Consider the following 72,089-nt stretch of genomic DNA (forward strand, 5'->3'; position numbering starts at 1 on the left):
TTTTGTACATACCAGATTTAAAGAAACATGTGTCTATCTCGCCATGTTCCATCTTTTTAATCTTTATTTTTGTTTATATCGATTTCAATTTCAATCAAATGTATCACAAACACAATATAAATTAGTCTATTGATATTATTACATGTGTTTATATTAAACAAAAAGTAGCCAAAACATATGGTCAATTGGGTAGAGTTGACTTGAATATACTCCACTATTGGCCTATTTGCCTCTCACCCATAAGACACCCCTTTTATTATTTAGACAACTCTAATTAATTTTGAAGTATTTTTATTGGTTGAAATTGCATTGTTTTCCGAAAAAACTGATTACAAGTAGTTTATTATAGGTTGACTTTTATAAAAATGATAAAAAGGTGTCTAAGGGGTGTCTTATTAGCAGCACCGCACCCATTCTCTATCACAATGTTGGGTTTTATGAGGTGCCCTTCTGGCCAATATGACCCCCCTAGAAACCCTAAAACTTGTACTTTGTGTAATGGTTGATGTGCCAACTTTACATTGTTTTCGCAAAATACACTACAAACAAAGCTAAAAGACAGAGGCATGGATCCCACACAGGGTGTCCAGATGGTAATAATTCAGGGTCTAAAACATTTCTAGATACATGAATAGAGTTTAATCATTTTTTTTGCCATATTATTGTGTCCAAATGGTAATAATTCTGTTTTTTATATATAAATTACTGGATAAAGAAAACCTAAAAGATATGTGTACCCAGAATCTCGAAAAAGGACAAAGGCATGGGTGCCTACTTATGACCATGGTCCATGGAAGCCATTGGGGATGTGGTGCATGGTGCTCTGCCATGGTCACATGCTTTTCTCATGCATTCTTGTTTGTACCTTTTCTACTTTTCAATCATGAATGTACAACTTTAATACAAAATCTCACTGGATTTGGATTGTCACTCCACTAATATGCAAATTCATTTGTTGAAATTTTTATGAATAAATTTTATATTTGTAAAAAGATGAATACAAAGTTTGTTCAAAATAAGTGGTAAATAAAAATATATTCTGATACATAGTATGTTCATGTTGCTATATATTAATTTTAAACAAACGGTTTAGATAAATTATCTAATAAGGCCTTCAGCCCATTAGCTTTCAAAGAAACAACAGTTGAGTTGTATTTTGGTTTTATATTTACAAACCAAATTCGTTGTTCCAAGACATTGATAAGTTGATAACTACATCTATCAAAGATTAAAATATTTAATTACTGAAATCTTTACACTTTTGAATTTTGAGTGTGAAGAAATGATGAGGCATCAGTTCTATTGATTAATATCTTCTATATTTTATAAGGATATTTTTTTCTTATATTTGTACACTTATGAATGTATGGTTACATTATTTTTAAGAAATTAATTATAAGCTTGAACTACTTTTACATATTTATAAGTTTGAATGCGTTTGTTAGAATAAAATCAAGTCGTGCTGCAGTCATTGTAGTAAAAAATAAAAAAGTTTAGACGGAAAAACATAGGAAAATAGACTTATTAAGATAATTAACTTTTTGGTTTGTTCACATCTGGGTAACTATTTTTTTTTGTACACATCTAGGTAACGAAATTTTTGGAAGTGTTCATATATGACGATTATGACCGGCTATAGCAGGTTTCATCCGGTCATAACCAATCATAATGGTCATATGTGAACACTTCTAAAAAGTTCGTTACCTAGATATGTACAAAAAAAAGATAGTTCCCCAGATGTGAACAAACCGAACAGGTAAGAATAAATTACACGGATGGTCCCTGTGGTTTGGGTAATTTGTGTGTTGGGTCCCTAACTTATTTTTTAACTCGGATGATCCTTACTGTTTATTTTTGTTGTGCGTTTGGTCATTATCTTACCTCAAAAGACTATTGTGCCCTTTTTTATTTTTTAATTAATTTTCTTGTTTATGTATTTATTTTTTATATATTTAAAAAATTAAGAGACAGTGGGTTGTGGTGTTGGTTCGTCGGAGTTGAAGGACCGAAAAAAAAAAGATGGTAAAGATGTCGATGTCATTAAAGATGAAAAGGAAATAGAAGTTAAGGAGAATGAGAGATGGGATGGTGACTGGTGGGACTCAGCTTAAATTTCTTAATTGTGGTTTCAGGTTTAGGGTGAGGAGATGCAGATACGTGGTCTGTTACTTTTTTTTTAATATATAAAAAAATAAATACATAAATAAGAAAATAAATTAAAAAGGACACAATAGTCTTTTGAGGTAAGACAGAGACCAAACGCACAACAAAAATAAATAGTAGGGATCATCCGAGTTAAAAAAATAAGTTAGGGACCAAACGCATAAATTACCCAAACCACAGGGACCGTTCGTGTAATTTACTCTTACCTTTTCGGTTTGTTCACGTCTGGGTAACTATCTTTTTTTATACACATATGGGTAACGAACTTTTTAAAAGTGTTAACATATAACCATTATGACCGAATGTAACCTGCTACAGTCGGTCATAATGATCCCATGTGAACATTTCTAAAAATTTCGTTACCTATATGTGTAAAAAAAAAGATAGTTACCCAGATGTGAACAAACTGAAAAGTTGATTACCTTAATAATCTATTTCCCAAGAACATATGATGTTCTATGTTAACGGGTAAGTCATATACCATGTTTCAACATCTATGTACATACGTTACAGTGGAACCAAAAATACACACACAACTTTTTGTCAAAATAACATATTCAAGTTTCAACCATCAATGTGACTTACAATTCTAATAATCAGATATTGTCCTCCAAAAACGTTCATATCAGAAAAGAAAGTCTTTCACACCATGTTTCTACCCATTTGCCTATAACTACAAATACATTTGTAATGGACGAAAAAAAATATTTTTTGATGGTTGGTTTAAAAATAAAAGTAAAAATATTTTTATATGTATTTAATAATATATAATATAACTATTTTGAACTGGATAAGTGGATAGTAGTAGAGGTTGAGAAATAAACACAATAAGATGGTTAGGGTAAAAAACGGTTAACCATAATATCTGAACGACTCATGTTAACCAACTAAGGGACCATGTAAGAGATTTGTCATGGACACTTGCATTTTCAGATAAAATAGTTTATGAGTTCGTATGTGTTAAAATACATTTTGAATTAATTTTAGAAAGTTTTCATTCTAACTAATGTTTTTGGTTCCACGTTTATTCATTCTTTGAGTTAGCCCAATGGGCTTAAACATATTTTATGCTTCGCAACTCTTAAGTCTTAACTCGTTAGTTACTTAGATTCATTACTAGGTTACAACCCGTGGAAACCACGGGTAAAACGATTATAAAATTTTATTAAACTAATAAGAAATAAGTTGTGTTTAGATTTTTATATTGACTATTTAAAACTAATACTATATTTTTATTTGAATATCTGGTATTAGTTATATGTATGTGAAGACATTTAATATAATTAATTATAATTTCTTTAACAAAATATAAATTTGATTAGAATGTAAAAAAAAAAAAAATCAATCATAGAAATAACAATGATATACGAAAAACTAAATATAATAGAAATGTAATAAAAATAAATAAACACAACACCATAAATTATTAAAAACTAAAATGATTTATAAATTTCTAAAATTTATAATTAAAATGTCAAAATTTACATGCAATATTATTAGGATTAGACGCTGAGTATGTGTTAGATTTTAGGGCTATGGTTTTGATATACAACAAATTTTATTTTAGATGGAAAATACTGAAACAAAAAATTTAATTGAAGGTGATATATATAAATGAACAAATCATATAGTTTAATACTAACACAATTAGTTCCACTCACTTGGAAGGCTACAAATATTTCAATAATGTTTACCAATGAGATATTACTGGTTGATTTTATTTAAACTAATTTTATATACAATTAATGCTTAAATTGGTTCCTATATGGAAAATCAAAAAAGATTCTAAGAATCTCGTTATAAAACAAATTATGTTATAATATTCATAATTTGTAAAAAAAAACATTATTTTAGCTTCTTGTCGTATTTAATCTTTAAAATAACAAAAACAAACAAAAATCATACTATAAAAAGTAGAAGTGAGAAGGTCAACATCAAACCCATTAAAATCATATAAAATACATAGTGCATGTAATTCTTTTTCTTTGAAAGAAAAAAAGTGAACAATCGGAAAACCGGTTTAAAAATACACACCACAAAACTTATTTTTTTTCGATATGGCAATCACCCAATAAACTAATATTTAAAGTTACTACGAAAAAAAGCATGTCTTAATGTCAAAATAAGCATTGCCTTCTTCATTTACTCTTATATATTCCTATTATAGCATTATATTTTCGAAAAAGTACTCATTACAGCAAATATATTCAAATAAAATCAATCCTTATTGCTATAAGTGATTATATTTTCCACATTACAATATCCTAATAAATGAAATCTAAAAGTACAATGCTATAATTGAATAAACTTTCAAAGTACAATACCTATAAGAGAAATAAAGAAAAGTGAGATGTTATTACCTTCTACCTGGTCCAAGTTTTATGGAATGCCGCGTATCTTGACATAAACACTCTGTGAAAACAATTTTAAAACATATAAATATAAATCTAGCTTTTTTTTTCCAAATTAGATTTTAATTTATGATATTCGAAATTACATGTCCGTGATTATGAGAGGAACATTCAAGCTACAACTCACCCAAACCCATTGACCAAGGACACATGGATTCTATAGACTTAACAACAAAATTGTTAAAACAACAAAATTAGAGAAGGAATAATAAAACTGAAAAAGAAAACATTAGAATTATGTGGGGATTGGACGTTATATTTGGTTTTCATGTATTTAAAGCCTAAATTTAGAAACACGTACCAGAGCAAGCAATTACTATGTATTTGATTCTGAATTTTTCTTTGTCGTATTGTATGCAGCTTCATTAGATCGGTGCATCCCTGATGCAATGCTCCTAAGAAATAGGTCCTACAACGATGAGTGGTGATGGTTGTAGTTGAGATGGTGGCTAACATGCTTTAAAAGTTGTACACAAGCTTACCTAGGCCAGTCGTTTTCCTGCTTCTTTTTCCGACACTTAACCTTTAATGATATACTTTAGTCCGTTCAAAGCATTAGCACCATCGAAATCTCCTCGTCAATCATGGCAGAACTGTTTAGTCCGTTTAAGCCGTCGGCCAACCCTCTCATATCCGCTAGGCTAGCCTTCTGTGTTGGTGTTGGTATTGTCCTTGCTTTGAAAACCCTAAAATCCAAAAACCTAATTCATCAAAGATTTCCCCACTCAAATATTTGGAGTTAATTTTGTTAAAATTGGTACCTGTTATATAGCAAACGATAATCAGAAGCCCTTGAGGGAAATTAGTTCGTCAAGCAACTATGGTGACTGAAGAGATTCCCCCATTCATCTTACAATCTTCAATAGTAACTTTCGAAATAAATAATGGAGTTAATAGGTTAAACCAATTAACAAATATGGTTGTGTGATTTGATTTTCAAAATGCAAAAAGGAGGGGAGAAGCCGTGTTTTAGGGATTAACATATTTAGTTAGTCAACCTATTTGTTTCAAAATTTACGGGATTGATACCGAATATCTTTGACCATTTTAAGTTATAGAAGGGTAGTTTAGTAATTGGACTTGAACCCAAGAAGCATAGAGAATATGACACGTAGACAAAAAGTTTCTTTTATTATAATAGGGGATTTGATTTAACCCACGTCTACTTGCTTCGAATTTATGCTTCGTAATCGTAACTCAGGTGGTATGTATATATTTGAGTTAGCCCAATGGGCTTACACATTTTTCTGATTTGGATTGTCGGATTGGGTATGCCGGCATGGTATTCTACTTGGGCTTTAAGTTAGCCCAAGAAACATGATGATTTTACACAATCTCCTATTAAACGTGGGAGCAATTGAAGGTTCAGTCAGTGTATGGTAGTTTCATCTGATTTATTATTATTACTATTATTATTATTATTATTTATTGCCATTGAAAAAATGATCATGTCGTTTTATTTAGGTTAGATGGTTATAAGTTTTATCGCCTCACAATTTACACTCTAAACAGCGATAATGTAACTGATAGATTTACATTCCCAAAATGTAGTTTGATAAAAAGGTTGTTTAGTTATCATGCACACACATCTTAAAAACATAACTCTGAAAATATATATTCAGACTTTGAAGTAAATCATTTTGATTTTCCACTATCAAATGTAGCTCTTTTAAAAGTAGAAGTTCAAGGATAAGTCTAGGGGAATGAAATTGTAGATTACAAATGGGAATGGAATCAATGGATACTTATATACTGGTATTAAAATCTTTAAATAACATGTGATGTCAGTGTGATTCCAGCTGTAGAAATTCATTTGTGTGTATAGAAGGTCAGAGCCACAAAAGAAGTGATGACAAACCCATTTAATAACCATTGGAGAATTCTTGATGATTGCATGAATTCGTTACTGTAGTGGCTATTAGAATATTGAGGGCATTGTGTATATTCATTTGATGAGATATATTGACTAACCATTTAATAACGTGTTTTGAGGATTTATTGACTAACCAAAAGATTATTTGAGATCATTCATTACATAATCATGATAATAATTTGTTGATCTTTATATATGTTTGTTGCCAATATGTAATATTACCACACATTTGTCATCATTGCCTTTCGATGCCACTTTTTACATCTTTTTTTATTAATCAATACAAAATTGGAGCTCTACGGAAGGAGATCTGCTGACAGCAGCTTAATATTATTTATAGTGGCTCAAGTTTGCCCACTCTATATTTTTTTTGAAACGGCAAATCTAACCTACTCCTAAACTACACCTTAAATTCACATATGTCCACGGCGGGACTTGAACCCTCAACCTCAAGGAGAGAGGGCAACACCGGATACCGCTGGGCTAGAAGCCCTTTGGTTACCCACTCTATATGGCCAGTTACTTTAGCACCCAAAAGTGGGAGACACACTAGGTCCACCCTTTGCTGAATTTGAACACTACATTACAAAATTTCATAAAAAACACTTATACAGTCAAAGGCTAGATTGACTTGCCATGATAGGCTATAGGTGCTACCATCGTGCAAGCATCATTAACATTAGTAATCAACTCTTGGTGATACTAGTCACCCCTAGCAATTTCGGTAAATGGAATTTACAAGGGGATCTAGACTACAAACCTGTACAGTGTACAAGTTAATGGCGTGGAAAAAGAAATGTGTTGATGACCAAATTTATTGGATAACTATATGATGTTGTACTCACTTTCTACATCTAGATTAGCACAAATTTTTCTCGGGATAATCTTACAGTACGCGTTTGAAGCATGGGCGGTCCTACAGTGGGGGCAATTGCCCCCACAACAAATTTTTTTTTATTAAAAATAGGTTTTTTTTTCAAAAAAAAATATATTTTAACCTAAAATTATATATTTTGACTCATCAAAAAAAATTTGCCCCCCATAAAAAAGTTTTAAAAAAAATTTGCCCCCTCTTCGGAAAATTCTTAGGTCCGCCCCTGGTTTGAAGTATGAGGCACAATAACAATAAGCAAAGAGGTTGCTAAAAAAACGCATCATTTTACCGTATAGGCACCTACTTAGTTTTTGAAATATTTTTATGGTTAAAATTACATTGTTTTTCGAAAAAGCTAGTTAAAAATAGTAATTATAGGTTGATTTTTGATAAAGATGTCAATGTTGTGTAAAAGATGTCAATTTAGCAGCACCAAAATATATATATATATATATATATATATATATATATATATATATATATATATATATATATATATATATATATATATATATATTTACTATATTATTAAGGATATTGTCTATTTCTTGAAAATTAAGAGGTACAACATATATTACCTCATGTACAATAATATTAAGCATATCTTTACTATTATATAAAGTATTTTTGACATTTCTTAAAATTTAAGAGGAACCATATCTACTACGATCAATTTATGATTACCAATTAATAGATCATTTTACATTTACGTTTCACAAATTAATTGACACTAACATTGACTTTAGAAATTAAACAATAATTTTTATTTTCCTCTTCTGTACCTCTACAATCGATAAATCCCTCAAACAAATATCAAAAACCCTAATCATAAGCGCCGACATCGCAACTCATCCGCTCAAGTCATCGTCCTCATCACCATCGCCAGTGAACCACCACCCGCTCTCCAACCTCGCACCACCGCCATTTCTGATTGTCGTCTCCACGAACTGTGCGCTCTCACAAACCTTTTTCCGGCAATGTCAACCCAATATGATCTGTGACTCTCACTCTCTCTACTTTAACTTGCTCTCCATCCCCGCCACCACTCATCGACTTTTAAGGGATAATCACAAAAAGAATTGAACCCGTTATGACCTGACGCATTTGCTAAAGTGAATTCCATTTCTTTGAACATTAATGATGTAATGTGGTTGTCGTGCTGCTCCATCCATACCTGTTCGAAATAACAAATTGGTACTTGAAATTTATACAGGTGGTGATTGATTCTCAAGACTTAAAAGCTAAGCATGTGATTCACCAACATGTGATTGCTAAGAATCAAAAGGATCACAAGTTTGATGTTTTTATAGGTCTGGGTGAAAATTTTGCTTTCATTCTATCGTCTGAAGCAACTAATTTGGCCTATCATGTCGGTACGTTGTAGATTATTGTCTAAAATGACCAATTTATCCTCTATTTTGTTGCTGGAGTGACTGGTTTGCCCTTTGTTTTCACCTTTCAGGTTTAGAACCAAAATAAAAGCATGTGGATAGTTAAGGTTTCTTTTCTTTTGTGTGCCCTGTTCCAGTTAATGTTTCTTTTTCATGGTGAGAAATTTCTTTTTTATTTTTATTTATGCCTTTGTGTTTGTTGTCTTACGAATTCGTACTCTAACCAAACACTTTTACCCCTCTATATGTTCTATAAAAGACTGCAAGGAATGTATGTATGGACGAAAGTAGAAATGGATTAGGCACTTGAGCTCATTGATTTTGACAAATTTGATTTCTTTCTAACAAGGTATGTTTTATATTTCTTTGTGTTTTTTTTCTGGCATTTAAACTTTTTTGCATTGATTTTTGGCTTAATAAATCATTTTCCTGTTAATTTCTAACACTCTATAACTTAAGTTTTTATTTTATATCTTCCATGATGATTTGATTCTATATATTTTTATTTAAGAAGCGTTGAGTGGGTTGATGTTGGTCTATTTTCCCTTTCTAATGAGTAGATTTACATTGCCATCTGAGTATGATTGTAACTGACACAATGATAGGTTGCAGTTCACACTGATGGGCAGAAGAAAGGTTGTCAAAACTCAAAAGTTCTTGACAACAAGTTGTAAGAAGGTAGTTGACATTTCTGATCCTAAAATAGTTTTCAGTGTAATGACTGTTGGGTTTGTTGCTTATAGTCTTTTACCTTTTCGTATCAGTCATGGAGGATTGGAGGTTGCTTCTCACTAATATTTCCTTTCTTTAATATTCGGGTAATCTTTTAAATTTTTTTTTACATAATATCTGTGTAAGGTTTTCCTGTACTCAATAACACTTTGCATGTATAGGGATTGTATCAAGATGATCTTGAGTTATCACCAAGCTGCAAGAATATCAGTGCCGAAAGGTACAAAAGACAAGTACACAGGAACTGATTCTAAATACTTACAAAAATAGAAAAAATTAAAAAGTAGGACGACATTTTAGACAATAAATTGTTGGTCAGTGAAGACCATTTGTTTATCTTAAAAAGTAGTTGGTTTAAAATACATTGTTGTAGTAGAAAGTATTGAAAGTAGGATCCTAAACAATATTACAAGTGTAGGGTCCTGAAGATTTTTATGCAATTGCTTTTGTAGTGTGCTTGGGGTGGCTTATTGAAAATGAGATCATGGAACATACCAATAGGTACATTTTGGAAGTACATATCTGCAATGTTGGCTACAACGTATTGAATGCATCATGGTTTCTTCTATATATTTGGTGGATCTTATTGGGCACTTTTAGAATATGTTATATTATGATGTTAGTTTTTTTATTAAATATCAATAACTGTGTATTATTTAAAATCCGAGTTAAGTGTATTGATGATGTGTTTGTTATGCCTATTTTTGTGGTCGATTGTTCTTTGAGTTCTTTGGGGTGAAATAAAAGGATATTATATTTTCAAAGCAAAATGATTTTTTTTTGCCTCTAATGCCTATCTCACTAAGTAACTGGTAAAAGCAAAGGCAGTTAAAACCTCCAATTTGGACCATGGTAGAATCAAGACAAAAATACAATGGTATAATCATTGTTAAATAACTTAGAATATGTGACTCTTGTAAGATATTTGAGGTTTAAGTTGAGGTGGAACACGTTAGTGGTTAAAATTGAGATATGTTGATGGTGATTTAAAGATTGTCATTCCATTCCAACATAATGGTATAATTATGAAGGATTTTAACAAGAATTAAATAAATTACCCATGTTCTAAACCATAATCATCGAAATGATACTATTCGCTAAAAAAAAAACAATTCACACTGCATTCGCAAAATGCTTGCAACATTGAAAATTAACAACATATTTATCTTTTTATCTCGAAACAACATACCAATAAAAAACTACTTGCCGAAAAAGAATCGGCCAAAAAGCTAAAATAAACTATCTGACACAAGAAGGAAAACTGATCGCCGCAAGAAAACTATTTACCGAAGGAACTATCTGGCGTCGCCGAATCGTGCGGGTACACTACTAGTATATATATATATATATATATATATATATATATATATATATATATATATATATATATATATGTGTGTGTGTGTGTGTGTGTGTTATTTTGTTTCTTACATTTATTGTGTGCTAGAATGCACCAATAGAAATTTAGTAAAATTAAATAAATATTTAATTAAATAAATATAGATATTAAATGATTTCCATAATTATATGTATATTAAATGATATCCATAATTATAATTCTTTTTTTATGGAAACTAATTAAATCCGTCATTAATGTCAGCAATAACAATCTTTTAGAATGAATTCGCATCTACGTTTTTATATATGAGTTCGTATTTTGTTTCAGGACTCACTCACTTAAAATACAATAAAGTTGCATGTAATATTCTGCTGGAATACCCTCTCATTCTTCTAAATATGAATTCATTCTGAGAGAATATTATTGTTGACATTAATGACGAATTTAATTAGTTTCCATAAAAATGAGTTATAAGTATGGATAACATTTAATATACATACAACTAATAGTAAATTCCTATTTGTGCATTCTAGCACACAATAGATGTGAGAAACATTTGAACCTACCTCTCTCTCTCTCTCTCTCTCTATATATATATATATATATATATATATATATATATATATATATATATGTAACACCCGGTATCAGAAAAGCCAAGAAAGGAAAGAAAAACCCTAAGTCAAAAGGGGGTCAACTCGTCGAGTCCAAGGAAGAACTCAACGAGTCGGAGCGGGATCCGGGTGCAAGATTAAGTGACCGACTCGGCGAGTCAGGTCTGGGTTAGGAAGCCCTAATTTCGGGACTTGGTGCCCTATTTAAGCATCTTATTCTCTTCCCTAGGGTTCATTACAGCCTCTCTCGTCCAGAACCCCAAAACCCTAGCCACCCAACTTCATTTTTGGAGCTTTTGGTGAAGATTAAGGTCCATTGGAGTGGATTTTGAAGGCTTGGGAGAAAGGAGCAAGGAAGGAAGTGTAGATCCAGCCTTCACATCGAGTTGGCAACTGTTAGAAGGTAAAAAGTCTGGACCTTGAGCTTTCAATTGATAAATCCCCTTTCTAGCTTGCCTTTTTGTCACAATTGGATCATTTCCAAGTAGAATCCAAGTATTAAGCCTTTGTGGATGGTTTGGACAACAGATCTGGACACTCTTGAGCTTTAGAAGCTCAAAGTGGTTGGCTTTATTCAGCTAAGGTCCCATTTCATGACCTAGGTCTTCCTTGAAGCTTAGATTAAGTGTTTTAGCCTCATAGCACCTTGCATGCACGTAAAGTTGGCAACTTTACGTGCAATGCTAGCATAAGGAGTCTAGATCTATGGGTTGGAAGTGTTGGAATTGACTGAAATCGACAGAATAGAGTTGTCACAAGGAGGACTCGGCGAGTCAGCTCATGGACTCGGCGAGTCGGGTCGCAAAACCCAAACCCTTCTGTTTATGAGTCGGATCAGTGAGTGGGGTTAGAGAAGGACTCAGCCAGTCTGTGTCCGTGATGGACATGAAGATCATGGTACTCGACGAGTTCAAGGAGGAACTCGGCGAGTCCAAGGCAATCTTCTTAGCTGATGAAGATGGACTCGGCGAGTTGTAGAACAACTCGGCGAGTCAGTTGAAGATAGTCCCGATGTGTTAGATGAAGGAGAACTCGTCGAGTTCTCGCTAGACTCGACGAGTGGAGTCGGGGTTGTTTGGGATTTGAGGAGCATGGACTCGGCGAGTTGGTAGAACAACTCGGCGAGTCTAGTCAACTGGAAGGTTGACTTTGACCAGGACCTTGACCAGAGTTGACTTAGTTGACCTCTGGAGGACAGTTAGGCTAAGTTCTATTATTTGGTGTTGGTAGCTCGGTGAGCTAGGAGAGCATCGCTTCAGAGAATAGTCGATTAGCAGCCAGAGGATTATCAGCAGAGTTCAGCAGTTTAGGTGAGTTTTCCTCCCAGTAGGAACGGGTCTACGGCCACAATGTCGGCCCGTTTAGACAGTAGTAGTTCCGGACTTTGGTCTGATGCAGTAGTTCAGTATGCTTGATGTCTTTGTGATTCAGGCATGTTTATGTGTAAGTTAGTTCGGACCTCGGTCCGATGCAGTATGCAGTATATGTGCTTATGTTATATGATGTGATCATGTTATGTTATGCTCAGTTAGTCCGGACTTCGGTCCGATGCAGGGGGCAAGGCCCCTGTTAGTCCGGACTTCGGTCCGATGCAGGGGGGCAAGGCCCCAGTTAGTCCGATGCAGGGGGGCTCGGGATGACGGCATGGCACACACCACAATTTCAGTTTTATCCTGGGAGTTTTATTCAGATATTATGATATGATTGACACAGTATTTGTTTTGACACAGTTACTTGAGTTTTAGAGTTACTCATTCTATGGTTCTTAGTATGTTTGACATTCGATGATGTGATTTTAGTAATATTAAAACAAAAATTTTTGGGTCGTAGTTTGGGATGTTACAATATATATATATATATATATATATATATATATATATATATATATATATATATTCAATTTGTCCATAAAAAAGATAAGGATGACGAAATAGCGGTTTTTGAAAGTTTCGAAGTCGTTCAAGAAGTTATGTACTTCACCAATGTAAGTTGGTTTTTTTAAGTTAAAATTAGTTATAAGTAGTTATTTGTTCGTTAAATTGACAACAGGTTTATCCTGCACTAAACAAATCAGTATACTGAAGTTGACCAACCAAATAGACTAAGTCAGTCTTAAACTGACCAATCGGTTTTAAGTTGGCCAAGACGGTCCAAAATCTAGAGGTCAATTTTCTACATTCTATGCTAATCTGTCACTTTTGAAGGTGTTTTTCCATTCTACTGCAAGTACAAAATTATGTTTAGGTTTTTTTGTGACTCTACATCTTGACAGTTGTCATTCTTCGTGTTGTCGCTTTAACTCGCCTAATACAATTGTGCACCCTATACCACCTACTAGTATTTCATAATAATTATTTAAAATGGTTTTTAACCATCGAAAAAATGTCATTAGCGATCCTTATCCATTTGTGGGTAACTACTGGCATGTTAGTGTATTTGTATTCTTGTATTCATGTATTACTTAATGTTAGTCTATTTATTGTTCCCTTTCTGTAACATCCCAAAAATTTCAACAATTTTAAACTTTTCAAAACGATCATTTTACTAATAAAATGCTCACAAAATGGTGTTCTCAAAACATTATTTGTAAATCAGTGCCTCCCAAGATCAATTACATAAAATCAGGATGTGTACGGTCATGCCTTCACCTTGCCACGAATCTCTAAAACACCTGAAACCATAAACCAAAGACTGTAAGAACAAAGCTTAGTGAGTTCCCCCAAAGTACCAACACACAGCAGATAACATAGACAACAAACAACAAACATGCATGGCCTTCAACATGACTGGAACGCCCCACCGGCCTACAGTCCATCTGATACGCCCACAGAGCCTTCAGTCTAACTGGAACGCCCCACTGGCCTACAATCTATCTGGTACGCTCACAGAACCTTCAGCATGATTGGTACGCCTCACCGGGCCTTCAGCCTATCTGGAACGTCCTCTGGGCCTTCGGCCTGACTGGTACGCCCTACTAGCCTTCAGTCTATCCGAGACGCCCTGGGTCTGTTAGCCTTCAGCACTAACCAGGACCGCCTAAACCCAACCACACACACACACACACACAAACCATGTCGACATATATATAACAGATAAGCATACATATAACATATCCATATAAATATTACCGGGTTTGTTGACTGACAACACAAAGCAGTACAGTCTCAACCCAACCACACTACATCAGCACATGCAACCGGTAAAAATATAGTCAGAACAGATAACATGCATATCTAACAGATCACTAAGCAAAGTATCATCCTATTTACCAGGATACAGATCTAACAGATCACCACAGTACTTAATCGTACGATAAACCATGATAACAATCCAAAGAGTCGGCATTGGTGCCTTCGACCCGAGAGTATAGTGAGGACAACTCACCTCGCACTGCCGAATTATACAGACGATCCCTGGCTGTTGGCTGACAGATCCCCGAACCGTCAACATCAAGACAACACCCCATCACAGCTGATCTCACGAATAGACTATGACTGCAGGTCTGCTAAAATCCACGCGCTATCAAATACCACGGCGACAATCCATCAATATCTAGCCCCTAACTCACACTATGAGTCCAAATTAGGGTAAAATACCTTTTTACCCTTCCACAAGCTTGGGCCCAAAGCCACGGCCCAAACTAGATGACCAAGAAACATCTAAGGCCCAAATATTGCCCAATTTTCCAAAGTGGGCCCAATTCCTTTCATGGGCCATTACCCAAGAAACGTCCAGCAAAACACAACAGCCCAACTATAAAATTCAGATGGCCCAACATGGCCCAAAATAACCAAGCCCACAATTAGCCCAAGCCCATTTCACCATCCAAGGTTCATTAGGGCAAGGCAAGCCCAACCAGAAATCCATTACTCTAAAATCCTTAGTCCATTATGAGCCCAAACCAAAAGATAAGTCCAAGACCAAGTTAGCCAACAATCGAAGAGCCCAATACTTGCACAGGAGATGCTCACGTCGTGAGCACCTTATGCTCACGTCGTGAGGTCGTGACTTTTACCCAGAAACTTCCTCGAACACGCTCTCACGTCGTGAGGCCTTATTCCTTACGTCATGAGGCCAGATCTGACCAAAAATGAGCATTAAGCTCTTAATCCATTAAGCCTTAACATGGGACAGTCTAGAGGGTCTTCCTTGACCCCAAGTACCATAAAAATTGAAGCTTTTCAGTCATGCATGTCCAATGCATGACTCAAACACCATCTTAGGTCAAAATGAAGGGAAAAGGGCCAAGATTCAAGCTTGGAGTCCAAAACCATGCCCAAAATTCAGATCTAAGACTTATAAGACTTAAGATACCACCATGATCCACAAAGTTGCCAACTTTATGGATCCCATGCATGCTAACCAACATAAAATGCATTGAAACTTAGAATTTAGCAAACAAGGAAAGGAAAAAACACGAGATTGAGGACTTACAGAGGTCCAAAAGTTCCACAACTAGTTGATGATGAAGCCAAGATGCTAACAAACGCACCATAAATGATCTTATTCTTCCTCAAAGGGCTCTAAAGACCCAAAAGCTCTTGAATAACACCAAGAATGGCCAAGAACTTCAATGGGGGCTGAGATTAGGGTTTCCATAGGTCTTGGGAGTGAAGGAGGATAAGGAGGAGCAACCTTAATCATCTTATACCTTTAAATACCCGAAAATTTGGGTTTTGGGGCATCAGGTGCCTCTCACGTCGTGAGCACTTCATGCTCACGTCGTGAGACTTAAATGTGTGTGGTCAGCAAGGCAACGATCACTCACCCGAACAACTCCAACTTCAAAAGGCCATAACTTCTTCATTTTAACACCGTTTTCGATGTTCTTTATATCCACGGAAATGTGACAAGAAGCCCTACACTTCTATCAACCCTTCAAAGCCTTGAAGTTCCCCAAACCCAACCCAAAATTCATAAAGGACCGAGATAACAAATTACGGTTATGCCCTTAGGCTCTGAAACACCATCGAACACTCGGACCACTTAGACTTTAACATCCTCATCCAAAAAGGGCCAAATCCTTTATTTCCCAAACTCCCAAGCCTTATGATAACTGATGATCGAGCCGCAACCCCGAATTATGAAGCGATTCGAAATCGGGTGTTACACTTTCATAAAGGATCGGCTCATAGCATGTATGTAAATAAACTATGTAATTCCCATTTTAAAGGCAATGAAATCATATTCATAATATGGTATCAAAGACTCCTCCTCTTTACTCCTAAATCTCTCATTTTCCATCCTCACCTCTACCTTTTCTCCCCTTTCTATTTCGGCTCTCCCACCACACATGGCTAAACCCTAGACGGCTTCTCTCTCCCTATTTTCTCTTACAAATCAGTGGATACTGCAAATAGTACACATCACAATGTTTTCAATATAACAAATATCAAATCTCACATTCCTATCATTCTTAATCTAGAGGGACTCAAATACGACCAATGGACAGAATTGTCTTCAACTCATTGTATGGTATACAATGTGAGTGATCATATCAATGATACGGTTCCAAAACCAATTACCAGGAATGGAAGAAAGTTGATGTTACAGTCATTATGTAGATGTATTCCACGATGGCTCAAAACCTGGTTCAAATGGTACTCACCACCGATGTTACGACTCGTCAACTTTGGCTCACTGGTGAGTATTTAGGAAAAAAAGATACGTGTGCGATGCAACTCGACACATAACTACGTTCGATTACCATGGGTGATTTATCTATAACTGTGTATTGTTTGAAACCCATGACACTTACCCATCATCTACGGTCCGAACTTCTCCCAACACTTCTATATAATCACCTCTCACTCATCCCATGACTATTCGTGATCGAAATGACATTGTTAAACCCACTTATCGTCTTAATCTTCATACTTCCTATGTGCCTCATCTCCATTGATCTCACTTACAAGCATTACAGGGCCCACATTAGCTTATATGATTGATGAGTTTCATGCACTTATCTCAAATGGAACTTGGAAACTTGTCATGTGACCCCATGGGGTCAATATGTGCGATCTATATGGTTGTTTTGCCACAAGTTTCATGAAAATGGATCCCTTTCATGCTACAAAGATAGACTTTTAGCTTATGGTCGCAGTCAATAGCTGGGTATCTCCTGGTTGTCAAACCGGCCATAATTTTGACAGCTCTTAGCATTTCCCTCTCACATCATTGGCACATTTATTAGTTAGATGTGAAGAATGATTTCCTTCACGGGCACCTGTGGGAGATCGTTTACAAGCATCAGTCTTAGAGATTTAAGGACTCTATATTCCCGAATCATGTTTGCCTCCTTCAGAAACAATCCACCCCCCCCCCTTCCCGGGGGGATCTGGTACAGTGGGTTTACTTAGAATGCTAGACACATTGATTTTCAGCACAGTCGTACTACATCATCATTATTTATCATGCTTTTATCTAGTGTCATAGCTTACTTTCTGTTATACGTGGATACCATTATTTTTACTGCCTCATCCACCACACTTCTTTAGCACATTATCACGTAGTTGGGACATGAGTTTGCCATGACAAACCTTTGGGCCTAAACTATTTTTTAGGGGGTCTTATATTCAATCTTCCTTTGGTCACTTTATGTCACAACAACAATATGTGACTGACATTCTTTCATGAGCTCACATGTTGCATTGCAACCCATCTCGTACACATGCCCAACCAGTTCACAAACTAGACGAATCTGAGCCTCCCGTCAAAGATCCGCCCTTATTTTGTAGTCTAGCAGGTGCTCTCCAGTATCTCACCTTCACCATACCGAACATTGCTTTTGTTTTTCAGGAGACATGCGTATATATGCACTACCCCAGAGAGCAACATATTAATGCTCTCAAATACATACTCAGATACATTCGTGGCACCATTAACCATGACTTACAAATTTAAGTATCCCATATAGGGAACCTTACTACCTACTCAGATGTCGACTAGGGTGGGTGTCCTACCACGTACATATCTACTAGTGGTTATTGTATCTTTCTTGGAGACAACCTTATCTCTTGGTCTTCCGAACGCCAAGTCATCGTCTCGTGCTCCAGTGTAGAGGCAGAATATCATGAGTTGCTAACGTAGTTGTCGAGACATGTTGACTTTGCAACTTCCTTACAGAGCGTCACTGTCCAACCACCAAAGCCGCCATCGTTTACCGCGACAAAATCAGAGTTGTATACATGTCTTCAAACCCTATTCAACACCAACACACGAATCATATAGAGACTGGCATACATTTTGTCCGGGACAAAGTTGCTCTCGACGACATCCGTGTTCCTCATTTTCCATCTTCATCATAGTATGCCGACATATTTTCTAATTAAGAACCTTTCTACTTCTTCATTTCATGACTTTTGTTCTAGTTTGAACGTCTGAAAATATCCTCCCGATAAAACCGCAATGGGATGTTAATGTATTTGTATTCTTGTATTCATATATTACTTAGTTAGCCCATGTACTGTACCCTTTCATATAGGCTCAGACCATATTATGTATGTATATAAACCGTGTAATTCCCATTTTGAAGGCAATGAAATCATATTTATAATACGGCATACGTATATAGATGTAATATTTGTTTTTCGAGCAGTTTGAAGACCTACACACCTTAAAAACGAATCTAGATATGGACTTTTAATTTTGTGCCGAAAACTCGAAGTGTCCTTCTCTTTGGATTATCCTCTAACCAATTTCGTGCAACCGGGCAATCATGGTCAAAATATAGTTTAAGGACAGTGAATATACGATCCAAGCATATATCGAAGTTTGATATTAACATACCCTATTACAAACCCCTATTTTTAACAAAAATAAATAAATAAATAAATCAAAACACGGATTGTATGTACCAGAATTAAACGCATCTTAAAAAGTAACACTGTTTAATTACTACATATTTACAATAATTAATGGTGTCCGCTAATGATACACATATGGTTTTCCTGCATTACTCAATGGCATCTTTCCCAATCACAAAAACACATTATGACATGCCTTGATCTTTTCAAGTGACTTATGACGTACTTATAGCGTATTAATGAGTGAGAAGGGTCAGCACAGTCACAGCAGCATCTTCTCCCCAACCTTTTCTTCTTAGAATCCCTATATTGCATGTGTCTCCTTGAAGGTCTACTTAATGCAGCTTGCACTATGCCTTTTTTTTACATTACCTGCATACAACAACATATATCAAAATATGTAAACGATAATCTTGATCTATATGTATTTTTTTTTTGTGTCTGCTATTTATGCGATCGAGTTCTTAAATATGAAGAGTATATACACAGTTTGTAGCATGGTTGCTTAAATGCCGGATCATCTTCTTGTGCTGGAGGATCTTGACCGAATATAATCTCACAACTCATATCATCAAAATCTGCAAATTGTAATATGCATATATAATGATCACAGCTTTTATATATATATATATATATATATATATATATATATATATATATATATATATATATATATGGGGATGATGCAATAACTTAATGTCTGCTCAAAAATGTAATGGCACTCGGATTTGAAACATAAAAGAGACTGAATTCACTCTTGAAATTGATTATAAAAAAATTGGAACTAACACTTTTACGCTCTACTTGCAGTGGTGCACCCCAAGTGGAGTACACATGGGCCCACCATACATGTTTTCAAGCCTCTATATATTAGTGCAGGTACTGTTACTCCCTATAAATTATAAGATTCCTGATTCTCTTTGAGTTTCTTGAATTGATTTGAGTGCACTTATTAATCAAGTGTAAATCTAGCTAGGTGCACTTTTCCTATTTAGGAATTCACATATTTGTTACTTACTAGGGACCATGTTGACTGGAGTTCCGAAATTTTTCTTAATAAACTCTTGTGTCGGAATCTTGCAGAGGTTTGTACACATGCCTATGCAATTAGCCTGCTCCAAAAACCTATAATTTACCTTAATTAGTATCGTTAGAGTCTCACCATCACATTAAATATTTTACATGATTAAAGAATTTGGCACAAAATTTTAATTATTTCTGTAATTTTAGCAACCAGGCAAGAAAATACCTGCATTTCTGTATGTGGACAACGTTTCTCTCTTTTTTCCCTTCAAACTCCGACTCTCTTACCTTCCAAACAATGGAATTTGATTAATTAATAATTAATGACAACATTACTATATTCTTTCCGGTCATATTAAATTTTTAACTAGTTGTATACACTATACACGCATAATACTATAAACTATGAAGGAAAAATTGATGCACTTAATTTCATGTTAAAAATCAAAACTACATAAAATCATACATTTATGCATATTATAAGAATATGATAAGATATTAGTCAATATATTTGTCTATATATAGACATGTAGGGAATTCGATACAAGAGGAATGCACTAATATATTTTTTTGTTAAATAATTATTTAGATTAATTACTAAAAGTTACAAATATAAAATATATGTGTTTACGGAGGTTATTTAAAACCGCAAACCTTACCTCGCTAGGCCCAACTAACCAACTAAAGAAGACGGTGGTGAAAATGGCAAAAAACTCCCTTGTAAACTTCGATTCTGGCATCAGATTTCTAATCTGCTTATCCAAAACAATTGAATTTCACTTAAAAAAAGAATAAAACAACAACACAAAGAAAAGAACTCAATAAAAACAAAGAATTTAACTTGCCATAATAAGCATAAAACCAGGAATAGCTTTCTGGAGAGTCTTTTCAACAATTTGACGTTGTTGTGTAGGATCAAACTCCCGAAATACCGCTGATGAAACTGCCACAAACCCGTCGTACCCAGACTTTTCGTTTCTCAAACCTGCAATTATCTTCTTTTTAATCAAAAAAATTATGTATGTGTGTGCATGATAATTTAATGGGTAACTAAAAAATGAAACGAACCACTGGTTTCTTGGAAGGCTTTGGAGATGTAATCAATGGCAATAGTTTCAAACAAGTTGTCGTGAGAAACAAGAGTCTTTGATGTGGTGGCAGTGGTATTTTTTCTTGTATCAATCTTTAGAGTGTGATTCAGGTCATCTTCGTTGATAGTCACAAACGTGGGCCGTGTTAGGACAGACAAAATGGAAGGAGTACGTGGTGGTTTCCGGCAAGACATTGCCGGAAATGGAACTATCGTTGGCTGAGCTGACGGAATGGTTGTTCCCATACCGCTGGAGAGATGTAAGAGAGCGAATTGAAGTAGAAGTAGAAGTTAACACTTAACACTTAGCAGCCAGCTTCACATATTTTATGGTTAAACATGACATATTAATATAATATAGAGTAAATTACAAAAATGGTCCCTGTGCTTAAAGGAAAATTGTGGTTTGGCTCTCGGATCGATTTTTATTTTAATTTCACCCATATGGTTTGAAAGTGTTTTGAAACAAGTCCTTATCATTGATGTCATTTATTTCCAATTTAAATAGGTGTAAAAGTAAAACTACTATTTTACTGTTAATTGTTTAAAAATTTTAATTAACTATTTCTTCCACTTCCAATGGCTACCCTCAAGCAGACACAGACTCATCATCGCTAACCCTTAACTTTTTATTTTTATAATCAATAGTATTCTTGGATTTTACGGTGAAATACTAACAATGTTAAATAATGATAAGGAACTGATTCAAAAAAATTCAAAACATAGGAATCAAATTAGCAATGAAAACCTTTCAAGGACCCAATCTTTAGGTTCATATAAACAGATGAACTTTCTGCAATTTACTATATAATATATATATAGAAAAGCAGTATATAATAAATTAGATTCTTCCGAGTTCTGAGTCCCACCATATTGTCTTTTTTTCTTCTTTTAAAGACTATTTCTTTTGTCGATGAGATTAAAAAAATGATTTGACTTTTCTCAATTAAAAATCACAATTCTAAAATTTTAAGTTAACGAAATAAGTTGGATTTTCAAATAACCTTACCTGCATGACTACCTAATCAATGGATTTTTTTATCAATGGAGAAGATACATCGTTTCAATGGATTTATCCTTACTAATTTACTAGACTACAATATTGTAAAAAAATATTCCATATCGTAAACAAATTTATCAGAAGATTTCGAATTGAAATAAAGGATAACTTTAAAAAAAGGGTTAATGACCTAAGAGGGTAATAAGTTTTTAACTTTTTCCACATAAGGTCCTTAAGGTTTTTTTTTGTACATATTACACCAATATGGTTGTTATAAACCGTTTAAAAAGGGTAATAAAGTTTTAATTTTGTTCATATTAGGTTCCTAAGGTCTTTTTTTGTAATTATTACACCAACATGGTTGTTATAACCGTTTAAAAAAAGTAATAAAGTTTAACTGTGTCCACATTAGGTCTCTATTTTTAATATTTTTATCATTTCATCTAACTCTTTTACAATTTATATTACTATCTAGTTAGATGACTTAATCATTTCATCTTTTCATTTTAGTCGTCCATTCACCACAACCACGATTTCAATCGAAAGGTTACATAACATTTTTTTTCCATTTTTACGAAAAAAAAAAAAGCTACTAATAATGAAAGTCTTAATGATTAAGACTATGTTTGGCGCCACTGCTATCTGATAAGCTAGTTTATTTTTCGATATTTTTTAAGTTGTCATGTTTGCTGATTAAGACTATGTTTGACGCCACTGCTAGCTTATAAACTAGCATTTTAAAAAGCTACTTAGACTAGTTTTTTTAAAGTTCCAAATATACCTCTTAATTAATTAAGAAAACATATTGGTGTAATATGTATAAAAGAAAACGTTGACCTGGCTCCGCCACCGGCTTACGTAACCTTTTGATTGAAACCGTAGTTGTGATAAATGGGCGACTAAAATAAAAAGATGAAATGATAAAGCCATCTAACTAGATACTAATATAAATTGTAAAAAAGTTAGATTAAATGATAAACATATTAAAAATAGGGACGTAATATGGACACAGTTAAACCTTATTACCTTCTTTAAATGGTTATAACAACCATGTTTGTGTAATATGTATAAAAGAAAACGTTGGAGACCTATTGTGGACAAAATTAAAACTTTATTATCTTTTTTAAACGGTTATAACAAGGTGTAATATGTAAAAAAAAACTTTGAACCTAATGTGAACAAAATTAAAACCTTATTACCCTCCTAAGTCATTAACCCTTAAAAAAAACTCATACGTTTCAATCTTTTAAATGAAAAACCAATATAATATTTTTTTGCAGAAAAAAATTGAGTTGTGAAAAAATAAACCATTATTTACCTATTACATTTTATTAGCTCAAGTTATATCACATAATAGACATGACACAACAACTTCATTTTGTTAAGTTGTTCATGCGTAATGAACTCAAAGTCAACAGCCAAATACACTCTGAACGACATTGGTTGAATCTAAAGACAAAGATACTATTAACACTAGAATTTCTTGACAACAAGATAAATATAGCATCCAAACAAAACCCTGAAACAAGGAGATAGAAATGCAACCAGAAGTTACAAATTTCTAAAGCATAATCCAGGATTATATGCCATGTACATAGATCCTACAAAACTAAAACTTCAAAAACAATAAACAAACACCAATACCACATCAATCTTTTGCCAGAAATTCCAGTCAAAAATTAAACACATAGTCTAAATGGCTAACAAAAAAGAAAGAAAAAGAGAGAGTAAGAGACTCATTCCTTTGTGGTTTTGTTGATGAGAGACTTGTGAATGTGAGGAATGACACCACCTCCAGCAATGGTACCTTTGATAAGAGTATCAAGCTCTTCATCACCACGAATGGCTAACTGCAAATGTCGTGGTGTAATCCGCTTCACCTTCAAATCTTTGCTAGCGTTTCCAGCTAACTCAAGCACCTCCGCAGTTAAGTACTCAAGAATGGCAGCAGAGTAAACAGCAGCAGTGGCTCCAACACGTCCATTTGCTGAAGTTCTTGTTTTCAAATGACGATGAATCCTCCCTACTGGAAACTGAATTCATCCCCACATCAATACTACAACACCAAAAGATACAACAGTAATTCAGGAAAATAGTTAGGGTTTATGTCGAACCTGGAGGCCAGCTCTGGCAGATCGGGAAATCGGCCTCTTCTTATCTTTGTCCTTGTTAGCTGCAGCAGCCGCCGGTGTTTTTCCGGCCAACAGACCCTTCCCACCCTTTCCGGCCATCTCTCCCACTTACACGAACGCTTTAGAAAAAAAAATAAACAAAAAAGATGTTTACAAAACTTGACGAAAATCAAAGTTCCGTTACTTTGATGAAATAGTCAAAGTATCTGCGTTACGATTAATGTGTAATTAGGGTTTCTAGTAAGCAAACTGTAAACATTCTGGATAGAACCCTAAATCGCAGATCTGAGTGGATAGTGCGGCTAATTTACATAAAAACTTTTAATCTAGTTGCCAAATCGAATCGTAAACTAAGGATTATTGTTTAGAAGATTGTTACCTGACGATATTGCAAGACGGGAGAACAAATGATAACTCGAAGAGAAGAAGGTAAAATGGAGATATGGAGTTATGTTGAAAGTATTTATGGCTCGTAAAAATTTAGCGGATTCGCAATTTCAATTCAAAGTTTTTGAGATCCAGCTTTGGCGGCTAAACCTTGTGGTGGGAAATCATCATTTCAAAAATTTCCTTTCAATTCCTATTCCTAATTTCCTATGTATCAACTATCAAGTGTCAACTCTCAAATCCCAATGGCTTGCCCTTCGACTCCGACAAAAATGAAGAATGTAGTTCATGTAAAAGCCCACCACTCAATCCAGCCCAAAAAATCATCAGAACTTCACTCATAAGTTGTAGTCCACCATAAACTTAATGGGCCTCGATTGTGATCCAATCCTAATAAAATCACTCTCTCCAACGGTTTTTATACGTTTATTATATATAACTTATGGCAATTATCTCCGTATACAACCACACCTACCCTCGTATTATCACTTATAAAATATAAATCCTTATTCTAATAAAAGAATAGGTTTAATCTCCTATTGATAACTCTTCATTGATGTTATATATATCATCAATTATGTCATTTGTCAACCTATTAATTATCCATTTCAAATTTCAAATTTTAAATTTCCACTGTAATTACATTAAATTAATAATTGATTATCCATTTTAAATTTTAAATTTTAAATTTTCCACTCTAATTATATTAAATTAATAATTGATTCTTCATTTTTAATTTCAAATTTTAAATCTTCTCACTCTAATTATATTAAATTCACAACATTAGATTGAAAAATAAAATATAATTAATACAGATTATAAGGTGATATAACTTCAACTATTTATTTAAATCAACAATTATAATTTTATATTACTAAAAAAATATCTCTTAATTAATAATTTATTTAAAATAACTGATTAATAATTTTAATTTTTTAATATGAAAATTTAATTAATTTTATAACCGTGTTTCTCACGGGTTATAAACTAAGAAATAAGATATAGTCATATAAATAGTGACTAGAGGGTACACATGTGGACCGTTAATCATACAATAATAAACCTAGTCCCGGAGAACCCTAGGAAATTTCGAAGATGGGGCAAAAAGTTTTGATTTTTTTATGGGGGCAAAATATTTTTAAAGAGTCTAAATATATTATTTTGAAGTGGTCAAAATATATTACTTTTCAATATATATATATATATATATATATATATATATATATATATATATATATATATATATATATATATATATATATATATATAGGTTTGGGAGCCGGTGTAATTTCATAATGGTTTTCATTCCTCATACTTCTTAACAAAAAAAAAGCTTTGATTAGATGGATGTAGATGCATACGTACTAATTATTTTGTATTACCTTTGTCAGATGACCAAAGAACTGCACCAGACCTTTTGTGACTTCATCTTCATTCTTCCATGTGAAGCTGCTGATATGTTCTATGAAATCTGATTAAATTCGAATTTGTACAAAAATACATTTTGATCAAATTTCTTTCATGGGTTTCTTGAACTGATTGATTATCGATTTAGCTTTAGCCAAACTGAATACTAATAGTTTGTCTGTGAAATTTTGTGGTGTTTCAAGACAGATCAACTCCATGGAAGATACAAACACAGGAGAAAGATAGGGAATAAACATGGTTTGAAACCCAAAAGTTTGCGAAATGAGGTCTCTTAAATCTTGTGAATATTGCAATTGTGTATTTTCCTCATGTATGTGTATTACTAAAGGGATTGAGTTGTGCATTTTCAGTTTCAGATCAAACTGTCTCGATTTTCAAAGTCAGTTTGTTGTCGAAGGGTCAAAATTAAGATTACTTTAATGGATTTTATCCATTCCCTCACAACATCCCACCGTCGTTACATGCAAGGTTTTTTTCTTCAACCACTATTACCACTTTTCATGTATAAGTCATCTTTCAATTTAGACGATTTCATGTACTACTTTACCCTCTATCACATTTTTTGCTGGAAGGGTCTTAGAAGTATTGAAAATTGAAGCCCCGTTTCTGTTCTTGAATTTGTACCTGATCAAGAAGCTTCATATTCAGGTTTGATCTATGAAACAATGGCTTTTGGTTGTAAAATTGAGTCTTGGTGCTCTTTAATGATCTGGATATTAACAATTTGCATGAAAAGTTTAATGATAGGGAATAAACATGGTTTGAAACCCAAAAGTTTGCGAAATGAGGTCTCTTAAATCTTGTGAATATTGCAATTGTGTATTTTCCTCATGTATGTGTATTACTAAAGGGATTGAGTTGTGCATTTTCAGTTTCAGATCAAACTGTCTCGATTTTCAAAGTCAGTTTGTTGTCGAAGGGTCAAAATTAAGATTACTTTAATGGATTTTATCCATTCCCTCACAACATCCCACTGTCGTTACATGCAAGGTTTTTTTCTTCAACCACTATTACCACTTTTCATGTATAAGTCATCTTTCAATTTAGACGATTTCATGTACTACTTTACCCTCTATCACATTTTTTGCTGGAAGGGTCTTAGAAGTATTGAAAATTGAAGCCCCGTTTCTGTTCTTGAATTTGTACCTGATCAAGAAGCTTCATATTCAGGTTTGATCTATGAAACAATGGCTTTTGGTTGTAAAATTGAGTCTTGGTGCTCTTTAATGATCTGGATATTAACAATTTGCATGAAAAGAATAAGTAAAGTTCAAATATTCGAATTTGACAATGAAATTGACAGGGCATCTTGACCATAATGCACCATATCCATCTCCAAGAAGCAGCAATAATTCAACGAATGAAGATGTTGTGTGAAGCTCTAAAGGTAAGAGATGTGTTGAATCGAAGAAATATCATGTTATCATTAAATCAATGGTTTCCTTTTTTTTTTTTTTGGAAGAGAGCCAATGGTTTCCTTTCATTCACTATGCTCTGTTTTAGCAGAGATTGTTCCGTTATTTCTGTTGCTTTACTTATTTGCCTAAATAGATAGCTTCGTTGGTGTCTAATTGTTAGTTACCTTTGTTTTTGGAAAACAGATTAAAATGATGTTCTTGAAGCATCTGAATCAGCCTGCATCTAGAATTTATAATGTAAATGGTACTATACTCTTCTTCTATTTTTTATTTTGCCGATATTTGACGCATGATGTTTGGAGTTTGGATGTTTAGTGCAATATCTTAAATATTTTAGGAAATCAAGAGAAAAAAATTATGTAGATTATTATCGTTTAACTAATTCAAAACAACAATGTCAATTTGGAGAAAGAATACATTATTATTGTAATCTACATTAAATATTATATTTTCTGGCGAGTTATATGAAATAATAATATATTGATTTATTTGTTTAGTGTAAGATTTTTTTCCAACCAAATGAAGATGTTAAGATTTCTCAAACTTATGCTTTTTTATTTAAAATCAGTTGATATTGACATTTAAACTCTTTAACAGTAATCAAGTGTTGAAACAACTTCTTACGAACATGTTATTGTTTTTCGCTTTATTTTGCACCTCTTCAAAGCCATTTGTTTAAACTTTGTTTAGGCTGTTTTTTTTTTTTTGTCAATTTCTCTTTTAAACAGGTTTGTTGTGAATCAATATTTATTGTTTATTTGTGATTACCAACTCATAAATAAAGTTGACTTACTTTAAGAAGTTAGGCTTTCTCCAATTTCTCAATTGGATTTACAATCATTTGGTTTCTTTACATTATGCTCTTCTTTTTGTTTAAGGGAGGCTAATCTTCCACGTTTAATATATGTATTTTTTATCAAATTTACCAGAATTTAGTCAATATTTTTTGTTTATTTGTGATTACCAACACTAATTCTTTCATTTTGATCAAATTTACCAGAATTTGTACCCGTTTGGTCCAAAAGGAATCCAATTATTTTAATTTTTTATGTGTAGGGGGACCTCATGAGATTGTAGGGGCTAATTTAGAAATCAATCCATCAGTTGGTCAACGAATAGGTGCTGCATGAGGTTTCATTTTGTAATGAGGTTTTCCTTTAATTGTTTCATTTTTCGTTTGTTATAAGTTTTGGTGTATTAAAAGATGCAATGAGTAAAAAAAAGGAAGATGAATGTTTTAACAACTTAACTTTTGTTTTATGATTTATTTATCTCTTTACTAACTTATTATAGGGTTTTTGAATCTTTTTATTAGCTTCTCTATTAAAACAAGCCAATATTGGATCCATCAAAGAAGCAATGATAAGGGCAATGCACTAAATAGCAATGTACTTTGCAGTTTTGTTTTGTTTTTTTACCAAAATCTAAAGTACATTGCCATTTAGTGCACTTTCATATTTAGATGGCAAATGCAGGAAATAGTAATGTACTTAAAATTTACACATTTTTTTTTTATGTTTTATGTAATTTCTTTTGATTTTTTTTCCCAAAAAACTAACTACATTTTCATTAGGTGTAATTTCCATTTTTATGAGTAAAATGTCCTAAATATGAATGTACTTTACATTTATACCTATTTTTTCTGTTTTTTTTTTCAATTTATTTTAATTTCTTTATCCAAAAACCAACATACATTGCCATTTTGTTCAATTATCCATTTTTTTGTTATAAATGTGGTAAATAGCACTGTACTTTCAAATTACAGTTTTTTTTATAATTTTTTTTGAATTTTTTTTCCAAAAAAGAAACCGAAAGTATCAAACGCGAAAGTGACATTTAACTATTTTACCCCTTTTTCAAAGCGACATTAATGTAATTATTTGATAATCTCATATCTAGCATGGGGTGAGGGTTCTATAACCTTTTGAGTGACATTTGACTATTTTACCCTTTCGCGAAGAGACATTAATGTCTGGCTTTCTGATGTGTTATGTACACACCAGAGAGAGAAGAACTTGACCTCTATATGAAGAACGTTATTAAGAAGGTCTCCAACGTATTATAGTATATTTTTTTTTGTATTCTATTCTATAACATTCATATAATTGGGTACATTTTTCAAAATAAATTAGGATGTTATACTAAGCATATTTGCATTCGACTCTACATTCACATTTAATACAATCAGATATTGTTGTGGATATTGTTGTGTGGTTTGGGATTGAGTTGTTAACCAAATATAGAAACACTCATTTGGTTGATATATCATGTAATCTGTTATGTACATAGTAGTAGCTACTAGGAGCGGAAATTATTTGGTCCGGAACCAAAAAACCCGAAAACCAAATCGAATCGAAATCGATTTCAGACCGAACCATATTCAAATTCGATTTTTGGTTTGGTTTGAGACCAAACCGAATTGTAAAATTGGTTTTTTGTTCAATTTTTAGTCTCATGAAGCTTAAATCAAACCGAACCGAAAAACCTAATTTCATAAGTCAATTAATTAAAAAAAATTATTTTATATTTTATATTAAATAAAAGTATACATTATAAAGTAAAAATCATTTTAACCTATTTACTCTTTAGATCATTTTGTATAAAACTTTAGATCTTTCTGTTTGCAACATTAGTTTTCTATGTTAAAAACATTTCAGTTTATGTTTGAATTTTTTTTAAGTTAATATCTGGTTTCCTCAGTTTTCAAACTGAACCAAACCGAATTAGAATTCGGTTTGGTCTAGAGAATTAGAATTCGGTTTTTGAATTAGACTAAAAAAATTTCAAACCGAGGAAAGCGGAAAACCGAACCGATTCCCACCGCTAGTAGCTACCATTTTATTTTATGAATTGTTAAATTGGGTCAACATAACACAAGTTGCTTCACTTATTTTCTTATGTTTGCTTATATGTAGTTTGTTTGTTTAACATTGGTTTATATTATTGCTGCTATTACTGATTTGTGAGGTGCTTGGTTTGCTGTATCATGCACGGAAAATGTTTATGGCCGCACGAGGTATGTAAATTTTACAAATGTCTATGCTATGAGATTTGCAAGTTGGGTATGTAGCCTCAAATTGTCTGAAATGGATGTAACCAACTGTTGGCTAAAATATTCTCAAATTTTATCCCAAATTAAAAAAAAACATTTTTTTAGTAATCAAAACAGGTTTTCCTTGAGTGCTATAGCTGGAGTTAGGCAAGCCTTAATTACTGGGATACCATCTTTACCAATCTCCCTAAAGTGGTAAGTAACCAATTCTCCTTTAAGATTATTAGTTTTACACATATTTAATAGATCAAATCAAATGTTCGGATGTTCCAGGAAAAAAGGTGAAAGTCAAGAAAATGAATTCAAGGATGCTGCATCTCTTTGTTTACCTGTTATAAATGCAGCCATAAAAGATGTAGAAAATGAGACTTTCCCCAAAAGCTCTTCCTTACATATCACCGTTCCTTCTTCCCTTTTAGAAAACAAAGTTTGTTATATATATTTTTTAGTTATATACAATTATAGTTTTATCTTTGAGGGACTAAAACCGTTACTTTTCATATTTTCAGGGTTTTAAGTTGACAGAGCAGAGTTTATGGAGGTCAAAACCGGTATGGCAAGCGATTGTAGCCAATAGGAACCCTTCAACTGCAAGGTTTATGTCAAATCAACCACGCATGAGTTTGCAACTTGCACAACTTGGTCGAGATGCATCTGCAACAGTATGTAATTTATTATTTATATAAAAGATGTTAAATTTTTATAAAAGTTTGGATTTTTTTTATTTTGATTGGTTTGTTGTGGTCATATGTTGAACGGTGCAGCAAGAAGATTAAACTCACAGAAGAAGAGGTTGGAGGTTGTTGAATCAGTTGGCGTATCAGGGAAGGCTGACCGCAATAAAACAGTCAAATACTTCAGGATAGAGGTATGGTTTTTAAATATCAGTTATCATATATGGAAAAATGGATTTCAATCATAGTTTCTACCATTATTTATGGAAATAAAAGCATTTTATAATTAATGATGCAGTATCAAGACACGCCCCAAGAAGAAACATATGAAAATGTTGATTTCAGAGCCCTTTTGAGTGGATTTGTAAGCCCCCTCAACTAATTTCAACACTAAAAAACCAAATACTTTTTTTAGATTATAAAATTTATGGAAGTACATACCCTAAATCTGATTAATTTGTTTGAAACTTAACAGGTGTCAGTTACTTCCATATCTGTATCTCATATGATTGAGGTAGATATTGAAAAATAAAGGGCTCCTATGTTTACTGCATCTTCCAAGAAACCATCTTTTGCTAATGTAGTGGTCTGATGCGATCATCTTTTGTAATCTACTCCTTCCAATGTAACTGATATCAACAACCGTTCCATATGTGTAATATCCCTTCATAAATACTATAATATGGTCGCTTATCTACTACAGTTTCAAATAACGAAAGAAAACAAGGTACACAGCGCCAACGGCGCATCTAATTTCATCTAGTTAACATCAAAGCTTCTTATAATATTTATATTTGTTGTTGTTGTTGTTGTTCTTCTTATTATTATTATTATTATTATTATTATTTATCTCATAAATATAAACATAATTCCTCGATTATTAAATTAAAATAATATATTTATAATATTAATGAAAATGTTATTCTATCATTCTATTTTACCTTTGCTCAAAGTCCAAGTGAGTGAACAACTTTCCTCTTTTTCTTTTTTTTTTCTTTTTTCTTTTTTTGGATCGCCTTGCTTTCCTTGTTTTTCCTATTATGCCTATTATCGTTAACATGTTTTTATTATTTTTTAAAATTAATCTTATATCGCCCATTATTTTTTAAAAACTGATAACCTATAATGGGTAATCAAGCTAGTAATCAAAATGAGAGTTTTTATCGTATAACGTGGAACTATGTTTCATTATGTCATTTATGTAATCAAGCTGGTAATCAAAATGAGAGTTTTTATCGTATAACGTGGGACTATGTTTCATTATGTCATTTATGTTTAAGAATCCTCTTTGTATGCGCGTTCTCTCTTGTTTATTCTTCTAGTTTTTCCTTCTTATGCTTATGGGCGAGACTCCCTTTCTTCTTAGGTTGTGGCATGTGTCTATGGGAAGAGGGTATGTGGTTGACAAACCCTATTAGCCTTATCTTTAGTCGGTGGCCTTACGAATGGAGATCAAGTATTGTAATTAATATTTATACGAGCAAATGCAATGTCCGAAGCTGTGGCAAATATTGAGTTATTAAATTTTGTAGATGTTGTTTGATATTTTTTTTATTGGGTTTGATAAAAAGTTGTATCTGATCTGGTCAATATCATAATTATAAGTTTAATTTTTTTGAAATATTAGAGATTTTTATATAATGATAGAAAAATAGTTCTTTCGTCTCAAAATCTGAATAATATTATTCATTATTTCAATTTTTCTGGGAAAAAGATATGTGTTTTGAATTTGACAAATTGAGATATAGGTAAACATTATTTTTGATTATTTATTCATTCCAATTTTTCGTATATTTCTGTATTTTTTTCTAAATTCATAGGTTCGATAACTTGTAATAGAACTCAGGCGTGAGAGAAATATTATATTATCTTGGATTCGGTCTTATAGTCATTGATATATGTCTCTAACCGATAAGTAACTTAGTCACACTCAATCAGACCTTACTCAATTAAAACAGATTCGATCAAAGTCTATGAGATAATCTCTTAGTTATACATAGAGCTGGCAAAAATCGATCCAACTCACCAACTCAACCCGAACCCAACCCAAAAGTAGCAGGTAGGGTTGAGATTTTCAACCCATTTAAGTTAAATGGATCAACCCGTCTAACCCATTTAATTAAATAGGTTGGACCGGGTAAAATTTATCAACCCGTTTTCAACTCACCAACCCATTTAACTTTAATTTATATTTAATTTAATAATTATTTAAATATTATCATGTATTAATCTAAGTATTAGTTTATAAATTACAATGTTTGTATTATTATTTATGTTTAAAAAAAATAGAATCCTAATTTCTACTTTTTTTCTTGGCACCGACAACACTAGTCACTTAAAAAAATTACTTAGAAATTATATATCTTTAATGTTATTTGAACAATTTCTTTGTATATGTGAATTGAGATTGTGCTTTTGTCATACTTTGAAATTTTATTTAAGTCTATAACTAATTTAAGAGGTGTAATCTTTAGTTAATTTATTTATTTATTTTTATTTTAAATGGGTCAACCCAAGTTTAAGTAATTTATTTAATAGGTTGGGTTAGGAACTATATAAACGGTCAACTCGATGACAACTCATTTATCTGAAATGCTGGGTTGGGTTGGAAATATCAACCCATTTAAATAAAGAGGTTGGGTTGAGTTGATATTTTCAACCAAGTTAATAAATGAGTTGAACCCGAACTCAACACAGGTCGACCTATTGTCAGCTCTAGTTATATAGCATGAAGTTGTATGAGGAAGTGGTGAAAGGAACTAAAGATGCCAATGGTGGTGGGGAGTAGGGGTGGCAGTTGATGACACGACACGACAAAAATATACGACACGAAATGAAATTTGGACGAAACTGAAATTTGAATTCGTGTTCGTGTCAAGTGTAAAAACACGATGTTGTGTTGTGTCATGTTCGTGTTCAAAATTCGACACGAAATTGACACGGTTTAACATTTGTTGTCATGTTTGTCGTGTTATGTATAATTAACTATTAATTAAATAAAATAATTGTTACATTATGTTATTTTTGTCGTGTCGTGTCGTGTTTGTCGTTTTTTAATTAGTTCGTTTTTGTGTTTGTTGAAAAACACGGCAGCGTATTGTGTCATGTTCGTGTTACATAAAATCTTGTCGTGCCGTTTCGTGTTAGACAAAAACACGACATGATGGCCCGATTTGTCACCCCTAGTGGGGAGACATGGGAGCCGATACTTCACGTCTTTAGGGGGTGTTCAATAATAAAAAGCAAGGTTGTAAAAATCGCTCGACGGTAGCTCGACGGTCGACTGGTGTTAAGGGATTAATCGGTCTTGGCAGGGATTAATCGGGGACCATAGATTATTAATAAAATATTAAAATTAATTAAATATTAATATATCTTAAGAAAAACAAGTACTTCAAAATTAGAAAATAAGAAAAATTGTAATTTGGAAATTTGGAAATACGAAAATATGAACATTTTTGTATAATATTTGAAAATTTGAAAATTTGAAAATTTTGGAGTAAAAAAAAAGTTTGTTTTTTGAAATTTTTTAATTTTTTTTTACCTTTTTTTGATTTTTTTTTTGACTTTTTTGACTTTTGTTGACTTTTGTTGACCGATTAATCCCTCCAAGGCCGATTAATCCCGCCAAACCCGATTAATCCTAAATTTCCGATTAATGCCTTAATCCTCGACGGTTGGAGAACGCCAAGCGATTAATCCACGATTAATCGCCGATTAATCCCGATTTCTGCAACCATGATAAAAAGATTAGCATAGCAATAATAGTTAATGAAAAGCAAAAGTGAGGGTATAAAACAGGAGCATTAAATATTGTAGTTTACTTTCATAATAGTATATAATTTGTAAGGTATAAATTATAAAACAGGAGCATTAAATATGATTAAAGTTGATAGAAAAGAAGAAGCTGTGAAACTTCAATTTAATCTTTGTCACGAAGCAAACAATACCTATGATGGGAATCAGGACTTTCATTCATTAGAGGGTCCCCCAACCAATCGATTCAAATTAAATTACAAAATATGATTAATTTAAACTGCACTTTATTTTGATTGCACCAAATTAAATGAAACCAGTTAAGTTCAAAAAGAAAGATTACCTAGAGTGAACAATCCATTAAATACACGGATATGAGCTCTATAAGCCGGACAGAATGGAGTTGTTTTCTTACGTAATTTTTACACATTTTTGCACCTTAGCTTTTATTTCCTATTTTGTTTTTTTTTTTTTTTTGTACTCTGTACCTTATGGCTTAGCATTTTGCTAATGTTCGTTTATGGTTTTATATAAGTTATTCGTTGTTTCCAAAAATTTAACCGATAGACAATACTTACATAGACTTGACAGGGGAGCGGATTTTGACCATGATTCACTCCAAACCCGTACAAAGTTAATGGCTTTGGATTATATTTTATTATTCGTTTACCCGTTAACGAATCGTACCCGTTAACCCTTTTATTAAAAGGGTCGGGTATGGATCACTATCGATCTGATCTGTTAATGACTCACCCCCTTCTAAAATTTTAAAATATAAATTTGTTATTTACAAGTTATACATTTATTATTTATAAGTAAATTACATTAATCTCCCAATACAAATAAATATGTGAAATTAGTATTACATTCACAATCGATAACCAATAACAAGAACAAAATGCTTCTATATATCTCGTTTCGTAGAAGGGTTTTACACAATCGACATTCCATAATCAAGTTTATTTTCTATAATTCTAAAATTATATGTGTTGTAATGCATAATTATAGTCTACTCTTAATATTGTAAATGGGTTGGGTAAAAGGGTTAAAATTTTGTTGATTCGATGGATAAGGGTATAGGTTTAATTATTCAAAACTTTGCAGGTTACGGGTCGGGTTTGGATCAGCATTTAAAAATTGCTTAATGGGTTTGGATCAAGGTCGATCCGCTCCAAACCCGCTTCATTGTCAGATCTATACTTACACAGTGCTTGCTTTAAACAAATATCTGTTGTGGACAGGGATTTTCTTGAGAAGAGAGTTCTATATGAAGGAGTTGAAAAGTGTGGTTTGGTCTTGTGCCAACGACAAGTACTCGGGTCTAAATGATTAAACTTTTAAATTTGTTAAAAATTACAGGAATTTGGTGTAAAATGACTTTTTGAGTTTGTTCAACATTTTGATGAGAGTGGGGTTTTTAGTGAGAGATGCAATTCTTCATTCATTTCTCTTGTCCCAAAAGTGACAGATCCGATGGCCCTTAGGGATTATAGACCGGTGAATTTAATTGGTTAGCTTGTACAAAGTTATTACGAAGCTTCTTGCAATTAGGCTCAAAGGTGTTATGAATAAAATCATTAGCCCCGAGCAATATGCTTACGTGGAAGGTAGAAACATTCTCAATGGTCCCTTGATAGTTAATCAGCTGGTCACATGAGCCAAAAGACTAAAAACAAAGTGATGATATTCAAAGTAGACTTCGAAAAAGCTTTTGACCCATTCAACTGGAACTTTTTAGACTCGATTTTGGAACAAATGTAGTTTGGGAATAACTGGATGGGTTGGATAAAAGGTTGTCTCTCATCCGGTAGAGCTTCGGTTTTGGTGAGTGGAGCACCCACTAAAGAATTTGAGATTAAGATAGGTTTAGACAAGGTGATTGATGCAACATGGTTTCCCCGAATAGCTTGTTGAATGGAAGTATTGCTTCTCCAAGTGCTAAGGTTGGGAATTACATCTGCAAAATAGATGGAAAGTAGGTTTAGATCATTACTGGAGAGGGGCTCGATAATGTTCTTCGATTCCCAAGTTAGTATTGAATGTCTTTGTTGCTTTATATTGCTACAAGGTATATTAAGAGATGATTTTTTGTTACATGTTCTTGCCGATGTTTGATATGGGTATTTAAATTTGTAGGGAAGACCCTTGGTCATTTGTGTTGCTCCTGTAGTTATATTGTCTTAATAAGGATAGTACCATTTAATATAATAAAGTTTTTTTCCTAATTTTCGAGATATTACTTTAGAATTATCGGAGTATATTTTAGTGGGGTTGTTCTCTGAATGAGTGCATATCGAATAGATTGCTTTGGGTAATCCGGCATGGTTGATGTTGCTTAGCTAGTTCAAAGACTTACATTGTTGAGTCGGCATGTTCTTATGTTTTTTCTTTAGGGACGTGCGTGTTGTCCACTCATCGAAAGTTGTTGAGCAATGGACTCGTTGTAGTCAAAAGTTCCTTTTTGGAAGCATCGGGGTCTTAATTGAGGAGTCAGGAGTGTTTGAGTCGCTCAGGTCGTGTACCGGACATAGAGGACATGACTAGCTCGCAGTATGGGTTGGTTATCTTTGGTAAAGATTCACAGTGGTTGATCCGTGGAGCAATTTCAGAGATCAGTATGTGCATTTTTCGCATGGGCTTTGTTCAGTAGTGAGTCGAACCATCATATTAGTTTTCAATCCAATTTTGATAGTTGGTTATTTCGTTCATTGTCATCAGCTGAAGTTGTTCGAAGGTTTTGAGTTGTATCAGTTGAAAGTGTTATGGATGCGTCAAACCTTCTCCAAGTTTTGTGCGGGGTAATTCTTAGTTCCTAATTATGTGTACCCTCAGTTGTTGGTTGTGTAATTATTGGTCATAGCAGTCTCGAGTTTGGCAGATGTCCTTTGGTTATAGGAAGTTGGGATGTCAGAGCGGCGTTGTTTATTTTTCAGGTAAAACCTTGGATCTACATAGAATCCAATTTTTGGCAGATTGCATCAACAAGGTTAGTAATTGGGTTGATCCAATCTCGGTTCTGATAGCATTCTGGTTAATTTTGGAATAATCCTTGTAGTGGGAGGTTTTATTGGATAAGTTGTGCATTGGTAGGATCTGATCGATTTTATTTTAGATTGGGTTATTGGTTTGAGTTGGGAGGTTTTATGGTTGACTTGCTTATTGTCGTGGGATTGTGATCACAAGTTTGAATTCTTGGGCTAGTGTTAAAAAGGCTTGGATTCTCTTTATGCCTTTTGAAAGATGGATGTGGTTGTTAATAACCAAGTGGTGTAGTTTTATGGATTGGCCCGAATTTTGAATGGTTATGAAGTAATCGAAATCTAGCTAATTCTAAGTGGGGGAGAGTCACTCCTTTAGGACGCAATATCTCATAATTACAAAACCTTTCGAGGTTTATATTCAAGGTTAGAGGGCAACAGGTTCGGGTTGTCATCAAGGATGGAACTATGCAAAGAAATGTTGTTCAGCAGTCGGTAGTGACCAAGGAAGCAGATGTTGAAGATTCAGGGTCACCTTGCTTGAAGACTTGAAGCATCGGTAGCGACGCAAGATTAATTTAGTGTCTAGGCTTAATTCAAGGGTTTTGTGAGGGCCTCTATGCCTGTTGTTTTCTGATTAAGGATTTGGGGTTCGAAGCACGAGTCGAACGCCTGATGGGGTCTAGCATGTTAGGGGTCTGACTCGTGTTATTTCATGCTCTTTATCATGTATCTTTGTGTGAAAGACCATGTGGGAACCCATGACAACAACATGAGTTTTGTAAGACTACGATTAGGCTCGTAGCATTCACTCGGGATGAAAAGGACCCGCTATCTAAAATAGGCCGAAAGTGACTGTAAGGATCATAACATTCACATATGGAAGTCTATGGTTGGATCATAACATTCATGGGTCGAATCAGACCCATCATTGTTTGTTTAGTCATGCCTCCGTTGAGGCTCGTGGGGGGGATATTAGAGTCATGTTGGTGTATAGGCTAGGTTAGCCTTTGTCGGTTGGGCTTTTGTTTGGAGCTCATTGTGCGTCTGTATGTGAGGTTGTCGAATTCAGCGTTGGACGTGGACCCCCCGTTTGCTTGTGGGTTGTTTGTTAGGAGTTTGATTACTAATGTTGGGTATTGGTTCTAAAACTTTGGGTGTTATAGTTGTTGTAAATGTCTTGAAGGATTTTTCTGGTGGTTGTACACCTGAGCTAACGTGGGAGTTTGGATGCAATGTGAGATTCTTGGATTAACCATTATTACGCTCGTAAGAGCGGTGGTTTAGTGATGACTTTGCAGGAAGCCAAGTGCGTTTTTGAGGTCTTTTCGGCATGAACTCCGTATTTGAGATTTGTTTAAATCCACAATCGGGATGTTCTAGGAATTCATTATGCATGGTTTGGTGGTGATCCTAGTAAGGGACTACGGGTTGGTATGACAAGAGGATGATCATCAGTTTCAGGGTATATTTTCTATAGATTAGACTGATGGGTTACTGGTTTTGGGAAGTATATTGTTGAATTTGGTTTGTAGTTCCAGTTTTGATAGTTTCCCGAATTGAATAGTTTTCTTGTGATATGGGTCTTATAGTTGAGGAGAAAGAAATAATTGTTGCAGTTGAGTGTTTTCAAGTATTGAGTTGTTTTTTAGCATCAGTAGGGTTCCGAGAGGTCTCTCGAGTTTTCTTTGTGGATGCTTTAATTTTATAAAGTGGTTAGAGGGAGCATATGGGTTGTGTTGGTGTTGTTTTCAGAGATTCTAACCGAGACGGATCTCGAGGAAGAAATCCAGTTTAAGTGATGGAGAGTTGTAACAACCAGTTTCAGGATGTTTCTTATTTTAGGATTTTGGGTCGTAATTCGGTCATGCAAAGGTATCGGGCTTCAAGGAAATATATTTTAGACCTTATTGGATGATGATAATGTCAGTTAAGTGATCCAAACCCTTGACGTATGCTTTAAAGCGACGATGTGGTGGAGGAATAACCATGACGTGGCAAGGTTGCATGAAACACGCATCATTTAGCTACCACGACGTGGCAATGTATTAACCACGGCGTGGTGACTGATTATAGGAAAACCCGGAATTTTTGGGCTTAAGGCCATATTAAAGGAAGTGATGGCTAGGGTTTCCTCTACCCTCAGGCTCCATCACCTCCAAAAGCCTTGAAGCAAACCTGAATCCCCTTTCTTCAATTCTTGAGCTTATTTTGGTGTTTTGGTGTAATTGGAAGGAAGAAGAAGAAGGCTCTGGTGCAAGAATCAAGCAAGCAACTCCTCCCCGCCTCTAAGATCACCTTTAGGACCTTTGTAAGTCCTTTTTTGTATCTTGTTGGTTAGCTCTCTTTAAATCTAAGTTTTATTGGCTTTTCTTCATGTTCTTGGTGTTTGGAGTGGTTGGATTCAATAAACTTTGCAACTTTATTGATCCTTGTAGTCCCAAGAGGGTTAGATGTTCTAGATCTGAAGAGTTATGTTACTTTAAGCTCATGCATGGATCTTGACTCCCATTTATGCCACTTTTGACCTAGTCTAGCAAATGATATGCATTGGTCATGCATGTCATCAAAGCAATGATTTTTATGGACCATTAGTGTCCCAATAAGCCTTCTGAAAAGTATGAGCTTAGGGCTTAACGGATTAAGAGCTTATTCCATTAAGTTGTTCATTGTGCAGTTTCCACGATGTGGTGACATGGTTGCCATAACATGGTGATTTCACTGGTCGTGACTATTTTATTAAGAAGGTGTCACGACGTGGCCAAAGGATGGCCACGACGTGGAGTTCAATTGACATTGACATTAATCGTTCACTGTTGGCCAGGTTTAACTTTTAGTCAAATTGAAAGTTTTAGAAGGTAGACTAAGGATTTACCTTGTGTGATTCAGTAGGTGGTGTGTAGCACCCATTTATTGGTTGTGTGATCTAGTTAGTTGTTGACTACATTGCAAGGTGAGTCTTCTCACTATAATATGTAGGATGCTAGTTGTATTTGTGACTCTTGCATGGAAGACTATGGTTTGGCCCCTGACATTTGTATGAAATACCAGGGTTTCGCCCCAGACATTTGCATGAAAGACCTGGGTTTGGCCCCTGACAATTGTATGGAAAACCAGAATCTGGATCCTGGCACTTGTATAAGTAAAGAGCATTATTTGGCCAATGGCAAGCAGTGATGGTAAGACTATGATTTGGCCCATAACATTCACTTGGGGTTGAAATAGACCTGTTATGGTTGTATGGTATGTGGTATCTTGGGGAACTCACTAAGATTTGTGCTTACAATTTTATGTATAAGTTGTTTCAGGTTTTCTTATATTAAAGGAAGGGCGTGACTCGGTTACATCGCATTCATTGGAGATTTCTGCACTTAATAACTTTATGACGATACTCTGATAAATGTTTTGAATCAAATGGTTTTATTTAGATCTTTGAAGTTGTAATTGGAACAAATGTTTTTATTTTAAAATGAAAATTTTGGTTTGAAATTTAAGACGTTACAAGATGGGAAAATGAGTTCATGTAACGTCCCAAAAATACTAATTAAAAAAATATATTTTTAAGTCAACCAAACCATCAATCATTCATTTCAAAAACCAATCAGGTGTGACAATATAGAAAATAGTTATCAGAGTACAAATCAAAATCATAGAATGTGGAACACTGGTGGATGTTGTGTGATCATGTCGATCCCTTCCCCTTCGAGCCAAAGGTACCTGAAACCATAACCATAAACTGTAAGCACAAAGCTTAGTGAGTTTCATATGATACAACATACCATACATACATCGGGCCCCGCCCGGCATCCATCGGTGTAACACCTCAAATTTTAGACCAAAATTTTCATTTTTAAGTTACCAAAAATCATAGTTTCACAACCAATTTATCAAATACATGATTATCCCAAAACAACAAGTATCATAATTATCATAGTTCATAAACATGTCACAGTAATAAATTCCCCAGTGCGTGTGTACAATCAACCCTTCGCAATTTCGCGGTCCTGTGAAGTACCTGCCACATATAAATCAACAAATGTAAGCACAAAGCTTAGTGAGTTCCCCAATATACCACATATAACACAACATAAATAAACAACTATGGGTTATCCGCAACCGTGGGGACTATCAGTAGTCCCAGTGAGCTAACAGCACGCCCGGTGGGTTATCAACAACCCTGGTTGGCTATCAGCAACCTCAGTCACATATAATTATCATAACATAACATAACAACTAGACCCAGTTGGTCATTATAAATACAATTATCCTATCATACATATAATAGTAAGTGAGGAGACTCACCTGATACTGACGACACGAAAACCTAGCACCTGAACTGCCGGATCTAGACTCCGCCTAGTCAACAAAATAATTAAACCTAATTAATGATTAAGGTAAAAACCTCACTTGCGAGTCCAAATCTCACGGCTAAACCTTCTAAAGGCAAAAGGACCATTTTGCCCTTATCATGGTTCAAAAACCCTAGAACTTGACCAAGGGTCAAAGTCAACGAAAGTCAACACTCGTCGCGTACACTGAGCGTACTACTCCATACGATGGGTGTACAAAAAGGTCAACATGCATCGGGGGAGGATCAGGCTATGTTGCACGTAGCCAGGAGTACGCCCAGTGTACTCCATCAGTCTCTAAATCCACTAAGTTAGTGTCTTAATCCTTTAAGACAACCAACCCAACTACATATATGACTAATTTAAGACCTCTTAATCCATAAAGTCATGGGCTTTAAGCCATTGCATGGCTAGGAATGGCTCAAAGTATCATTTCATCCATTGTAACCTACTTTACTCATGTATGAGCCAAAGGGAAAGATCAAGCAATCGTTTTTCTAAATCTAGATGTCCTAATATACATGAAAGGACAACTTAAACCCTATGGAGAGTCCCAAACTCATAAAGGTCCAAACTTGGGGACTTTTAGCTCATAAATCTTAAACCAAATATATCTAGAAGAACACTTACAAAGGTATAAGCTTTATACCTGAAAATGATGCACAAAGGTGGAAAGTTTTTGGATCTTCAAGCTTGCTAGCACCTTCTTCTTCTTCTCTATCATCCTTCTTCAACTACAAGATCCAAAAACACTCAAAACTTGTAATAACACATACATAACCCACTCACACGAGATTAGGGTTTATGGGAGGGTTGGAGGTTGATAAAGGTGGCAAGAAATGAAGCCATAATGTTCTTTAAATAAGGGAAAACCTTAAAATTAGGGTTTTACCTCTGAGTTAGTATGCCCAGCGTACCACATGTACGCCCAACGTATTAGCTGGCTCTCCACGACCATGCATGTTGCATGAGTACACTACGAGTACGCATATGTACGCCCCGAGTACAACCCCTTTTTACAACTTTTTCTATTAGGGACCAAATGTGACACTTTTGATGAAGATTCAAAGACTGATAAAATGTACCTTATTTCAGGATGTTACAATCGGGCCCCGCCCGGCATCGAGCATGTTGATAACATGTAATGGGCCCCGCCCAACACATATAGTAGGCCCCGCCCAAACATACATATGAATACATGAAAGAGTCACAAAGACAGCTAGCATACTACAAACATAATCCAATGGGCCGGCATTGGTGCCTTTGACCCACAAATATTGTGAGGAGACTCACCTCAATTTGAAGATAATCAAATTATACACGTGTTGTTGCTATAAAGGCTCCTCACAATGAACATATCCAAAACCAACCCTAATTAATAATTAGGGTAATAACCCATAATCAAAGGTCCATTTCATATTCTCTCTCATTTGGGTAAAAGACCATTCTACCCTTTCCAAACTAGGCCTAATCAAACATGGCCCAAGGCTAACAAATGACCCAATGCCACTTTTGATAGTACGTCATGAGTACTCCTTCCTTACACTATGCGTACTGTGTTTCCATAGAAAGAAAAATAGGGAAAAGCCATGTTACGCGATGCGTACTCATGGGTTTCGCCCAACGTACTCGAGCAACTTGGCAACCTATTTATTAAGCTCTTAGTAGATTGAGACCAAACACACAACACTCAGATTTGACTCTTATGGACGTCTTAAGTCATAAGGTTCCTGACTTTATGACTTTTCATCGCTTAATGGAGTCCAAAACCAAACCCTAGATCCTTAACATCTTCTAATGACTCTAAACCCTTGCATGGGTGAAAAAAAACCATCAAAATCCCATTTTTATGACTTAGAATCCTCAGAAATGACAAGATATGACAATCACAAGCTCTGGAGTAGCTTTTACTCTCAATAACCAAAACCATGGGACCAAAAGCTTGAAAAACTCTAAGCTAACCTAGATCTAAACCAGGGAATCATAAATGTTCAAGCTTTATACCTCCTGAGGCTTGCAAGTGAGATGGAAGTTCTAGATCTTCAAGCTCTAAGCTCACAAAAGCTTCTTTGGTGGATTCCTTCTTCACAAAACACACATCACAGAGTATCTAGGTTTCGAAATGACTACTTTAGGGAGAGTGGAGACTGAACATGAAGAGATCTCAAGGGAGTTAAGGTGCTTAAATAGGGTCTCAATCCTAAAATTTAGGATTTTAGGATCAGCTTGAATATGCCCTGCGTACTCCTTAAGTACACCCTGCGTACGGCATGAAGTCCACGTCCATCGTAAGGACACTCCATGTATGCCCATCGTAAGGACCATATTTTCAAATATTAATTATTTTGAGCCAAGAATGGAAAATACCTAGAAAACGAGATGTTATAGTTCATTTCGCTCAATGCTTCACGGTTCCCTTTTCAGAATACTTTTCATGCCCAGGGTACCACTGAAGATGAGCTGCCTCAGAGGATACGCAATCTTGTCGATGATATTTCAAATATTTCGTTGTTAAGCGTTTCGATGAAAAAAAATTCTAGAAGCGGTGTTAGGTAAAGCCGGTTTGAGTCAAACACTAGACTCAAATATGAATTGTCTCTTCCTTATTTGTTTGGGGAAGAGGTGTGTCTTTTGATCTTTCTTATTTCTTTTTCTAGGGTTTTTGTTGATATGCCTACTTCTATTCTACAGATGGGACTAGGGTGTTGTTCCTTCAAAGTGAATTTATTTAAGAAAAATTGGTTGTCGGAGACATTGGTTTAGATGCTTTTGATTTGGGGTCGATTGATGATAGTGTTGAGTTTGATATCGGATAGGGGAATGAAGAGGATGAATATGATGATGAAGAGTCATATTTATCCATACATGTGCATGATTCTTACAACTCAGACGTTGCTGGTGGTGGTGGTAAATTTACTAGGAAAAAAGTGGTGACAAGTGTTGATGGTGGCAACAATGATGATGATGACGATGATGGTGGTGATGGTACGTCCTTGATTCAGTGAAAACGTTCTAAGGGCTGCAACTTCTACTAACTTTGTTGTCTTCACTTTTGGTGACGAGGGGGCAGTTCAAGTCTATTGATGAAGTGTCTCGTTCTCTTAACCCTTCTGTGTTTCAATATTTTTCTCATAGTATTGGGGTAAGTAGGTTTCCATCCTGCTCGGATCAACTTAATATTGTCAACCCCCCTCATGATGAGGATACTCATCACCTGATGGTCCTATTTTTTCCTGATTGGGACTATCGTCGTTGTAACATCCAGTTTCGAGAAGTTTCTTATTTCGGGATTAATGGTGCATTGGAATTCTATTGTTGAATGCTTGCATATTGATGCTCGATGCTTGTGGGTTGTCTATTAGGAGTTGGTTACCAATTTTGGGTGTCGGTTTTGAAATCTCGAGTCATGAAGTTCGTTTTAAATGTATCGAGTGTTTTTGTCAGGTGGATGTACACCTGGGATGATGTGGGATTTGGATGCAACGTAAGATTTGTGGATTGACCATCATTATGCCCGTGAGAGCAGCGGGTTGGTGATGACTTGTCAGGAAGTCAAGTGTGCATTTAAGGTTTTTGGGCATAATTTCCGGATTTAGGATTGGGCAAAATTCATGATCGAGGTGTTTTGAGTATTCTTTTTTCATGGTTTGGCGGTGTTCCTAGTCAGGAACTAGGGGTAGGAGCGTCAAATGGATGATCATCAGTTTTAGGGCATGGTTTCTAAAGTTTGGACTGATGAGTTCCCGGTTCCGGGATGTATATTGATGGAGTTGATTTGTGGTTGTAGTTTTGAGAGTTCCCGGTATGAGTGGTTCTCACTGGAAGTTGGGTCTTACAGTTCTTGTCGCGGTTGAACGGTTTCAAGTTATTGGGTTGTTTAGTGGCAGTTGTGGGTTTCCGAGTGATCTCTCGACTTCTCTATATAGATGCCTAGATTTCGAAGGGATTAGAGGGAGCTTGTGGAATATGTTGTCGTCAATTTAAGAGATTCTAACCAAGACGGATTTCGAGGACGAAATCCAGTTTAAGTGGGGGGAGTTGTAACATCCTTTTTCAAGAAGTTTCTTATTTCAGGATTGTGAACAATAAATGGATCAACTAAAGGCCTTGGGCTTCATGGTAATGGGGTTTAGACCTTATTGGATGATGATAATGTTGGACAGGTGATTAAAGCCTTGGATTTGTGTTTGGAAGGAAAATGGGTAAAATGGGAAAAATAATATTATTGGCTTCTTGCATGGATTATGGTTTTAGTTCGACATGTATTAAGTCAAAAGTATTTATATAGGGTTGTGGGGCTCAAAAATACCTTTCGGTGCATATAAGGAACGTCGAAAATGAAGTTGAAATGAAGAAGTTATGAGTGTTTAAAGTTAGAGTGAAATTGGGTGAAAAACCATTCTCACGGGGTGACAAGTAATTCTCACGACATGATAGTCCTCACGAGGTGAGAATATATTCGTACAACATGAGAACTGTGCAACCGAAAGCCCATGAAATTTTTAAGGTTTTCAAGGTATTTAAAGGTAAGGATTCATGCTTTAGGGTATTTTCTTAGCCTCCATCATATCTAGAACCTATTGAGATAAACCCTAGCCTCCATTTTTATGATTTAAGCCTTCCCTCTCCTCTCTCATCTATTTTTTTAGAGTTTTTGGTGGTTTTAGAGCAATGTTATATGCAAGATTAATCCTTAAAGCTTGGCAATTGAAGATCTCAACTTTCATCTACCTTCTAGACCTTTGTAAGTTATAAAGTTCAAAGCTTTGTTGCATATTCATCTTGGATCTAAGTGTATTTGGTGTTTTGGTCCATTTTAATGAGTTTTGAGTGAAAGTTGGGAATAAAGTTTGCAAATTTATTACTCTCAAAGGTCACAAGAACATTGTATGTTTCAGATTTGGACTCCAACACCTTTTGATCAATACATAATGTTTTCTTGGACCTCTTTGTAACACCCGATTCAAGTTATTTTTCATTTTGACCCTTGGTGTGTAATTAGTTTGCAAATTTGGTCCCTATGGGCATTATTGTAATTTTTGGGAAGGGGGAACGTACGCTAGACGCACTTCTTGTATGTGGGGCGTACGTAATTAGGGGACAAACCCTAATTATAGGGTTTGGACCCTATTTAAGCAACATTATGGACTTAAGACCTTCCCCCTCACCAGCCTCCTTCCTTTTAAAGACTCCTCACAAAACCCTAGTTGTTCTTTGTGTGTTTTGAGCCTTGGTGGTAATCCTTTGGTGTTTTTGTGCTCTTTCAAGAAGGAGGATATCGGTGGTGAAGCCTTGGTTGGAATAGAGATTGAAGATCAAGAATCTTCATCAACTTTGCAAGCATCTGAAGGTAAAAAGCTTTCATATTGATGAACCTTTATGTTAGATATAGTCTAGGGCTATGTTTTGGGCATCTTATTGTCCCTTGATTCATCCTTGTGAGTATGAGCTACTCCAACAACATAAGATGATAGATGTTGGTATTTTTGAGGCTGTTATTGCATAAAATTTCATCTTGATGGGTGTTGAGGAACCATGCATTACTTAGAGTTCATTTTATGGGTGTATTTAGGTTAAAACGGGTTTTGGGTCCTATTAGGTCATGTAAAAGAGTAAAGTTGCCAAGTTTGTGTATTATGACCTTGTTTTGAAGTAGATATGATGGTTGGGCGTTAAGGGCTTAATAGATTAAGTCAAAAGTGGAAGAATGGCTAAATGGCAATTACACTGGGAGTACTTCTTAGCACGCTGTGCGTACTGGGTCAACAGCTCGTTTTCAGGTCAACGCACGTATGTGGGGCGTACAGGTCGAGTATGTAGGGCGTACTCCATGTTGTGGGCTTCCTGTGATTTTGGGCCACTTTTGGACTCTAGGATTTTGGGCTTTGAATGTCTTTTGGATTTGGGCCATTTTAGGGCTTTGAGTACCATTGAGTTGGGCCACTTAATGAAATGGTAAAATGGTCTTTTACCCTAGGAGTCGAGATTAGTGAATTAAAGTCTCATTTATGGTTTATGACCTGATTATTAATTTGGGTACTGTTTGATCATATTTAGTGTGGAGATTTGCCGGATTAGCAGTCCGAGCATTTATCTGATTTTTCAGTAGTTTGAGGTGAGTCTCCTCCCATTGTTCGGCAGGTCGAAGGCACTAATATCGACTGATGGATTATTGTTATTTGTATGATACTTGCCTGTGTGACTCTTGAATTTGTTATATGTGTTGTATGTATGTCGGGCGGTTTGGCCCATGGATTATTTTTATTTGTATTAAGTTGAGAAAGATGCATTTTTTGGTCCCTTTGAGACTTAAAGTCTAGATCTTGGTGGTTTGGACTTTCCTAATGGATAAAGTTTGAAACTTTATCCATTAAGACCTTGGAAAGGATCATATTTGAGCTTTGGAGCTCTTGAAATCAGAAGAAAATGGATTAAGCTCGTTTGAGCTGTTCAGACTAGTCCCCATGGTGTGGCCTTAGGCTGCCATGGCATGGAAACTAGGGAGAAAACGACTATTTTGGCATTTAGTGCCCACGACGTGGCCGTGGAAGACCACAACATGGAAAGCTGTTGTTGGCAATTTTAACCTTAGCTTTGACCGTTGATTTTTTAACCAGTTTGACTTTTGGTCAAGCTTGGATAGAGTTGAATATTTAGCTAAGGATTGGTATTGGCTTGGCTTTAGGAAGCTTGGGTTGGCTGTGTTGTTGCTGAGGTAGTTGTGTAGATTTTGTTGAGTTGTTCAAGTGAGTTTTCCTCATTGTACTCGTGAATCAAAGGCACCAATGCCGACCTTAAGGTTGTGTTATGTATCCTGGTATATAGGATATTGTTATGTTGTAGTGATATGTTAGATTGGTAGATATGTATGATTACCTGTACTTGCTAGTTATACCTTATCTGTTACACATGTCGACACAGTGCGGTTGGATTGAGGAAATACTGCTCTATGCGGAAGCCAACAAACTCGGGAGCAATCCAGACATAAGTTGTTGGCCGAAAAGGCAAGCCAGACTTATGTTGTGGGCTCGGGAGCAATCCATACATAAGTTGACGGCTGGAAAGGCAAGCCATACTTATGTTGGGGGATCGGGAGCAAGCCAAACATAAGCCGAGGGCCGGTAAGGCGATCCAAACTTATGTTGTGGGGTCGGGAGCAATCCAGACACAAGATGAGGGTCGGTAGGGCATTCCAGACTTATGTTGTGGGCTCAGGGGGTAATCCAGTCCCGATGACTGTGGACTCAGTATGCATGTTGTTATATGTTTTGTGTGGTGGTACTTTTGGGGAACTCACTAAGCTTTGTGCTTACAATTTGATTTTATGCTTTCAGGTTCATCAGATGATCGAAGCAAGGCGAAGGTGTGGTCGTATACATCATCCTGGATATTTATTTGACTTATGATTTTTGGATACTCTGATTTATAATTATGGATTTTGGAAACTATGTTTTGTATGACTTATGGTTTATAAAAATGGTTTGAAAAATGAAAAAATTTATCATGATTTTTGGGATGTTATAGTCGTAATCAAAATATGTTGGAGCCTAAATCAACTTTATCCTTTTTTGAAAATTTTGCTTCCCTGGGGACCCGGGTTAGTCTAAGCATGAACCGTCGAGAGGTTGCCCAAGATATGTTTAAAGTCAAACTTGTTGAAAATCTAAGTTTAGCAAGTGAAGTTCTTAATACGTGTGATGAGAATTCTAACCCTTTATGGGAGAACCGAGATTTACGTGATGAGTTCAAGGTGGTATATAAAGTTATTAAGCCTTTTATCACTCCTTCAACGGGCTTGTCTCAAAATGTCCAATCGTTTCGAGATAAGTTTGTTGAGATGTCAAAGAAGATTTATGAGTTGGAGGGGCTAGCCTAAGGGTCCCTATGTTCCTAGCGTATAAATTGGAAGCTTTGAAGAAAGAGGTAGTTTTGTTATAGGAGGAGAAAATTTTATTGGAGGATAGGTTTGCACATAGTCTTCGTTTGGAAGAAGAAATATAGGTTTTGCATGCTCAATTTTCTTATCTCGAGTTAGAGAAAATTCACATGGTGGATTAAATATCAATGCTTGAGACCGGGAGTCGTAAATTGAGGAGTGATATTAGTTAAGTGAACTTGAGAAATACCGATTTACAAGCAAGTGTCACAAGATTGATTGATCATGTTAGGAAGCTTGAAAAGGATATGATGTGGTTAATTTTTGATGGTATAAATGGAGTTGTGGATCATGTTTACGGGGCACCGTTTTATGAAGCTAACTGTTAGGTGAATTTTATGTACCTATTTTGCATTTTAATTCCGTTATTTCATTGCATTTTTACTAGTTAGGGCACTTGCATGTTTTATTTAGAATTTCTGGTACTTCACCATTTTTGAGTTATTTTGTAGGCATTGCGGGTATGTGGAGCAAGAAGCTATGGAGGCGAGCGTGAAGTATGGAGCATTGAAGCATGAAGATAAGATGTATTGGTCGTGTCGCGGAGGAAACTGGAAGACATAACCCAAGTCGATGCACATTATCATAGGATAGGATTACGTTTAACATGTGGTTTGTGTTACACTGACACGGGTCGTGTTTGTCCTTTTCATCATATATTTGAGTAACACAACTTGGGTTGAAGTTAGAACGGAGGCGGGTTCAAGGTTGAGGGAAAATTAACGTTTCAGCAAAATGCACGGTCGTGAGCCAAAAAGCATGGTCTATGCCAAAACTCACGGCCAAAACGCACGGTCGTGCCTTTTTCCTAAGGTGGTTACCAATTGTGTTAAAATAGAGGAAATTGGCTCATTTTTTACATAGACGGTTTCTAGAGAACTTGTTGAGGGGGGGGGGGAGAATTTTGGAGATTATTGAAGGCTTATAACCATCACAAACACTACTAATTTCAATTTGTAAGCATTAAACATTCTCAGATTCATTTCAGTGTTTGATTTGTTTTCAGCCATATGTGGCTAAAACCCTAGTTTCTAGTTCTTGTTCAAAACATGTTGATTGTTTGACTTGAAGCATGTGGCTTGATGTTTGGTTTATGATTATATTCCAGTGATTATATTCTTGTTTAAACTAGAATCCTTGAATTTTATTTATGTTTGGTTAGCCACTTATATGAACTGAATTATTGTGTAGTTAGTTGACTTTGTATGGACCATAATCGCCTTGTAAAGTTAATGGTAGGTAACAAGCAATATGTTTTCTTATTATAGAACATATATCACATGTTTTCACACTTCTGAGCGTATGAGAGAAATGAACATTGTTGGGAAGCTTGTACAAAACTTAATGTGATCTCTCAATAAAATTTAATAGTGTGTTTAGGTTGAATTAGTGAAGCTGGGTTTAATCAAAGAGCATGTTTTGATTAGATGATTTGGCAAACGAGAGGTATTAGAGCGTGTTAGTATCTTTTGGTACCAACATAGAATAGTAATCATGAATTTCATCAAGGCATAATCAAGTTAAATGTCAACATTGAGAACTGGAACTAGAACCGTTTAACTCATTGTTTACAAATCTATTTCATTTTCTGCATGTTTTCAAAGTCAATTGTTATTTACATTACTTACCATTTTGCATACAAAATCCCTTTTTGTAACGAAAGTACCTTGCGCAAAGAGGTATAGACTTTTTCCCGTTTCTCTAAGGAACAACCATATTTGCCTTGTATTGCATTTTAGTGCATTATAACAGTGTATTTGGAGTCTATTGTACCCTTATTATTTTTTTAGGTTTGACACCCTAACACTAATCGGTCACTTTAGTCAATCTGCAGATAATATGGAAAGTGGTTGGGTTGTGAGCTTATAAACCAAAAACATTCTTTGGGTGTATCTGAAGATAGGGTTCCTCTCTATGATCATGTCCATCTTGATCAGATGAAGGACGTATTTGTGAATTATTATGTGGGGATTATCTTTATGAACTAGGATTCCATGTTGGTTTTGTGGTCGAGCTTCATTTATTTGTGGAAGGGTTAAGGAGGGGTGACGCTTCTTCTAGTGGTGAGAATGGTGAAGGTGTTGAAGAATGATCTATGTGGTTGTTATTGGTTTGTTTGGGTGATATGTCGTTGTGTTTCGTGACTAAGTTGATACTTTTGGCTCTTGTATTGGTTGTGAATGCTCAGTTTTTCCTAGTATGTGTGCCTGTGTAATGATTGTTGGTTTTGTAAGGATATTATGATTGTATTATGTTTATTTTCGAATTTGAATGGTACTTTTGTCATGTTCTTTTGATTGTTCTGATATACTTTGATGAAATTCAACGTACTTCATGTATTTTTCTTCATCTCTTATCTAGCATTCTTTTCTGTCTTCATGTTTTGTGTCGAATTTGCTCTCGCATCTTGTTAATCGGTCCTTCCATATACTCTTTCTCTTATTTGGTTATCTTGTTAAATTGTTAAGTTCTACTAATGTTTCCAAGTATTGTGAATATACCTTGGGCATTAATGAAGTTTAAGGCTGATAGTTTATTTTATTTCCTTTTTTTTATAGTTTATTTTAGCATTTTTACCCCTTTTTATTACTATTGCATTGCATATTGTTTCTTTTGTTTATCATGGATCGTATCGGGTACTTTATATTTTGCATGAGGTGTTTTGCAGGCTTTTGGAGTCTCGATGTGGTTGTTTTTTGGCTTGGAGATGGACTTGGTGGGCTTTCGAGGCATTATTGAGCTTTCCGGATCCATCAAAGAATAATTGAGCTTAAAATGTTGAGGACTTGGATGAACTGGGCTTATGAAGATGGGTCATGTACTCTTGTTATTGGGCATGGACTATCCATTTGAAGCTTGAAGATGATTGGGTAAATTTGAATCATGTGAGGTGTGGAGGAGACCAAGGGAATCTTGAGTAGTGGGGTAGAGTAGTGGAGAAAATAGCCAATAGTGTTTCAGCACCATTTATGAGGGTAGAGGTCTCTGTCGCGTAAACTTGCGAGGGTATCCGCATAACTGCACACTTTGGGGCATTTTGGTCGTTTTTCTCACCATTTTACCTTGTTGGTTAGGTTTGGCAGCCACACTTCGATTTTTCCACCATTAAATCATCTTGGAGGCGATTTTTGAGAGCTTGATCTACATTCTTCCCATCCTTCTAGTAATTGCTACTTTCTTGATTCAAAAACATTTTTGTGATTGTTATCTTGTTGCCACGAGTGGCTAATCTCTTTATTTTGGTTGACTTGGGCTAAAACCCTTGGATATTTGTGGGTTTTGAAGGTTCATGCTTGATTATCATTTATCTTATGTTTATGATTCTAGTTTATAATTCTTATGCTTGTTTAATACTTTGATAACGAGCTTGGTATTTGAATGAGCAATTGTTGGTTTATTTCTTTGATCTAACATTGAATCAATGAATTTGCTTAGAGCAATGGCTTTATGATGGTAGAAATCATCTCTAACTCATGGATCATGACTCATTTATGGATGTGTAAGCATTGATATCCTCCAAGAATTAGGGATTCCTTCTTCTTAAGGCTAATCGACTTTCTTAGGTTCAATTGCTTCAATTGAATCCTTGATTTTGATTAAGAAGGTATGTTGTGGGCTTCCCCAACCTCCACACTACCTTTGAGGAATTTTGGCATATCATGCTTCATGATTGTTATAACCAATTTGGGATGAATGATAAGCTTCATATTGAATCTTAATGATAAACACACAAATATTCATTGTGTTGAATTTCCTTGGTTGACCATTTCTCTCCAATATATGATAATTTCACCATCTTGCTTAATTGCAAGCTTTTTAGTTATTCAAGTATTTTAGTTTTCAAACAATCACTCCCCCCCCCCTCCCTCGCTCTTTAGCTTAATTGTAGTTAGTTTTATTACATTAGTTCTATTGGATTGCATTGGTGATTGAATACAAACATTTCCCTATGATTGATACCCCTTTTTACCATTATATTACGTTTTATTTGCAAACAAATGGTGTAATTTTCTTGGTGTACTTGACATTCCCACCAAAGGCATATGCCTAAGATTTAGCTATCTATTCATTTTGGGGTGTCGTCATCTCCTATTTTAGGTCACTAGTGGGCCATACTTTTTAGAAATAATTTTTGCTTGTTAGCTATTAGTCAGTTTGGATCCACATGTGACAATGACTCACTCCCTTAAGTAGTTGGCAGACAAAACAACTTGGAATTGCTCATTGCACTTTTAGCTATCCGGTAGCTTTAGTCAGCATATGGCATTGACCTAAAATCTTAATTAGTTGGCAGGCCAGACTACTTAAAAATTAATTATTTCACTTTATCTATCAGGTAGCTTTGTTCGGGATATGTTCTCAACCCATACTCTTAAGTAGTTAGCAGGCCAGACTACTTAGAGTTAATTATTGCATTTCAACTATCTGGTATCTTTGGTCGACATATGGCATCGACCCATAATCTTAAGTAGTCGGCAGGTCAGACTACTTATAATTATTTATTGCATTTTAGCTATCATATAGGTTAGGATATGTCCTCAATGCATGACATGCTTCTTAGAGTTATCTACTGCATTTTAGCTATCACGTAGCTTTAGTCAGCAAAACACTTTTGAGCTCCAAAAGTTTAGCTATCATATAGGTTAGGATATGTCCTCAATGCATGACATGCTTCTTAGAGGTTTCAAAACACTTAAGATCACAACTTTAAAAAAACTTTTGAGCTCCAAAATTTTATGACAAAATTTGTAACTCCTTAAAACATTTAGATCAAACTTTTAGAACTAATAAAATAATCATATCATTTTATCTTTTACTAAATTTGACCTAATTCAACTCATATAGCAAATGATTCAAATTTTACAAATAATTAGTTTTTCACACAACAAGTAATTATCTTAAAATTTGACAAACGTCACGTTTTTTTTTCCTTTTTTTCAACTAGAAAATAAAACATTTGCATCAATATAACAGAAAACAACTCATTGCTCTGATACCACTGTTGGGTTTTAGTATACTACAACATCCTATGGTGCACATACAACCCTAAATACCTTGGATCTATGTTTTCTCTATTATACATGCAAATGGTTTCCAAGGCATTAAACCTATAACTAGCATGCATTTGACATAAACCATATAATATACTAGTTAGGGAAACATACATTTTATATGGCTTGAAGTCTTGATGTATTTGGCCTTAAGAGCTTAGCACCAATAGTATGAAATGCCTCAAATGGAATCACAGCATACCTAGGACAAAGGTGGCTCTTGAGAGAGAATTCCATGCACCAAAACACCTCCATATTTCTCTAAGAAAAGAAGTGGTGATTTTGGCTATGGAGTAACCTATTTATATGTAGGATTCCAAGGGTCATGGGTATAACCCATAATCCATACCCATGGGTTTTATGATCCATGGTTCATGTGGCCCAACTCTTTATGTATCCATACATAAACTTGGTCCAACATGGATCATAAGCCCAACACATATAAATATAACTAATTATCATAATTAGTTCCCATAGATTTAATTAGTCTCTTTTGATCACTAAATTAATTCCAAATTAATTCTTTATCGATACTAATTAAAACATATGATTTCATATTAATATTATAACTTATAATATATTAATAAACCATAAATAATCTTCTCTCAAAAGTCCATCCTAACAAATTGTCCTGATGATATGCAACCCAAATGGACCATGCTACTCTCGGGTCAAGTACATACCAATAATATTTATGGGCTTAGACATCTAATCCAACAGTCTCCCACTTGGATAAGTCTAAAACTATTATTGCAAGTACGACTTCATAACCCGACTAGCAATCGTAGCTCTTAAAGCCGTTGTCGAACTCTGAACAAATCAATGACGCGTCCATTAGATAAGGTATCATATATTCCTCCATTCTAGATATCATATGGACTGAGACATGGATTATAATCATTCTCTCTGTCTATTTGTTGTTTCCTGATTTTTGATTTATGATGACTGACTGATTGAACAAATCAAATCAGTCATGGCTTGGCCAAGCACTCACATGTGTCATCACTAAATCATCGAGGGGCCCACATATATCGCTTTTATCCCGAAGGTAAAAGGAATGGATAAACTTCGACTCATATGGCTTGTTCTACTACTTGTTGAATCATACACAAAGGCACGTTTTATAACATCGAGTTACCAAATGCGTTTTCGTGCAATCAATGTATAACCAACTCATAGTAACAACTCATATCTCTAGGTTTGAAGAATATAAGATATTATCGTCTCATGATCACTCGTGATAAAATCCATGAAGTGATTCAAATGAGCGCGGGTTGAATCCAATACTCAGAACTTATGAGCACTCATGAGTGTTGTAGCACCACTTTGTCCACCAACTTGGACCTCTACAAACCAACCCATGACAGTCTTGATTCATATCTACTTCCAACATATGACCGACTGTGGATGGTTTGAATAACTTAATCATTCAGGAAGAGCGACTTAGTTATTCTGGAAGTCAAAACATGCAAAGTGAAACACAAGAATAAATGAATCAAATATGGTATCAAACCCTATGAATATAAATAAACACTTTTATTTATCACCATACTGATTACTCATTATTCATTGTTTCGGTTTTATCAACTTTATACTTGAATTAAAAACACTAGTTGTCTCATGCTCCAAGCATGTACACTATGTTTTTCTTAAACAATAGCTTTGCCATACACCAAGTATGAACTCTATGTTTGTCTATGATCCTTTTCTTTGTGAACTAGATCAATTGAACATAATTTCAATGATTCTCTTTTCACACTCCCAAATCCTTATCGAAAAATGTGAGAATTTCAAATTCCTATCATTTATCGAAATCTGTTTAGATTTTAAACTTATATGCACTAACCCTCCTGTAATGAATATGTACAAAGTCACAAAGACTTGTCAACAGTCATTATAAGGTATTCCAATGGAGATCAACTCCATGGAAACTAAGTCTCATATTCAAAGTACATTGCTTTTGACATGCTTCTTGCATTAAGTTTTCTAATCTTACACAGATAACTTCCACCTATGGAGACAACTCCATATTCTCATTTTGACTATCACTTCTGAATAAGAGATGCCTCTTTTCAGAATATGTCAATATGGTCCTTCCAAAATTAGCACTATACTTCCAACTGTCCCTGAGCAACCAATCTTTGGTAAACCTCAGATTGTCCTCGACAATTGCTTAATCATTTTAGTCATATCCAATTCTAGACCTCTTCCCTTCTTAATGCCTCTGGGCATTTGGAAAAATTTAGAAATGACAAATATTATAGCACATGCAATCGATCCTGTACCCAAAGCAAATGGTACACGATTCATGATGTCTCACATAAAGACATGATTCTAGACCAGTCTTTTGCTACAATATTTTTATTTGCCATGTTTTCAAAATTTGACTATGAAGAGGGATACCGTAATCATAATCGAATTTTGAGAACGCAATATATAGAATTTCCTTAAGTTGAACGAATTCAACATGAAATTCATATATATATATATATATATATATATATATATATATATATATATATATATATATATATATATATATTCTTGACTAAAGATGATTAAGGTCTCAATCTAAGCCTTTAGAACTGAAATGAAGTATATCCTCTCCCTTAATTATAGCAAAACAACTTTTTCAATCCCTACAGCCTCACAAATTGAAACTTTTATTTTCTATAATTAACATTGCTAACTTGCAACACTAACAATAATTATCATGCTCCCACTAACATGATGATTATTAGCATAACACTTATGCTCCCACTAGCTTTGACATGTACCCAGAAATCAGCTGGACTTCTAGAAATCAATACTTTATTGACTTTCTTACCAAAGTTCGGATTTCTGATACGAGATGCTTTGATAAAACTTTATCAAAATCATACACCTTTCCTTAGATAGCATGCATGTGTGTCTAAACAATTTCAGAACTATGAAAAGGGATGTCGTAATCATAGTCTCAATTGTTTAGACCTTTTGCCATCTGCTTCAAATCTACTTGGTGGAAGTGTTTCCTCACCATCATTTTCATGAATCAGAGAGAAACCTTATGACCCTTAGATTTTATGGTGTATGTGTTCTTATCCATGTGAATCGTCAAAACCATAGTCACAAGACAAGGATAATGACAAATCCAAACTCATATGGACTGAACTTATGCAATCTTAACTTCTTGCCACCTCGCAGTACAGGGCCTGCCATTGCTTCCAAGTTGTTATGCAACCAATTGAGAACTTTCAGAACTCCTATGCAAAGCCAACTTTAACTGGAATGGGCACAAAATATGTCAACACGATAGGTTATAAACCTCAAGTCGTGTGCTAGTGAAGAACCTCAGTTTTTATTCTTGATTAGTTCTTGAAATTCTTTTTAGGATCTTTAAGACTCCCACTATCCTCTTGATATATAAGACTATCTTGCCAAATATTCAAGAGATAGTGCAGATTCTTTATCAAGACAAACACTTCACACAATTGGCCTTAGTTGGTCTTTGTTTTATCCAAAACATCACAACTTACCAATTTCAAATGTACAAGAGTAGGACACTTTTACTCTTACATTTGACAAGTGTTTTAAACCTTTCTTTAAGATATTTCACTCAAGTTACAATCTTGGAGTATGACTCTAAGAATTGTTTTGGAACGAAGTATGACTCATCTTCCTGATCTAACCATTTCAACAATTCATGACTCCTCTTCTTAGTCATAAGAATGCACTAAGATGACCTTTAGAGGACTAATTGTGATATGATTTCTAAATCATTAAGATGATCACAAACATGATACTAAAGTACTCTCCCATCTTTTCAGATTTGAGAAACTCTTATCTTTCTGCCTAATTTGATTCTTCCCATTCGTTCTGCTATACATTGAGACTTTTCCAATGTTTCAGAATTATACTTAAACTTGTAAGTATAACCATATTTACTAAACTTTAGTAAATCAAATAGTCTTAACGAGCTTTGTGGTGGACATGACCAGTGCACAAGAATGTGTACTCGATCCCTTTAGTCCTTCACTTGACTCACACATCCATGTGAACAAGTAATTAGTCTTGATTTTCCAATGCTTGAAAGTTCTCATTCATCATACTATTCAACTTGCATGATTCCAAGTTTCGGTCCAATTGAAACTTGGGTGATGAGGAACTTTCCTGATTTGGTAAATTTAGACACTACCACAAATGAAAGAATCAAATCCATTTTCCAATATTGCTGTCAGTGGAATCATATAAGCAATAATTTTCCACAAATGCCATTGTAAGGATACTTCAAATAAATAAAATTAAACAATTTTCTTTTATTTTAAAACTTTACGGAAAAACTTATCCTTACAATCCACATGGAAAATTGTTGTTATCTATTCCTTAGCAATATATCATAACTTCTTAAGCAACTGCTCAAAATTCTGATGCGATCGAAATCCACCTTCGCGATCAGAATCAGAATATATACTTACTTTAAGATTTCTCTCTATTATTTGATTCTTAAAACATCAACATGTGACTCAGTCACATCATGTAATGAGGATCTCAGAATAGAACTTAATAGAGTTAGATAATGGGCTCTACCTAATGTAGAGTCAAACTTATTGACTTTAACATCCTTAGGTAAATTTGGCAGCTTTGCAATCAACGCCCCTTCCTTTGGCAAAATAAACATATGGACCCTTTGGTAATGGGATTATCTCAGACTTAGCCTTTCTCTTTACCATTTGGTCAACCGGGTTGACTATGGCCAATCCCTTTCTATTGGGAAGAAAATGCTTTTTCTGGATTTCCAGTGTCACCATTGTCACTGTCCATAAATTTTTTTGGAAGTTGATCTTCTAATCAAATTTGCTTTACTATCGTTCCAAATCATTGTTGATTCAGCAGCACCAAGCAAATAGATATGATCATTAAGGTTCATGTCATAGTCTCTTTCATAGTAGTCCCAAAGGAACTCACTATGTGACTTAGAAAGTGATTGAACATCCAACTTTCTCAAGACTTTGACACCCAACTCTCCCGGCTTGTCAATATGTGACTTCATCTCTAAGATGTGATCACACATAGACCATGCTTGCCATTAGGGCTTGAGACCTTGAACTTGTGGGTTAGGGAGAATAATTGGAGGAGGTGGAGGAAGAGAAGTATGAATTCCATGAGCCAAACTCGGGAAGTCATATTCATTAGGAAAGCTTGGTTTGGGAAGATCATTGTTGTCTAAACCAGACATCAACAATGAGAGAAATTCACGTAAAGTTTATTTAAGTCCTTAATATAACACCCAATATGATATATTAAGGCTATGACCCAACAAACTATTTTATAACTTGGAAAAGGGATGTCGTAATCCAAGCTATAAAATATTTGAAGGTAGGTGAATGACGATTCACCAATTTCCACCAAGATAAACGAAATGTATTATTAGGTTTTAATTGGTTTTGAAACTCCTAGATTCTTTTGAGATTCATTGAACTTTTCAATGGCATGTTTCAATCTCGAGTGTGCCCTTCAGGTTTTGTGACTGGGATGCCGAGGATCACAAAACAAGGTGTGAATAACCATGCAAATATACTTGGTACCCTTAATATTTACCCCTCAATCGATGTGCCGGTTAACCACACACGCTCCACCGATACTATGATAAACATTAAGTTACCCTTTGCCTACCTTGTTAAATCAAGCTAGTGTGCCGGTTAACCACACACGCTCCACTAACTGACTTAAGCAAAGTGCAAAGTGTAATTTCATGGGTTAGCACCAAATTCACATTTTCCTAAGTAACCAAGATTGGGTATTATTAAGAGTTTAGTTACTTAGTATTTATCATTAATACTTTTAATGAAGGGAGAATTATAGTCCTTGTCCTACCCATTCGGCTAATGACCCTCCACCGGTCAAGGAAGCGGTGGGTGAGAGTAGACACCCATTAAACTGTCATTTTATAGGCAGTAACCTTATACCCCCTTATAGACCGGCTTCGTGAATGAGGCCTACTATTGGTAAGACGACTTGCTCTTATACATATAATATATTAAACTTTTAATATTATAATAGTATAAGGGTGTATTTTAGACATTTAAAATACTTGGTGGTTTAATCTATTAATTAAACTAAACTTTTAATTTAATTAAACTCAAACCATATCTTTATTTATGGATTTAATAATACTCTTTTAATTAAACGCTTTAATTAACTATTAATAAAGTCCATAAGAGTTAATTTGAATTATTCAATAAAACATAATAATTCCAATTATTAAATTCAAAATTAAAACCATTTAATTAATTGTTTAAGTTATGAACCCAAGAGTTTTAGAATTCAATTCTTTTTTTTCATAAAAAGCTTTTTCCAAATTCCAAAACTTGAGGGCAAGTTTTGTAACTCTTGAAAACCTTTGGATTCCATAACTTATGGAGTTAAATACTTGTTTTATGATGAAACGTTTCATGTTCCATAACTTAAGAACAAGTTATGGAATTATTTAAAACATTAACTCCAGATTTTGTAACTCCATAAAAACTTTAAATCAATTTTTTTTTAAAAACTTTCATATCCATAACTTATGGAGGTTTCAAAACACTTAAGATCACAACTTTAAAAAAACTTTTGAGCTCCAAAATTTTATGACAAAATTTGTAACTCCTTAAAACATTTAGATCAAACTTTTAAAACTAATAAAATAATCATATCATTTTATCTTTTACTAAATTTGACCTAATTCAACTCATATAGCAAATGATTCAAATTTTACAAATAATTAGTTTTTCACACAACAAGTAATTATCTTAAAATTTGACAAACGTCACGTTTTTTTTTCCTTTTTTTTCAACTTGAAAATAAAACATTTGCATCAATATAACAGAAAACAACCCATGACTCTGATACCACTGTTGGGTTTTAGTATACTACAACATCTTATGGTGCACATACAACCCTAAATACCTTGGATCTATGTTTTCTCTATTATACATGCAAATGGTTTCCAAGGCATTAAACCTATAACTAGCATGCATTTGACATAAACCATATAATATACTAGTTAGGGAAACATACCTTTTATGTGGCTTGAAGTCTTGATGTATTTGGCCTTAAGAGCTTAGCACCAATAGTATGAAATGCCTCAAATGGAATCACAACACACCTAGGACAAAGGTGGCTCTTGAGAGAGAATTCCATGCACCAAAACACCTCCATATTTCTCTAAGAAAAGAAGTGGTGATTTTGGCTATGGAGTAACCTATTTATATGTAGGATTCCAAGGGTCATGGGTATAACCCATAATCCATACCCATGAGATTTATGATCCATGGTTCATGTGGCCCAACTCTTTATGTATCCATACATAAACTTGGTCCAACATGGATCATAAGCCCAACACATATAAATATAACTAATTATCATAATTAGTTCCCATAGATTTAATTAGTCTCTTTTGATCACTAAATTAATTCCAAATTAATTCTTTATCGATACTAATTAAAACATATTATTTCATATTAATATATTATAACTTATAATATATTAATAAACCATAAATAACCTTCTCTCAAAAGTCCATCCTAACAAATTGTCCTGATGATATGCAACCCAAATGGACCATGCTACTCTCGGGTCAAGTACATACCAATAATATTTATGGGCTTAGACATCTAATCCAACAGCTTGTGCTTAGGATTTATTTCCTTGGACATGTAGATGCCCCTGGTTGTCATCCTTTCTCGTTGATTTCCATGTTGTGTCGGCATCTCAACCGTCTCCGTGCATCTCTTCTTCATCCCCCATGGAACAAGGAATATATGTTTCATATTACCATGGTTTTGCTCCTAACATGATGCCCATGTTTTAGTTTCTTGCATTAGTTTTCACGTGTAGATCATTCGTAGGTTTCTCATTTTCATACTTGGAATATGTTTGTGTTGACTTCTCCACTCACCTATCCTTTCTCTCTTTGTTGCATCATTTCTTTTTCCATTTGAATGAGGTCGATGCTTTTGTTGCCTCCCTCGATATCGTACTGCCTTAACGCTGCTTGCGTCTGAATTCCTGCTACTCCTTCTTGCCTCACTATAGGCTTTTTAATGTCCATGTTTTCATTCTTATCCATTACCTTATTGTCTACATGAATTCCCCTGATGTGATCAGCACATCCTACTCCTTTGTCAGAAGAGATATGGTATATGCAAGTATCTCAATGACTTTACTTAACTGGCACAAATCGTCATTCGTGATTGTTTCAACTTTCGGAATGGTAAGAACATTTCTTATTTGGTTCTCGTCCTCTTTCTAGTTACCTTTCTCATCGGCATCATTTTCCTTCTATTATTTCAAATTCAGACCACCCTGATATTTCTTCGTGGCTTGAGGCCGTTTTCTTGCTTAAAGTCCCTTTCGACCTTGTCGACTTTTCGCTTTGTTGGAATGGTACCGATTCCTGACATTTTGTAAAATTTCACCACTCCATGGACGGTAGAGTGTAGCGTCCCATTTTTTCAAACCAAAATTTTCATTTTCAAAAGATAATTACCTTTTAAAACTATTGTCTATGAATCAAAACTCAACTATTTAAATCAAGGTATAAAATAAAACATATGGAAATGTCAAAACATGATGTCGATGAGTGTGTACAGTCAAACCTTACTCTTTCTTCAGATCTAATGAAGTATCTGCGAAACAATTAATCAACAGCTGCAAGCTAAAACTTAGTAAGCTCCCTAAGATACCACGTACACAATATACATACAATGCATACACATAATGGCCTTCAACGTAAAGGACGTCCGCCCCTTTGGCCTTCAACATAAAGTCGATCCACCCGAGTATCTTGGCCTTCATCACAAAGTTGGTCTACCCTCAACTCACAACATAATATGTCAACATATATATAATAGACAGACATGCAAACAGTCTAACACAACAGGTAACTAACTAAACTAGTCTACTAGCCTAATAATAAGAGTACATCCTAACATACAGAGGACATACACCGTAATGTGTAGTATAATGAGAAAACTCACCTGAACAGTGCTTGAACAACTAATAGTAGTCCAACTAGCGATTAGACGCGCCAAACTAGTATTATCATATAACATAATAACTGTTCAATGTCTATGGAAAATAGAGACTAATATATAGATCCTTCACTAATCCCAATAACACTGAATGGATATCAAATAAGGATTAGCCAATCAAAACAGTCGGTAGGCAGGATCATTTCGACATATAACTTTTCTGAAATCCAACAACCAGACCAACATGTCTATCCTAGACACCTTACCCGTAAGTATCAATCATTATAATAACTGGGGTAAACGATTAGTCTAAATATAAAGGTTCATAATAACGAAAATGGGTATATTCCATATCAAGTTATACTTAAGTGAAAGTGTAACTTACCCAATTGACAAAATCCAAATAGCCGTAAGGAGAACTTCGATGCTTGATCCTTCTCTTTGGGATCCTTCCAAAACTTCCAATGCTTCAATAACAATACTACAGAACGAGAAATCGAATCACGAGGGACCAAAATGTTCGAGAGAGAGAGAGAGAGATAGATAGAGAGAGTGTGTGTGTGTATGTGTGTGTAACGCCCCGTTTCTGGTACGTATTTAATTCATTAAATTTCATTTTATAAGATCTACTCGACGAGTTGTAGCCCTAACTCGTCGAGTAGATGTCAGGTTTGGACGCGGGTTTAAGTGACCTACTCGGCGAGTCCACGCCTTGACTCGACGAGTAGGCCAGTCTGGGGGAAACCCTAATATTTAGGGTTTGCACCCTAGTTAAGGAGGAACACGGCGAGTCAGATAAAGATTGTCCCAAGGTTATAGTTGAAGGAGAACTCGTCGTGTTCTTGCTAAACTCGACAAGTGGAGACGAGTTGGGGATAGATGAAAGGATTGGGACTCGGCGAGTTGGCGGGCCAACTCGGCGAGTCCGGTCAACTGGAAAGTTGACTTTGACCAGGATGTGGACTTTAGCCAGGGGTAAAATGGTCAATTTACCCTAAGGATAGTTGTCGGTTTCTGACTAAGTGTCATTGTGAAAATTATAGCCGGAGAGTCGCTGGAGCAGCAGTCAGATATTTCCACTTAGTGTTCGGCAGCGAGTTACGCGAGATAAGTTTCCTTCCAGTAGGAACGGGTCTACGGCTAGAATGCCGGCCCGTTTAAGTAGTAGAGTATGTCGGGGTGAGCCCGATGTCGGGGTTAGCCCGATGCAGTTTATATGTTTCCGGACATCGGTCCGATGCCGGGGCGGTCCCGAGAAGTAGTTAAGTAATGCTTGATGTCTTTGTGATTCATGCATGTATATGTGTTATATGTTAAGTGTTCTGGGGTAAGCCCGATGTCGGGCCAAGCCCGATGTATGTTTATTATTATGTCATGCATTATATGTTCCGGGGCAAGCCCGATGTATGCTAGTTTATATGTTATGATTATATGTTCCGGGCTTCGGTCCGATGTCGGGGCAAGCCTGATGCAGATCATGTGATTATGTTATGTGTTTATGATATATGTTATGTTGTGTATGTGCCGGGGGTAAGCCCGATGCCGGGGTGAGCCCGATGCCCGATGCGGTCGAATGCCGGGGTGAGCCCGATGCCGGGCAGGAGTCCGATTCCGGGTAAGCCGATGCCGGGATTCGTCCCGATGCAGTTGGGAGTAGTCCCAGAGTTATGTGATTGTTATATGTTATGAGTATGGTGTGTGGTAGTTTGGGGGAGCTCACTAAGCTTCGTGCTTACGGTTTTCAATTTTGGTTTCAGGTACTCAGTTTTCAAAAGAGGAGCTCGGGAAGATTGCAGTGCACACACCATTTGATCAGCGTGGGATGTTTATACTCTGATATTTATGACAGTTGTTACAGTATTCGAAGATACATTGTTTGTGATTTTTCTATGACATATGATGACTAGGGTTTATATTATTAAATTAAAACGAAATTTTTAGACCGTGTTTTTGGGATGTTTCAAGTTGGTATCAGAGCCTTGGTTTGAGCGATTCGGGCATGCTTTCGGGTGTGTCTGAACTCAAACTAAGGAAATGGGTATAGAATTTTTCAAAAGGAAAATCAATTTTTTTTTCAAAAGAAAAGAGTTTTAGTAAAAGCGAAAAGAATTTTTAGAAAGAAAAGAACTTTGAAAAGAGAAAAGGGTATGGTGCATGCAATCAGCCGAGCTCAAGTAAGTACTCCCAAATTACCCATACAAGTTTATGCTATGTTATGATTATCATCTTTATTAGAACAACTTGCTAGATTAGGACTAAGGATCTAGGAAGGATGCCTTATGTGCCTATTATATGTGTTCAGCCTTATAAGAATTGCATGCTAGTACAGATTAGTCAATACGATAGCCAGAGTAGTAGATGCTTGATTGTGGGTACTCGATGCTCGAATGCTGCTTGCTTTGTGCTTTTAGGAGTCTTAGTTATCTTTCACTAAGTAGTAAACGAATATGTTACATTGCATATTGCAAGGACTAAATAATTTCAGAAGGTTAAGTCTAGCTCTATTTCGCAGCTCTTGTCTGAGTCCAACCGTTGTAGAGTAGGATCTATCATTCGAAGAATTATCTAGTCTGAGTAATATGTAATAGTATTCGCGATCTAGTTAGTGAAAGAAAGCAGGGACTTCTTATGCAGCTGATGGCAGAGAGTGGGTGGGTGATTACCCTAGGGCAAGCCTAGGAAGAGTTTAGTATGAGACCAGCAGTAGTAGTAGTAGTAGTAGAAGGGACTTGGTGGAGTTGAGGTAGTTCTTGAGGAAAGTACGGATATATGTGGAAGGTAGTATGGGCCCGTACTACTGAAAGCAGAGGATCCGTACTCGAATCAAGGAAGGCTGATATAAGACCAGGGAACTTGTAGAGTGTGATATCCCTCGAGCCTTGACGAGTATTATGGTGATTGTGATGGTATATTTCCGAGTATAGTGACGCTACGGGGTAGACCAGATGGTAGTTCTGGTGCCGACGAGGGATCAGGCTCGGACTCTGTAGTCGGGCAACTTGATGGTCAGGTGAGGGAGTTCATTCCATCTGAGAGTACGCGCAATATCATTGATCAGACTCCTGTGATCTTCACTGTGATCAAGGAGAGCAGTTTAGAGATTTATGATGAGAGGCAGAGTGCATTCCGCACTGAGATGGCAGTCATGATAGGGACGCGTACATTGATGTTTCGGGAGTTCAGAGCTTGTGAAGCTTCAGATTGTTATGGGTGTTAGGGACCCCATTTTTAGCAGCAGATGGTTGGCAGATGTCGCCAACACTTTTGTACCAGACATTGTCTCGAAAGAAGACAAGATCTGACTTACTTCCTGTCTCCTGAGGGATAGAGCATGAGATTGATAGGAAGAGGTTGGCAGTGAGTTGAGTGGTGATGCAGTGGGAGATTTCGAGGTCTCAAACTGAGATTCGGAGCTTCCTGGGTTTAGCAGGTTATTACCGGAGATTTATTCGGGTTCTTGGAGGTGGTGTGATCTTTTGGACTGGCTAGTATTGAAACACTAGCAATGGTAATCGTGGTTTTTAGCAGATTGGGCATAAAATGGTAAGAAGGATTGAGAAACCTTCCGGTATTGTGTGCTGTAAGACGTTATTTGAATCAAAGTGGGGGAGAATCATCCAAGGATTCAGAAGTAGGAGCAGTTTTGAAACTGGGATAAGTTTTGCATCCTTGTCAGGAAGGAAGACAACTCAAGCGGCTGTACGGTTTGAGGATAGTGTGAGAGGGAAGTTCAGAAAATGAAAAACTTGCCAATAAGTAGATCGCGTTCCCGTAATGTTTGCTAGCAAGACATAGGGAATCAGGTTGGGGATTCCAGTCAGGACATGAATTCAGTTGAGTGCGGGTCAAGCGCGTGTTCGATCCAGTATGGAAAGTGTTGTAAGTCTGCGGGTGTAGTCGTAGCATTCACCAGCATCCAGATAGTGTTAGAGTGTTGTAAGTCTGCGGGTGTAGCCGTAGCATTCACTAGCAGACAGATAGTGTTAGAGTGTTGTAAGTATGCGGGTGTAGCCGTAGCATTCACTAGCAACCCGATAGTGTTAGAGTGTTGTAAGTCTGCGGGTGTAGCTGTAGCATTCACCAGCAGCCAGATAGTGTTAGAGTGTTGTAAGTCTACGGGAGTAGCCGTAGCATTCACTAGCATCCAGACAGTGATAGAGTGTTGTAAGTCTGCGGGTGTAGCCGTAGCATTCACTAGGTTAGTAGATGGTGTGAGTGCATTGTTAGGACGCGGAAAGAACAGTAGTACCCACCAGTTCGGGTGTAGCAGTGAGGATATGGAAATCCACGGATTGGATTTCGGAATTACCCAGACGGATTAGACCTGGTTAAGCCAGTGATAAGAAGGTAGGAGCGCCACTATAGTTATGGGATTAGAAAAGCAATGGACCATGTGAGGTCGTTTGTGATTTAAGGCTACCTTTGGTCATGTAGCAATCACTTTTAGTCTTGGATTTGACGACGACAGGATTCGGCGCATGGACCCAATCGGTTAGATCAGGAAGTTGGGCTTCAGATCTGAACTCTCTTTGATTTGTAAGTCCATAAAGTTATCAGCTTTGGCAAGTATGAAACCCTCCTTGAGTGTAAAACCCCATTTCAAGCTTGGATTTGGCATTATGAGTCATTAGAGCCTTGCATGCACATAAAGTTTGCAACTTTACATGATAAGCATGCCTTGGGAAGTTGGATCTGCAGTATGGAGTCTTAGCATGACTTAAAAAGCATCTGTATGGATGAAGGACTGAAGGGACTCGGCGAGTAGCATGGTAGACTCGGCGAGTCATATGAAGATGGTCATGAACTCGACGGGTTAGATGAACAACTCGGCGAGTCCGATGAAGATTGCCTTGGACTCGGCGAGTGGCATGGTGACTCAGCGAGTTGGAAAGTTATGCAAGGAACTCGGCGAGTAGCTGAGGATACTCGGCGAGTTGAGGTCAACATGGACTGTTGACCTTGATAGTTGACTTTGACTTTGACCAAGGGTTGACCATTTTGACTTTTGAGGATAATTGGTAAGCGGGTATTTATGATTGAATCATTGATGGTTATAGGTGTTGGAGTTTGGGGCAGTGTGTCGGGAGCGTGTTTTCGTGGTTCAGTCCGGCATTGCAAGGTGAGTTATCCCCAATATATCAACAGGGTCTAAGACACCAATGTCGGCCCTTTATGGTTTGTATTTGGATTATTGCATGATATGCTTACTGATTTACATCCTGGTAGTTAGGATGGTGATATGTTATGTTAGTGACCGGTTAGGTCGATCTCCTGGTTATAGGATTGTTGATATGCTTATTGATCTATTAGATCGGCGTCCTGGTAATTAGGACGGTATTATGTCTAGTGACCTGGTTAGGGTCGGTATCCTGGAATATAGGATGATGCTATGTTAGTGACCGGTTAGGTCGGTGTCCTGGTTAGGATGTTGCTATACCATATGATCTGCTAGATCGGTTTGACTGTCTATGGACTGTAATGTGATTACCTGTTATATGTGCACATGGTTATTTGCTTGATGTTTGGGTTGAGGCGGTCCTGCTTGGTGCTGAAGGCCAACATACCCTACGAGCGGTCCGGATAGACTGTAGGCCCGTATGGCGGTCCAGTCATACCGAAGGCTCGGGATAGATCCAGATAGACTGTAGGCCCGGTGCGGAGCGGTCCAGTCATACTGTAGACTCAGAGAGTGGACCGGGTGGACTGAAGGCCCGGTGCGGGCAGACCAGTCACACTGTATACTCGAGATGCATGGATGTTCTGTATTTGTTGATATGATATGAATATGATTATATGAGGTTGGTATTTTGGGGGTAACTCACTAAGCTTTCGGGCTTACAGTTTCAGTTTATTGTTTCAGGTTCGGCGGATGTCCGCGGGTAGGCGAAAGCGTGACCGTACACTTCCTCGATTTACGATTATGCTTTCTGGGAACTCTGATGTATAAACTATTTTGAAAACAAATTGTAATAATTGAATGGTTTCAAATGAACCCAAAAGTTTTAAATTGGCTCGAAATTTTGGGATGTTACAAGTTGGTATCAGAGCCTTGGTTTGAGTAAATTGGAGGAACATTCGTGTGAATCCAGTCTCAAATCAAGGAAAGGTTTTTAAAATGATTTCAAAAATGGTTTTCAAAATAAGTAAAGGACGATGTAGAGTGTACGATCGGCCGGAGCCAGTAAGTAGACCCCAAAATACCATACGGTTATTTGATATTGTGATATGTTAGAACAACATGCTAGTACTAGGCTAGAGATCTTCATGAATTGCATGATAGAATTACCTGATTTCATGATGCCTGTTAGCCTAGGGTTTTCCTTATATGAGATTGACATCATTACTGTAGTTACTTGTGTATGCATCACAGTTGTATATAATTAAGATCTTATAGCCTGAGAATGTTTGATCTGGCCTTATGTTCTGTTCTTATTGATTAGGGCTTAGGGTAGGATTGGATATTCGAAAGTCTATAGGGTCCAGCGTTATGTATGGCTAGCATACACTAGTGCTGCAGGGGTTGATGGAAGTTTCATGGATGGGTGGGTAGTGAGAGGCCGGGTGGCCAGTGATCAGATATTTAGCCTTCGTCTAGAGTAAGGATTTATCGCTCGCTATGTATATGTATATTGTAGGGTGTTGTGGTGATACTTGAGACAAATATGGGTAGGTGTGGAAGGTAGTATGGGCCCGTACTACTGAAAGCACAGGACCCATACGCGTATCAAGGAAGTCACAACCCCCAGGGTTGGCTTGGAGTCGGCTCCCATGATTATGGTATGGATTATTCGAGACATTTCGAGACCGGATCCGGATCACCCGCTATGGTCATTATGAGTTTGTGGTGATGCCGTTTGGGCTCACCAATGCTCCAGCCACGTTCATGGACCTCATGAACCGCGTGTGTAGGCCGATGCTGGATCGGTCTGTGATAGTATTCATTGATGACATCTTGGTCTATTCCAAGACAGAGGAGCAGCACGAGGAACACCTCAGGGAGGTGCTTGAGACCTTGAGGAGGGAGAGACTTTTCGCAAAGTTCTCCAAGTGCGAATTCTGGTTGCACGAGGTGAAGTTTATGGGGAACCTTGTCAACCAGAAGGGTATATTAGTAGATCCGGCCAAGATTAAGGTCGTGATGCAGTGAGAGGTCCAAAAATCTCCATCCGAGATTCAGAGCTTCCTGGGATTGGCAGGGTACTACACGAGATTCGTCCATGATTTCTCCAAGATAGCGATACCATTGACCCGATTGACCAAGAAGTCGGTAGTGTTTCGCTGGGGTCCTGAGCAGCAGACAACCTTTGAGACGCTCAGGCAACGATTATGCGAGGCGCCGATTCTTACCGTGCCAGAGGGAGTAGATGACTTTGTAGTCTACTGTGACGCTTCGATCATAGGTATGGGAGCAGTGTTGATGCAGCGGGGGCATGTGATAGCTTATGCCTCGATACAGTTGAAGCCTCACGAGGCTAACTACCCGACGCATGATTTGGAGTTTGGGGTTGTAGTGTTCGCCCTCAAGATTTGGCGGCATTACCTCTATGGGGTCTGGTGTACTATTTACACGGACCACAAGAGTTTGAGGTACCTCATGGATCAGCCGAATCTGAACATGAG

General features: G+C 35.7%; 3 protein-coding genes and 1 long non-coding RNA gene across 9 annotated transcripts; 1 reads left to right on the forward strand and 3 right to left on the reverse strand.

Moving 5' to 3' along the window:
* Positions 1-4,418: 4,418 nt before the first annotated feature.
* Positions 4,419-5,510, reverse strand: LOC145140939 (uncharacterized). 6 transcript variants are annotated; one of them, XR_013722362.1, is made up of 5 exons: positions 5,336-5,510; positions 5,057-5,260; positions 4,876-4,983; positions 4,661-4,738; positions 4,419-4,575 (listed from the first exon to the last, which is right to left on the reverse strand). It is a non-coding gene; the product is annotated as an uncharacterized LOC145140939 (long non-coding RNA). The 6 variants fall into 6 exon arrangements; XR_013722365.1 differs by lacking the exon at positions 4,661-4,738 and having other exon boundaries at positions 4,876-4,969; XR_013722363.1 differs by lacking the exon at positions 4,661-4,738.
* Positions 5,511-19,243: 13,733 nt separating this feature from the next.
* On the reverse strand, positions 19,244-21,624 carry LOC145138511 (beta-carotene isomerase D27, chloroplastic-like). Its single transcript, XM_079072592.1, has 7 exons — positions 21,294-21,624; positions 21,071-21,210; positions 20,880-20,977; positions 20,452-20,508; positions 20,221-20,327; positions 19,688-19,780; positions 19,244-19,574 (listed from the first exon to the last, which is right to left on the reverse strand). Exons 1-7 carry the CDS (start codon positions 21,559-21,561, stop codon positions 19,534-19,536), a joined length of 804 nt encoding a protein of 267 aa, XP_078928718.1. The 5' UTR covers positions 21,562-21,624; the 3' UTR covers positions 19,244-19,533.
* A 2,134-nt stretch (positions 21,625-23,758) lies between these two features.
* Positions 23,759-25,051, reverse strand: LOC145141261 (putative histone H2A variant 3). The gene is made up of 3 exons (XM_079074564.1): positions 24,827-25,051; positions 24,430-24,566; positions 23,759-24,348 (listed from the first exon to the last, which is right to left on the reverse strand). The coding sequence occupies exons 2-3, from the start codon at positions 24,544-24,546 to the stop codon at positions 24,052-24,054; spliced, it is 414 nt and encodes a 137-aa protein (XP_078930690.1). The 5' UTR covers positions 24,547-24,566; positions 24,827-25,051; the 3' UTR covers positions 23,759-24,051.
* Positions 25,052-27,580: 2,529 nt separating this feature from the next.
* LOC145138949 (uncharacterized) lies at positions 27,581-32,095 on the forward strand. Its single transcript, XM_079072939.1, has 9 exons — positions 27,581-27,649; positions 27,864-27,924; positions 30,648-30,696; positions 30,850-30,927; positions 31,006-31,159; positions 31,242-31,393; positions 31,489-31,600; positions 31,705-31,770; positions 31,882-32,095. The coding sequence occupies exons 1-9, from the start codon at positions 27,581-27,583 to the stop codon at positions 31,936-31,938; spliced, it is 798 nt and encodes a 265-aa protein (XP_078929065.1). The 3' UTR covers positions 31,939-32,095.
* Positions 32,096-72,089: the final 39,994 nt, after the last annotated feature.

Source organism: Lactuca virosa, chromosome 9 (assembly GCF_052849685.1).
Source record: "Lactuca virosa cultivar CGN04683 chromosome 9, Lactuca_virosa_CGN04683_v6, whole genome shotgun sequence".
Classification (NCBI taxonomy): Eukaryota; Viridiplantae; Streptophyta; class Magnoliopsida; order Asterales; family Asteraceae; genus Lactuca; species Lactuca virosa.

What these genes read in the sequence shown, in the direction of transcription:
- LOC145138511 (XM_079072592.1), bottom strand. Translation starts at nt 21,561, where the DNA reads ATGGGAACAACCATTCCGTCAGCTCAGCCAACGATAGTTCCATTTCCG. An exon ending in GTTGGGCCTAGCGAGGTAAG is followed by an intron (nt 20,509 to 20,879) that starts GTTTGCGGTTTT and finishes TTGGAAGGTAAG; the next exon opens with AGAGTCGGAGTTTGAAGGGA. An exon ending in GCAACCATGCTACAAACTGT is followed by an intron (nt 19,575 to 19,687) that starts GTATATACTCTT and finishes TGTTGTATGCAG; the next exon opens with GTAATGTAAAAAAAAGGCAT.
- LOC145141261 (XM_079074564.1), bottom strand. Translation starts at nt 24,546, where the DNA reads ATGGCCGGAAAGGGTGGGAAGGGTCTGTTGGCCGGAAAAACACCGGCG. An exon ending in CTGCCAGAGCTGGCCTCCAG is followed by an intron (nt 24,349 to 24,429) that starts GTTCGACATAAA and finishes GGATGAATTCAG; the next exon opens with TTTCCAGTAGGGAGGATTCA.
- LOC145138949 (XM_079072939.1), top strand. Translation starts at nt 27,581, where the DNA reads ATGCACCATATCCATCTCCAAGAAGCAGCAATAATTCAACGAATGAAG. An exon ending in AATGTTTATGGCCGCACGAG is followed by an intron (nt 30,697 to 30,849) that starts GTATGTAAATTT and finishes TAATCAAAACAG; the next exon opens with GTTTTCCTTGAGTGCTATAG. An exon ending in TTACCAATCTCCCTAAAGTG is followed by an intron (nt 30,928 to 31,005) that starts GTAAGTAACCAA and finishes CGGATGTTCCAG; the next exon opens with GAAAAAAGGTGAAAGTCAAG.